Consider the following 72,089-nt stretch of genomic DNA (forward strand, 5'->3'; position numbering starts at 1 on the left):
AAATAACCAACTTAATCTCGTTTTCATACAGTCTGAGTTTTAAAGGACACGATTTTTCCTTCGTAGTTTCATTTTAGAGAAAATATTTCTATACATTCATTGAATTTATATAATTACAAGGAAAATTGTACAAAATCTTCAACATTTTATTTCAGCTACCTGGGGAAAAACAAATATTAGGGAAATTACTTTGCAATTTCCCAAGTTTTATCAGTCTAATTTTTAACGTTTTCATCTTAAGTAACTGGAAGAATAACACAAAGGCTCAGATTATATCTATTTCCTTTTCCATTGCATACAGGTTTATTATGTTTGAGTTTGGAAAGCTATTTTTCAAAAGCTACAAAGTGATCAACGTGTTATTTCACTGTAGATTTTTAATAAAAACTAGAAATAATGAACTCAGTATCGAAACTATAATTCACTCATTGATTCTTCTTTTTTAACGTGTTCACCTTTAAGAATGTGAACTCAAAGTTGAAGTTCTTATCTACTTTATTTCATGTTGCACACTTTTCTTTCTTTACTTTTATTTCAGAGAATATGTTTTTAAATAATGTATAAAATCTGTCACATTACACATAAAATATTGGAAATGGTGGACCATGCAAAAAAACAAAAAAACAAAGAATAATTCAACACTGAGTCATGGAAAAACATGAGAAACTCCAACATAGCACAGAAATAAGTTTGTAATTCCTTATATTTTACACATATTTTGTTTTTGTGACTATATTTTCAAAAACTGATGCTAAGAATAAAAATTCAATTCAGCTTAGAATTATTTTTTTCTTTTGCTTCAGCTTTGTATGAACTGTGGAAATAATATCAAAATACACAAAAGGAAGGGATTTTAAACAAATATTAGAAATATGATCCAAACATTTTTTTCATTCTGTCAAAATGTTGAAGCTGCTGTTATTTTTGCTCTTTTCATGCTGTTGTTTAGCCCTTCCAGCTGTGCTGAGATCCAGCTGTGCTGCTTGGTTCCGGACATCCCTGATCCTGAACCAGGACAGGTGAGGACAGGGAGGACCTGCAGGGACCGGTCACCAGTCCCTCATGGAGAGACACTCTCAGTCACACCTCGTCACCTCACATGCAGGCAGTTGGTCTTTGGGAGCAAACTGCACAGGAAACACACACACACACACACACACACACACACACACACACACACACACACACACACACACACACACACACACACACACACAGGGAGAACATGCAAACGCGATGGGCCCTGCCAGTTTTGGAACCCATGACCCTCACGCCGCTGCTTCACTGTACAATTTGTAAAATGTCATTTATTCTGACTATAAAATGACTCTAACCCTTTGAAAGGAACTTTGGTATTTCCTGATTCATTTGATGGATTTGTGTTTGAATTATTTTTAAATTGCCTCAAGGCCCAGATTGAAAATTGGTCCGGTCCGGAATCAACATAACTGTGTGGAAAAAGTGTGAAATGATCAAAATTCTGGATGTGTTCATTTTTAGTTTTGATGCTTTCAGTAATTTACAATGTAAATAGTGAAGATAATAAAGAATAAATAAGATGTGTGTCAGAACTGAATTCCATACTGGGCTGGCCGATTCTGGATCAGCCCTCATTTCAGTCTATTCAAATGTTTATTCTGATGTGCAACATGACTTTATCTTCCTGTGACTCGTCAGTGTTTTATGCTTTCTCTGTACATTTTTGAAAGGTTAATGAAAATGTTGAGTTGCTTCTGTTTCCTGTTTCTAAGTGGCCAGAATATTAGAAAAATCTTTATTTGCAACACAGCTAAGTCCAACCTGACAGCACAGCAGCAGCCACATAATACTAAAGAGTAGAACTGAACCCAAAATGAAGATAATCATCAGCGTAGAGCAGATGTTTCGCCGAATTACTTTGATTACACATAATGAATTGTCTTGTGTTTGATCAGTGTAGATTTAGTAGAAAGCAAAAGGTTTGAATAACAATTAGAACTATATGTGGATTCAGTTACTGATGAGTAAGTTATATATTGTCAACAGTTTGACATATTTTAATAAGATTACAAGAGTAACTGAAGCTGAACTGTATATTTCACACATTGTCCCTGCTCTTTGGAATTGGGGTGATGAAACATTTACACTTTAGCCTTCCTTAAATTTGCGGACAAATGCAACTGAAGTTAATAGCAGTTCAAAATGCTACTTTATTATCATGAAAATATAATTAAATTGAATTAAAATTTTGCAATTTTGTGTGAAAGATGAGGAAAGAAAGCAGAGGAATATGGATTACATGTGATGAATTGTAGTGCTGTGAGCCACATCAGTATGTTCATTCACATCATTTGCTTTGTCTGATGTTGGATGTATAATAAAAAAAATATGTTCCCTGTTCAGCCCACCATTAGCTGGGATTGTGTCCTTGATAATGTAGGAATGGATGATGCATTCTTCATAGCCAATCATCTGATGTAAATATATATATTTCTCAATTACCCAGTTGAGTGCATGGCAACAACAGTGCATAGCTTTTAAAGGCAACATTAAATCTAGCTATTTCAATCTAGTTTATCTGTATGAATCATTAAAAAATATGATCATAATTCTCAAGGGAGACCACACCTCCTTTAACATTTCCTAATGGGAAATTCCGAATTATCCTCATTCAGTGTATTTTCCCACTTCCCAGTTACCTTGAACGCATCATGTCTGCACCAGCTCGAGGAGCTGAGTTACCATGGCAACAAGAGCGCGTCACACACTGGACTCAACCACAGCGGCGTGCCGGTGAACCGTCTATCTATCTCCTTGAAAACAAAGGAACCTCGTTGTGAGCCTCTACAACGTTTGTATACCTAAACCTTTAAAAAACCGCGCTTCACCATCTCCGGTGTCGGGAGCCGCTGTAGCCGTGATTTTAATGACTTTAAAGCGGCAGGAGAGTGGATCCTGCCGAGCGGAGTCGCAGCTGCAGGCAGTTTGAGCCAAAATGGCGTCTCTGCGTCCACTCGACACTAATTTAATCCAACAGTAATCATCCTGTTAGATTCAGCGACCTGCGGCTGGTTTCCAGGGGTTTCGGCACCACTATCTGACACGGAGCACATTTCATAAGCGTCATGTCGGACTCGGAAGAGGACAGCCAGGACCGGCAGCTGAAAATCGTAGTGATCGGAGACGGAGCCTGTGGGAAGGTGAGTCTGGGACAGACGCGTTAGTCTCCGGTAAAGATCCAGGCGGTCTCTCCGGTGCGATGCTTCCTTTACAGAGTGTTTTTCTCCGTGTAGTTGGTGTGCCGCTGTTTACATTGACACCTCTAATGCTACTCCGGCCTCATGGTTACCATGGTGACCGACGCTAGTGTTGCCTAGCTAGCTACAGGCTAAACACAGCTAACTGTGATCAAGAATGCTCGGCAACCTCTTTAATAAGTTAAGTTCGTGGGAGGAAGATGCTCTGTAATGTGGGGCTTCACTGAAGTCATAGTAGGAAGAAGTTGCTCTCTATTCTAGATGTTAGCTGAAGTTACGTCAGTTAGTGGGAGGAAGATGCTCTATAATCTGAAGGTGCATCAGTCATTGGGAGGGAGCGACTGTAATATCCGAATGTTACATGATAATGTCATGACATGTCACAAAAATCTGCCATTTTCAACCTTTAGTCCACCTTGTTGGAGAATAACTTGACTTTTCAAGCATTTCTCAGGTATGATCTAAATTTGCTTGGCAAAAAACGTATTGGTATGAAACATCACATTCCTCTTTTTCACTTAATTAGTCTGAGTGAAGTGTGTCCTCTCATTGTGTGAAGCTCCTATATATAAATAATGTTAAAGGTGCCTTGAGCAGAAACTATTGAGCTTCTCACACAGGATAAAAGTCTTAATTTTTTTGGGTTTTTTTTTTTTACTCTAAAATTCCTGCATAGTTTTCATTTTTAAGTGAAATGTTTTAATTGGGTTGATTCGATGAGGCTGAATAGATCTCGGTGTTTTTTGAGTTGTGTAAAAATAGCTTTCATACTCTTGTAGCCAAGACTCTCTTGTTGAGTTAGATGTAATATTCTTTCACATGCTGTCATCAACAATATGTTAATATTCCTGGGAGTGACAATGCAGCCCACAGCTTGCAGCTAACAGAGCTAGACAACCACAATTTGTTTGCACTTTGCATATTCATTCTAAAATACTTGTTTGCTTTTCTTGGAGAATTTTTCTGTTCCGAGTTCAAGAGGTAATCATCTGTGATTACTTTACCGTGGAGTTTACTAAGACCTGCGCTGGGAATAGTACTTTGCGTTGTTAAAATTGACATAAAAGTGAATGTGATGGACAAAATAACAACATTTTAAAAGTAAAAAAAATAAAAAAAATTTGCATTTCTGGTGTTTGTAGCAGGGTTTTCCATCTGTCCAGGCCAATGGGAGACCTCCAGGTTTAAAAGTGTTAAAGAGCAGCCTGCCTGCTGCAGCTGCTGCTTGTTTTCCATCAGTAAGCCTCTCTTCTCCTGACCACACTCCAGAGTGAAGCCTCATCTCAGAAAATTACCCCTGATGGACTGGTAGGAGAAATGCTGCTCTTTCCTCATCACATAGAATTAAAACAAGAAAGTCTCACATGTGATATACTCTAGTATTTCTTTCTACTGGGCAGGAATCAGGTCTGACATCAGGAGGTGTATCATGTGTAAAGGAAATATACCAGCTGAAAAAACAAGACATCTGCCTAGCAAGGTGGTGTCAAGCATAAGCCAAGAGCCTCCACACCATCCCACCAAACCGCCAGGAAAATCTCAGATTTTTTTTTTGTTTATGTCTTAAGCGTAGCAGACACAAAACAACAGAAGATGACGAGTACTGTCATTTAGATGTAAACATCATATATGTAATTGTGTATTTACTGTACTGGAAATCATATCACTATCACAATACTTGACAATATTATTGTACATCATTGTAAAGCGTCAATCTTTCCTCTCTACCAAGAAATGTGGAACAGAGTTGTTTGTTCTGCATGTTGGTCTGTAGAAACTTGCCTTTCCTCTTCACATCAACTGATTGGACTTGAAATGTTGAGAAGTAATAAGAGTCCAACTAATCTGAGCCAAAAACAATCAAACCATGCTTTCAGGGCCTTCATGAACAATCAGTGATCCCGTCTTTTTTTTCAGCTTGACTTTCCATGCAGGCATTTCTTCTCACCTGTGAAGGTCTGATTTTCTAAATGAACATTCTCTCTCTTGTAGTTTCTGCTCCTTTTCAAAACTCCTGGACTGAATCATATTCATCACTCATCAGCGACGGAGGAATTCCTCCTCGTTGCACCAAACAATTGTTTGCAGCAAAGCACGGAGGTTGTCATGGCAGTTCAGCTCTGTTTCTTCGTCTTCGGTGCGTCTCGGATCCCCGAGCGAAGGTGGATGTCAAGTGCTGTTCAGCTCCACGTCCCCCTTTCACGACTAATCTCCCATTCCCCCGGCAGAAAGAAAATGAGTGTAGCAGTAATGGTGAGACTCAATGAGAAAAATGAATGTTCTCTTTCTGGAAAGTCGACATTTTCCCCTTTTTCTGTGTGTGTGTGTATGTGTGCAGAGAACACACACACACGTCAGTTCCCAGTAGATACGCTACATTAATAACCCTCCTCACCCCGCTGCCAGGTGTCAGCTCGTCACTGTTTGAATGACTTACCTGCTTGTCTGTTTTGGGCAGAAAACAGCAGCCCTGCCCCCCCCACCCCCCCACCCCCCGTTTGGAGTCGGCACCACTGACTGACATCTTGAATGCCGTTTCCCCCGCTTATTAATGTCAATTTGCTGAGCAAATTGCAATCGGATCAGTTTTTCTTGGACGGCCTCTTCAGCCGTGTGTTGGCTTGTGGTCGGTTGTCCATTCAGAAATACTGGGAGATGTGGGAAGGCTTGTCCGCCTCATGTTTTTAAAATATGGAGCCTCGCATTCAGCCAGGCTCTTAAAGCACGGGGCTCTAAATTAACACACGGCTCTATTTTTCACGCTGACTTCTAAGTTTCCCTCCAGTATTTGCAGTTCTCTGAGCCGTAGGGTGAGACGGAGCTCGAGGTGCGGCCGCCGCTCTTTAACCGACGCCGTATTTACCGGCAACCTTTGCAACATGCACATGCATTTGGAAAAGAAGGCAGTTTTGGTCCCGAGCCGTAGAATCCGCTCTGCCTCCCCTCTAATATGAATTGCATCACATGGTCACCGTCGGCGTGCCATGTTTTTTTTCTCCTCCCTCCGTAGTTTCTCGTTTCAGCTTCCCCCATTTCCCGGCATTGGTATCACTGGTGACCCTGTGCTGTTCTCTGTAGGAGTGTCAGGATTACGCCAGCTTTCACATTCGCTGGTTAGTTCCAATCGTACGCTGGAAAGGGAGAGAGCGAGCGAGAGAGAGAGAGAGAGAGAAAAGGGGGCTACGGTGAGGAAGGAGAGCCAAGCTACTGGAATGCCAAGACAAATGGCCAACAAGGCCAACGTGAGCATGTGGAATAAATTTCTGCTGTCCCGGCTTGTTATTCTTGTGTTGTCAGTGATTGTTTAGGCTACTTAAATGGCCGATTTTCTCCTTGTTGCGTCAGTCACCTCTAGTAATTGTTCAGTCACTCCTTGGCGTGTGACGTGACCCGCGGCCCGCAGAAAATGGCTGTCAATTAGGGGACTTTTAAAGAATTACACGGATGAAAAACAAAATCAGCCCGCATCTTCGGGGAAGAAGGAAATCACACTGAATGCTGCACACACTGTTTCTCAAGTACATTAACAGTTAGTGGAAAATTGAATTAAATATTCACTTACTAATTAATCACAACTCGTCCTGTTTGAATTTCTTCTCTGTATGTGATTCAGGAAGCAACGTTTGTGAATAAATCTATAAATAGACTCAAATACATGCAAAATCATGTTTTAATCCAACCAACAGTTGTGTTTTATTGTATCTGACTTTTTAATGTAAGTCACACAGTCATAGTTTTATGAATGAAATGAGACTGAAGCAGGTGACAGACACAAATGATGCTGATGAATTCAATAATGTGTCAACCAAACCTTTGAAAGACTGAGATCTAATCGTCTGAGGGGGATGATTCTTACATGCAGTATGAAATATGCTGTGTTGAGACCGTAAAGATAAAACACCATTAAACACATTTTTCCCTCGTAAATTAGATTGCGGTGCATATCCTTTTTCAAAAACTCCCAGATGTGATCAGTGTCTCTTTACAGGGGGGGTTGTTGGGAATCAAACCAGGGTCCCTGACACTCAAAGTGGAGACTTAACCCACTGATGTTTCCTTTACAAAACAAACCAATCATTACTCTTCTTGTGTTAGTTGACCTGTGTTTCATTTGAATTATCTGTTGTGTTTGAACATGGACCTTGGACTGAAGCAGTGAAGTGAAGTTTAAATGTGAATTCATTCAGGTCATCTGAAAACGTGTTTCACTTGAATCATGAATATCCCACTCCTCTTTACTCTTCCCTGGAGGAATCTGGAAATAATCCTGAATTACTTGACTGAACTTAAAGCCTGTGAGGCTGACTGGAGGCACTGCAGATAAGGAGAAAGCTTCCTGGATTGATAGAAAGAGTTTGAAGAGCAGGTCTGAATGGACAGGCAGGGATTCCCATTGCTTCACTCCTCTGTGGTGTTTATGTAAGCACACGGCTCTAAAGATAGCTAATAGATGTTCGGCACTTCATTTTTTCCCCCCCAGTCCTCATCCATCAAAGTGAATTAAACTTGGCATGTCCGAGCCTGTGCTCCAGCTTCCCATGGATTTCAGGAGAGCCCCCCTAACACGCCTCAAACGGTGACAGTGATGGAGCTTTTAGAATTTGTGGCAATTATGAGCTCTGCAGCGCCGAGCCGTGACACGCGGCCCGGCACCTGGTTTTCTAATTCGCATCGATTCTCGGTGTCACGGCCGAGCAGCGAGACGGCAGACGCCTCTCCAGTCCGTCATGACGTCGCTAAGAGTGGACTGAAACGATCAAGCTGTTGTCCAGGATTCTTACGCATCATTTTTAGATTTTTTTAAAAATCGTTTTTCACCTTCATTTCATCAGGGACTTTTTACGTTATTCAGTACAACGTTACAGTGGCAACGAAAACTTGAAAGTGAAATTACAACCTGTTTTGGTCTCAGTTGGGTCTGAGCAGTGAAACCATAAATATGATAATCTGCTGTTTCTTTTAGTTTTAAAGCAAAATGAAGTGAAAAGGCCTGAAAGACTTTCACTCTCTTCTGATTAGTATTGGCCAAGAAAAAAAAAAAAAACTCTTCACAGTTTAAACTTAAAATGTAGTTTTGTGTGTGTGTGTGTGTGTGTGTGTGTGTGTGTGTGTGTGTGTGTGTGTGTGTGTGTTTTGATTTAAAGAATAATATAGGACACAACAATCCTAAAACACGGACTCCAAAGGCATGGTTTCTCTTTTACTTTTTTATATACACACACACACACACACACACACACACACACACACGTTTGTACAGCTATATGTTGTGAGGACATTCATTGACATAATGTATTTCCTAGCCCCTTACCCTAACCCTAACCATCAAAACTGAATGCCTAAACCTAACCCATACCCTAAACCTAACCTAAAACTAATTGTAACCCTAAACTAAAAATGAAGTCTTAACCCTCAAAAAGGCCAAAAAAGGTGTGTCAAATAGTGAGGACCGGCAAAAATGTCCTCACTTTCCAACAATTGTCCTCACTTGTAAGGTTAAAAACCCAATGTCCTCACAAAAGGTCCTCACAACATATAGCTGTACAAGTACACACACACACACACACACACACACACACACACACACACACACACACACACACACACACACACACACACAGTTAAACTGGCTGTGCTGCATCTGAATGTGCTTCAGCAGTACAGAATAGCAAAATCAGATTTATCCCCCAAAAATCATAAATAATCTAGAAAAAAATGAAGAACACTGTCCAGAGTAAACGCAGAGCAAGTGAAGAAAATAGATGTGGTTTCAAAACAAGACCCTCAACAGGCTTTGATTTTTCTGTCAGAAAATGTGTCTTTAGTTCTACTTTTTTTTCAAGTTTTTAAATAAGACATCGATATAATTTGCTGTGAATTAGGTCTCTGTATTACCACTCATTATAGCCTTCAATAAGAAACGTGTGACGATGCGTTGGATCATTCTATGTTTTTATAATATTGGAAGCATAAATGACAAACCTTTCACATGTTCTTCACACAGTGCCTCTGATCATAACCTCAGTCAAAATAATTCCTAATTTGCCTTTTTCCATTCGTAAATGAGGTGTGGTTGGCTTTAAATGAGGTTTGTCAGACGATACATTAGAAACATTAGTGGAAAACATCTGTTAATGTGTCAGAAACAAGTTACGAGAGATGAGTTACCCAACAGATCGGTGATCAGTTTGAAGAAGTCATGTTGTTTTGACCTGGGTGATCAATCAGTTTGATAGAAAGTGAGCAGATTTTTCAGTGTTTGGATGCTGCTGTACTATCTGGAAACTATTTAGTTATTGTGTTTTACCCACTTCTACACTTTAGTTTGGTTTTTCCTCTTTTGCTCTGCATTACAGTGTCCATTAAAAGAAGCGCTTTAGTATTCTGTGTATTTTCTCAGATCTTGACTTTAGCTGTGACTCGGTTCCTAACCCGTGCATGACCGTTTCCCGTGTTACCGCGATGGCATTGGAGAACACTTCGCCGGTGGAAGTGGTGTTTGCCTCTGACTGTCACGCCTCTCCCTTTGTCTCTGCCGCAGACGTCGCTGGCCACCAGGTTTGCTCAGGAGGCCTTCGGGAAGCAGTACAAACAAACCATCGGCCTGGACTTCTTCCTGAAGAGAATCAGCCTTCCAGGTGAGGCAGATTCACTCTGCTGGGAGCTGGGAGCAAGGTGGCAAGTCATCAAGTGCTTCTGCTGCACACTGCTACAATAACACCAGTTCTAATGTGTGTGTGAGCATGTTGACTTGTGAGTCCTGCTCACCCTTTAAAGAAATAAAGCCTTTATTGACAATGATGACAGCTATTCTTCCAGGGTGCAGAAAAGTCATAAATCTATTATAAAATACTCATAAATCACTCAGAAGATCCAGAAATAATAGAGACATTCACAACCCAAACTAGAGCAAAAACAAGACACAAAAATTACTCTGTAGTGTTCAGTAAATCAAAATAAATGCAACATAAACGCCTTGTTTTACTGCTCTCGCATACTTTCTGGAGTTATTTCCAGTAGAGCATTATTCCAATTAAATGCATTAAACCATTGCTTGTTTATTATAAGTATCTGTTCTTACTATTAGAAACTGAAGATTATGTTGAAAGTTAATTTAAATGAAAAGCTTAATAAAACCCTCAATGGAATCCCTGGAAGCTTCAAGTTTAAAATGTGGTTAAATAATGTTTTAAGACTAAATATAAACACCCTTATGTACGGTTTTTACATCTTAACATCTGGTAAACTGACCAAAACTCACCACTGCTCAGGTCTCAGTGCTGCGTTGTGTCTGCTTTTCTACAGGAATTTCTTGTTTGAATGTTTTCTTTTGAAATTGTTACAATTCGCTGGATGGTTTGGCGGATCGGATAGGAGTCCCTGGTTTTGATCCGCGGGCCTTATGTTTGACATCGCTGCTGTAATCAATTCATAAGCATTAGTTTACACACACACACACACACACACACACACACACACACACACACACACACACACACACACACACACACACACACACACACACACACACACACACACACACTCTGCTCCGGCTGTCTGTGCTGGGAGCTCCTCCAGTGTCTGCCACTTCTCAGGATTATTCACTCTGAACGTTTTTCTCTCCCGAGCAAACAGCTCGCTTTTTCTTTTTTTCTTCTTCTTCTTTTTTTAACTCCACAAGGCCAATAGACAGGTTATGTCTAAATGAGCGAGCCGCGCTCATAATCCTGCGGGCATGGCACAGAGTAAATACATTAAGGTTTTATATCCAGATCACAAATCCACGGCTTCAACTGATCTTTGTGCTGCACCACATAAAACATTGATGCAGCTGTTTGTTTATGCTGAGCCCACAGACATAAAGCCACACTCTGTATCCCCCTCATATCTGTCAAATACCGCTTTATTGACCGACGCTATATTTAGCCCGAAGCGCTCCGTTTTTGACTTCCTACCACGTGAAATGGGGATTTTTTTTTTCAGAATTTTAAAAGGCATTTCTCAAACTCTGCCAAAGCCGGAGCTGCAGGATTTCTGCAAAGTGGCTCCATTCTTTCATTACTAATAAAACAACATTAAGCGAGGGCAAATTAAGTGCTAGAAGTAAAAGTTGTGCTGATTTGAGACTTGGCTGACGGATTCTGTTTTGACTTTGTGTCAGTTTCAGCTTATAAGACTTAGGAGAACTAAAGCCCCAAAAATGTTGTGGTGAAGTCGGGATGAGAAGAGCAAAGCATGAGCAGAGTCGGGGCTCAGCTCCTTAATACCGGCCCGTACAAACGCTGCTAATTCCCAATCTCTGACCTCCTGGCTGCTAAAACTGCGAGCTTTGTTTAAATAAAGCCTACATGTGTCCGTCTGTATCACCCACTTGTTAAATGGTCCATTTTCTGGGGAATTGGGTGTTGATGAGCTGATGAAGAGGAGGGTGGCTCGGCGAGCTGGGTGGTCCCAAACTCGGTCAGGACCCCCACCCCGCCTGGTATCGGAGAGGTTGTGTGGCTGTGCGGGTCTCTGTGGGGCTGTAAGGGCCCTCTGCAGCGGGGGGGGGGGGGGAGCAGCCTATAGCCAGCGCTGGCCCCTCTCACTATGAAGGCCCGGCTTGTCAAACTTAATGTACATTTTCCAACGCAGGGAGAGGTGAGGCGAGGCCGGCTGGCACACAACAGCCTCCTCTGTGTGTGTGTGTGTGTGTGTGTGTGTGTCTGTGTGTGTGTGTGTATGTGTGTGTGTGTGTGTGTGTGTGTGTGTGTGTGTGTGTGCTTTTTATAACAATACCTCTTCCAGATGGCCCTGCCAAACCCATGAGGTACAGGCGGTGAAGGAGATTGACTGGAGGTGAAAACCCCTTGATAAACTCTGTGAAGCTGTTGGTCTGCATCACCTTCACACCACAGGAACCAAGAGAGAAATATCTTTCATTCTTTTTTTTTTTGGATCGTTGTTATCGGTGCTCATGGTTCCAACACCCCCCCCAAAACGGTGAGGAGAGAACTGTCAGCCCTGTGGAGTCAGCGTGAATCTCTGAAACACAAATAAAGCTGGTGTCTGGACGGGCCGGACGGGCGGGGACGGCCCTTTACGACGCCGAGGAGCCGTTATTCATCGCGGCCCTCGATGCAGCGTCACTTCCACTCTGTATAGTCTGGATGTAGTGACTGTGAACCTCAAGCGTTTCCGTGGCGACTCCTGAAAGGGGCTGAGTGGTCCGGCCGTGTCTCGCTGCGGCCTCCGTGACCGTCTTCTCGCTGTCTCGTCTCCCCGCGCTCTTTCTCTCTGCTTTCTTTTTCAACCGCCTTCTTCATTTTCCAGAAGAAGAAAATATTTATTTGGCTTTTGTGCCTCTCTCTCTCTCTCTCTCTCTCTCTCTCTCTCTCTTTCTCTCTCTCTCTCTCTCTCTCTCTCTTTCTCTCTCTCTCTCTCTCTCTCTCTCTCTCTCTCTCTGTCCTTTCCACAAGCGTTGGGACAGCAGTCTTCGTTTCCTCCTATTTAATGTTCAATTATTACTATTTTCCTTAACAGCACATAATTCTCTGCGCTTTCCTTGACTTGGCAGGATGTGACACAATGCAAACAGCTCCTCTCCGGCCACTGAGAAGCCACCTTTTCTTCCCGCTGGCCTGGAGCATTAATAATGTTTAAATTCGTACCTTTTTTAACTCCACTTCCATCCCTGGGGTGGATATTTATTCTTGGATCTGAAGTGCAGGTGACCAGTCAGCTCACACAAATGTCTGATTTAGTGTTTTCATTATAGATATCAGCAACATTGACTTTTATTAAAGAAATTGTTTCACTTTGTCAAAACTGAGGCATTAATAAAACAGCTAACATGGGAGCCCACACACAGCAGCACCGCCCTGCTGAGTCTCAAGACATTTGAAGAAAATACATCTGCGTTGTCTACTCCCCCCTTCAGTGACAATCCCTCCTTGTTTTCTTTAAATTTTTTTTGATATTGGACATCATCTTTTCTCTGTTTTCTCTCTTGCAGGCAATCTGAACGTGACCCTGCAGGTGTGGGACATCGGAGGCCAGACGTTAGGCGGGAAGATGCTGGATAAATACGTCTATGGAGCTCATGTAAGAACACATGCTAATTTCCAGCAGATCCTGGATCCTTTTGAAACCAACGGATGCAAAGTACAACAAGCAAAATAAATCGCTAATAATTTAAATATAGTTTATCTGTATTTGTGTGCATCTGTTGACTTTACATTGTCGTTTCCGCTCACAGGGTTAAAAAGCAAAGAAATGGACTGTTTATCTTTGTTGGCCTCACACAAGAATAAGGAATATGTAAATGTAGAAATGGTGAAGAGGTCATAGGAAGCACAGGAAGAATTAGTTTCATCTTCCTTAACAGCCTTGTGTCGGTGACTCCGTCCGTGCTTATTATTCCAGCCTCAGCGGCTTCGTCCAGCGGCTGCCACTCCCTCCCTCTGCAGCACAATCATAATAAACTGTCATTTGGAGTCACAGCGAGCACACCGGGTCAATAAAGTTAGAAAAATCATCCTATTTCTACTGTTCAGTCTGCTTCAAACTGAGGAGACGGAGTTAGAACTGTGCATTCACAGTGTGAACGCCACAGAAACCTCCTGAGAAAGAGACTGTAGCCGCTGTGTCCTTCCAATCCTCACCACATCACCACACTCTGCTCGGTGGGCCCTGTGTGACACGGCACACCTTTTGTTCAGCGCCTGTAATCAATCATGGCTGCCGGGAGAGACGTGCTCGCAATTGTCGGAGTCCGGAGCTGTCGTCGCCGACCTGCGTGTTGTGACAGTGTCTGTCGGACAAGAAGCCCCAGGCTCCCCCTCGGTCGTGTTGCGTCATGCAGTCAGAGGAGAGACTTTTACTTTGGCCCACGTTCACTTCCAGCCCTTCAGAAGCACAAAAAAATAACGAAATAGTGAGAGCAGATCATCGAGCTCGGAGGCCATTTGTCATCCGCTCTTTTATCTGTTTACCTTTTGATTCATTTACGTGTTCTTGTGAACAACTTTGGACCTGACTGGTCAAATCCTGACCTCTGTTCTGCAGAGAGTCTGGAGTCTGCAAACCACTGCTTTTCTTTTGAAACCAATCGTCCACCCAGTTTAATTCTCAAGTACCTGAAGCTAAGTTTGAGTCAGAAAGTCTGTCCCCATCTGCAGCTGACTCAAAGAAGAGGAGCAGTGCCACCTACTGTTCCCTTTCTCACTCAGAGATGTGAATGAACATTACCAGAGCTGCTCAGGCACAGCTTCAGCCAGTTCAAAATGTAATGAATTATTCACTTGTAGTTAAAACCATGCTGTTTGTACCTGTAGGTCATTATCCACAAGGATTAGCAACTTTGATCATTATGAGGTTCACAAAAATGTAATATTCATGAGGCAGAGAGTGACTGTTATCAGAAACACATCACAAATATAAGTTTAGGTAAGTTAATTAATATATGCATCAAAACTCCCTGGCTTCTTCATGTGTGAAGCAGCTCTGTATTACAGAAAAGTCAATATGACACGAGGACAGTCTCTCCAGGTTCTCCAAGCATTAATGGACCTTTCAGCTGAAGTAGACAGACACTCTGAGCTGTAATGACACCAACAGAAGGACACACTTTGTTTTAAGGACACCATGAAGTGACTTTTAAAAGATATTACAAGGGGAAATTTTCACCTTAGATTTTTTCAAGTCACAAAGCTAAGATTAAGCCACTTTTCACCAATAAAGCCTATGTGTCAGGCTGTAAAACTGACCAAAATCAGATATTTTTCTTGATTTGTAAAATTAAAAATGTGTCTAAATGGTATATATTTTCAAGATAGATTGATATAAATGTGATGGAAATCCCACAGTCCTCAAGCCCCACAAAGTAATGTGGTAATTGCCGCCATGAATGTGAAACATGCCCTCCATGTGTCGTTTTTCACTTTTTTTAATGGGTAATGTGATTAAAAACGCTGCCACGACTTTCCACATAATCACAATTTTTTAGTCAGAAGTTATTTTTAATGGCAAAAAGGGTAAAATGCATCAGTTTTCATGTGGATATTCAAGAACTTTAAAGCAGGAGTGTCACACTTTGTCTTTATTGACACAAATCCTAAAATTCTACATCGGCAGCACCTTTTTCAATCCGTCAAAAAAGAAATATTAGTGATGTAACAATTTCATGCGACGTCGAACTGATGGAGTTTTTTTTGGAACCTCGTTCCTCACGCCATTCACCTCCACCATCCTCCTCCATCACTGTCCTCTGACCTCCCAGCTCCATCCTCAGCAACCTCTCCCCCTCAGTACCGGACCAGACTTCTCGCCATTGTCTCTTCTGATTTCTGAATATATGATCCAAACACCCTCTGTGTGTCTGTTTGCATCGCAGGGAGTTCTACTAGTGTACGATATCACCAACTATCAGAGCTTTGAGAATCTGGAGGACTGGTTCAGCATGGTCAAGAAGGCCAACGAGGAATCCGACATTCAGCCTGCAGTCTTCTTGGTCGGCAACAAAAGTGAGTTTAACTCTGACTCAGAAGTTTTTTTTTTTTTTTTGTGAGCCAAGTCATTGATTTAAAAAAAGATTGCTTGTACTGATGGGCGGCTCGTTCATATATCCCCCATTAAAAGTTTTTTTTTCTCCCCCTCGGTGATGCTACCAGACGCTGTGGTTGCATGTGCTGTTCAGAAAGAGTTAGAGTGTGTGTGTATGTGTGTGTGGAGGAGTGTGTGTTTGATGGTAGCAGACGTGTTTGTTAGAGCAGCGCATAACTGATTGGTGTGATAAGAGGAGCCGATAACGGCGTGGAGGGTTTTTTTTCCAGAGCGATGGGAATGCTGATGTTTGTGAACTCTCGGGAGTGTCTGACGGTGATTTAATATCCCCGGGCCGGCCCATCCAGGTTACCGCTTATCTGCCCCGTCCCGTCCTGCCCTGCCTCCCAGCCAGTGCCCCTCTGCTGCACGCACCCTTCCTCCCTCCCTCCCTCCCTCCTGTCCTGTCCGCAGTCGTCAGTTAAGGTGAGGAAACTGGACGTTAACCAGACAGCCCCCCCCCCCACGTCCACAATAAGAACCAATAATGATGAGTTCTTCCAAACATCCCCGAGACGGAGGCGGAGCCACTGCTGCCGCTGTGTTATGGTGAAGAAGAGTGTGTGTGTCTGTCTATCTCTGTATGTCTGTCTCTGTGCGAGTGTGTGTGTCCGTGATGGACGGTCAGCAGAGTGGTGCCTGCTCACAGGAAGCTCTCAGTAACGTTCCTGCTCAGGGACCATAGGTCATGCTTTAATTCTCCTGTCTCCAGCAGATTCTCTTGTCTTTGCGTCCATTGCGTCTCCTAATGCCCCGGCTTTACCGGTGGGCGCCTCAGTATTTAGGCTGGGGTCCGGCTGTGTGGATGACGGCAATATTTAAGCGGTATACATCCCGCTGTCAGGCTCCTCAACCCCCGACTCAACACACTCACTCCTTCTAATGGCTCCGTTGCTGAGAACGGCCCGTGTGTGTTTTTTCTGTTCCTACACTCTGAAAAAAGAAAAACAAAATCCCACACAGATTGCCCCTCCAGGAGCAATCAATTACCTTGCAGGACTTTATGAATCCCTGAACCCTCTCATGGACTCTGGTTTTCAAGCTGCTTGCAGTCAGTTCGTCAAGAAATCTTCCTGGAAATAGTCAGGCCTACACTCCGAGTGTTTGTTAGCCAAAGATAATAGAATCTCTTAAGGTATTGTAGCTTTTCTCCTTTTGTTTTTACTCTAACAATACGCCGAATGCATGAACACTTGGCCTTCTTTTGGGAATGGGGTTCAGATTTCTTTCAAATGGTTCCCATGATGCCAAACTGAGCGAGGCAACATGTTTGTGACAACCGAAATAGAAGTACAGACATAACAAGGAGCTTATAAAAACACTTCAGATTTATGTCTGTATGAGAGCTCGTCTTAGGGGAGATTGTGGTGTTTCACCACTCAGACATTTTTAGTGTTTCCACTTAGATAAACCCAAGGTGAACACTGGATGGAGATGTCATGTACAGTACTTACTTTAGTTGGTGGTTACAGCTGAAAGAATTATATGTACGCAGCTGACGCTTTTTTTTTTCCCCCCTCTCGATACGCTGAATGGCCTGATGCAGTCTTGCAATCTCGGTCGTTTTAAGCTCGAAATTATATATTGGATCAATAAATCATCGTTGTCGTTTTTGTTTTTTTTAAATGTAAAACTGACAAATATGTGTGAAAATATTTGGACAGGAGACAAAGCAGACAAACGTAAGAAAAACACTGTAATGGTGTAAGTTACCTCTTCATCAGTGAGTACTAATAAGTCTTGCTGTGACACATCATCCGATCCATCAGCGCTGTGTGGATCGGTCCAGTGACTGATTCACTCATTAAGTTCAGCTGAAGTTACATCAGTTATTTGGCAGTCGAATGGTGGTGCACGCTGTTCATTTTGGTGTGTTTGAGTTCATCAGTCTGAGCTGAAGCTGAACATGAACAAGGTGGAATCTCGTCTGGTTAATATGATTGAACCTTTTAACGCCTTTAATCCTGATGATATTTTGCGGTTTCTGCAGGAGGATGTTATGATCCGTAGTATCAAGTGCAGCACCGGGATCTAACAGGACAAGAACAGAGACCAGTCTTTTGTCTGAGGTTTAATTTGAACTGCTCGTCTTGACTCGGTGTTGGTGACTGATCCGCTGGACCAGACAGGGTCCTGGATGAGGCCGTGCCCTCCTCTGCTGGCCTGACTGCCGTCCTGTGCCGTGTAAGAACAGCGCCTCCTTTCTCTGGCTGCTTCGGGTTAAGTGTTGCTTGTTAAGCCAGTGTGCTGCGCCCCACCCACACTGCCCGCTGCCTCGCGTGAAATAATGGCACCGCTTGTAACAATTTGGAGAGGAAACCAATGAAATGTTTTATTGAGGGGAACACATATGTGCGTACAATTACTTATGCAGTTGCAGGCGAACGCAGACGGACACTGTTAAGTAATATGACACGCTTGTGGACTTTCTGACAATATGGGTAATGGAAGAATGCTCAGCTCTGGCTCTGTCCAAACATACTGTAGCTGTTCAAATTCAGTGCTGCCTGGCGTACTTCTGTGCAGTCCATACTGATTTTTCTCTCATGCTTTTATATTCTTAAAGGAGTCGTGATGATAAATTTTGTTGCTCGGCGCTTCTGATACTTCCCGTCTTCTTGTGACTGTTCATCTGAGGTCAAAGAAAAGAGCCGTGGCGGAGTGTCATCAACACTCGTCTATTTTAGACTGTGAGTGCAGTTCCATAAATCCAGTATATTACTGAATGGAACGTCCATAATTTTAAAAATGGCATATGTTACTGTCCAGATTTAGTGAACATATTTCTTTTTTGACATTAAGCCTGTGTCGTTTATCAAACCAATTTGTTTTTATTAAGTGGGGATTGCAGGACCCCTGCTCGCTCCCCACCAGTCACCCTTCCCATCAGCTCGGCTCTTTCCCTCAGGAACTCGGGATGATCCATCATAGGCTTGTACAGCCCTTATTTGGGTGACTTAAATGGGTTCAGTTCTCTTAACCCCTCCTCATCACTCATGGGTTTCTGCTCAGAGGTTCTAACACTGTTCACTGGTGATCCACTTAGGCCTGCCATGGGAAACCTTCCCCTCAGCAAACCGGCGAGGTCCCAGCACAAAGACGATTCATGCACTCACCTATATCTGACCTGCTTCTCTCCCCTGCCCTGTGTCCTTTCTCCCTTTCTTTCTTCAGCGATACTTGTTGTTAATTTTCATCGTTGTGCAAACATCAACTCCTTCACTCAGGACCTTTTTCACTGTATGGAAATTATTTTTCCTTCTTTGATTCTTTCAAACATTTTTTTTTATATCAAGGTCACCAGAGTAAATGCAACATATAGTTTATAATTTTTTTTAAATGATTTCATTTACTAAGCTGTCCCAACCAACGTAGTCCTATGTAGAAATCACATTTTTTTGTACAGATCAGTTCAGTTTAGTAGCTACACCCAGGATAGACCTGCGGAAACAAAAAGCCACTCAAATTCCTGACAGCACCGAGTTGCCCAAAAGCCCTATTTACATGACGTTTTCAATGAAAACACATCCTTTATGCGTTTTCGTTTTACAAAAGTTATGCACGGACATGGAAATGACAAACACACCATGTATTTTTCATGTCGGGCCTCTAGTGGGTGCTGCTGTTCGCTTTTGTAATGAAACAACACACATATGCATGTTGAGAACAATACGCTATAAAGGTTAACAATGATCAGGACAAAGACGCTGGGATGGACAAATGAGGAAGTTGGCCTACCATTACAGATGACTCTTGTCTCCAAAACTACCAAGTCCAGGAGAGTCTGGACTGGGAGTCATGACACTCTGGAGGCCACCATTGTTGTTTTTGTCTTTCTGTAAAAGTTCTAAAAAAGTTACACATCAGGTCGGCTTAAAACACAAAGACTCTGACAGAGCATCAGTGACTCATCCAGCAGGTCGCAAAAGAAACCAGGAAAGTCTGGGAGGCCCTGCAGGCCCCACATGCCTCAGTTAAACTCAGCGCTCATGATTCAACAAGAAGATAAAGCCAGGGCAGAAATAGCATCTGTGGAAGAGTTCCAAAGAGAAAACAACCCTCACACAAAAAGAACAGGAATCCCTGTTTCACATTGGCCAAAAACATCTTTAAGATTCCCAAGAACTTTGGAAAAATATCTTGTGAACTGACCAAACAAGAGTGGAGCTTTTCAGTGACATCTGAGTGTAACAGAATACACAGCGTTCAGAGCAGTCAGACTGGAGCTGGTGTGATGGTCCAGGACTGTTTGAGTCTGACTGAGATGCTGCAGTATTATTGAACAACCTGTTGATGCTGACAGACCCTCCAAAGTGCCTCAAATAAAACATTTATGATTGTAATTGATCGTAATTGGAAATGCTTGATGACATTTGGTTCACTGATTAGCTTTAGGGGCGTTTACTTTTTCTCACTAGGCCAGGAGAGTTTTTTTTTTTCCATTAATGAAATAGTCATTTAAAAACTACATCTTATCTGTGATAATAATGTTTAACAATTTGAAACACGTAATCTTGACTAAAAAGCAAACACAAGCATTGAGGGGGTAAATCCTTTTCCCCAGCACTGTACCTCCTGCTCACGCCTGTCTATCTCTCACATGTGTAGTCTGCTGCAGCTGCCTTTACAGCCACGTCTTTTCATTGGCTCTGCGTCTCTGTTGTGTTAAACAACACGCATGTGTTTGCTTTCTGCACGCTACAGCAGATCTCGCTGCATACCGTCGGCCGTCGCACTTCTCTCTCTCCCCGGTTTTCCACCCGTGTGAAGTCGAAGCGAAACGCGGAATCTCCCCCAACTCTTAATTCTCCTGAAGCATGTCCTTGCCACCAACATTGTTGGTTCTGAGCTTGTTTGCCCTCCTGGCGTGGGCCTCGGGTGGAGTTGAAGCCCCCCCCCCCTCCTCGCCGGCTCTCTCACCCCTGTCACCTCCCTGCCCCTGTAAAGCTGCCACACTTCCTGTCTGTTCAGTGTAGGCTTGCACATTTCTTAATAGAGAGATGCTCAGAAGTGCAGGAGTGCAGAGGAGCTCAATGCGCTTCTGTTTTTGGTTTAGCTCAAAAATGTTTTTCCTGGCTCAGCCCACTCGTACTTAGGTCCTCTTACAACAAACTAAAAGGTCCTAATTGCCCCCGGGGGAAAGGTTTAGCCACAATAGACATGTGGTGGGACAAAAGCCCAGTGCTCTTACCCCTCCCCAGATAGGAGGGATGAACACGTCAGCAGCGTCTGCTCTGCACCGTGGGTAGCACGACCACAGGTTGGACGCTGTAAAACATTATATATACAGTCTATAGACCTGGCGAGGCTCGAGTATGGTCCGGTAGAGATCTGGAATGTTTACAACAAATCCACTGTTTCCTCTTTCTCTTTGCGTTTTATTTAAAGTTTAGGCTCTGCGGAGATGTGAGTATCAAGTTGTTTCAGTGACCGCGCTGGCTCTGGCGCGCTGTCTGGAAAAGGTAGGAAATAGAGATTTGGGTTACGAGATACAGAGAGGGAATGAAGAATTACAGCTGTTTGACGCCGACCCGTCAGTGTAGGATTACAACAATCGCGGATGCTGAGACGTGGAACCACCGGAGATTCGAAAAATACTTCCTCAGAATTGTTCAGCTCTGTTCTGGTGGCTCTTCCCACACAAAGAAGTGCAGCAAGTGCCAGTGAAGCTAAAAGAAGCGAAGGCAAAGATTTAATGGTGCCAGCTTTTGACCCCGCTTCGGTCCTCGCACTCATCTCTCTCGACTCTCCTGCCTGTTGAAACATGGAAAGTCCTCATTCATTTTAGCCATCCATAAAGCAAATATTGTTGCACATGCAGTAGATGATCAGTCTTCGAATGCCTTCTTGTGTGGTAAGTCACGGGCCATTTGAGTTGCACAGCGCAGCTCAGCCACCTGAGTGGAGTGCAGCCTGGAAGCCTCATCACACTCAGGCTATACTTTATTTCTGCACTGCTCCACAACATTGATATGGAGGAATTCCTGGAAGCAGCTTTGCTGACACAGGATTGGATAAATAACCGAGTGACGCAAATCAATAGGTGAATGCTCTAAATACATGTGAAATATCAATAGTTTTTCCGCAGGCCACTTTTCCGTGCTGTGAAATGTCGCGTTGCAGCCTTTCCTCTTTGCTCCTGTTTCAGGTTTAAACTCAGACCTTGTTTGTTCGGGCAGTCGTGAGCAGGACTTTCTTTTCATGTTACGGTTCACGGCTGCGGCTCGAAGTCGATCATCCAGGCCGGTCCAACGCATCGTTACTCCGAGGAAGACTTTATAATTATGAATAGACCTATCGTGATGCGACACATGCAATTACCAAGGCTGCCCGGTGCTCCGTGTAATTATTGGAGTTCATGGCTCCGCCGCCGGCTCACACAGGCATGTAATACTGCTCTCCCATAAAAGTCCACTTAGTTTAACAGCGACAGGAGAGCTGGGAGGACACGGCCAGTGAAACCCCCGGACAGCGCCTTGTGCGGTCGGCTCAGAGCGGGGCCTTTTGTTCGCTTTTCACGAGTCCTGCGAGCGCCGTAACCCGGCCCACACGGCACTCTGCCCCATGTTTTACTGTATCAGTGACAGGCTCTCCCCCCGCCTGCACGGCTACCGCTGGACGCTCCGCTCCCTCACATTCCCCGGCTGCAGACGGCGGACCACATTGTTTTACCAGCCGCTGCAGAGTATCTGATTATGTTTGAAAGTGTGAATGCGCGTGTGTGTGCCTCCGCACACCGTTTCATGAGGAGCGATCAAGTGACAAGATGAGCTGTGATCAATGAGCTGTTGACAGAACACTTCTGACCCGGTGGAAAGCGAGTCCCCCGATGGTCCCGGCCTGTTCCAGGCCACCGGGGCAGGGCTCCGCCGCACAAAGAGCGCTCTGTCTCTGTCAGGACTCCCCGAGGACTCCCGCACGGGCCCCGCTCACCTCCACAACACCCAGCGACGAACAGCACTTCATCTGTCCGTACGCACTCACCAAACTCCTGATCATGTTAGGATCTTACCCACAACTTTTCATGGACTGCGATTTATTTGTAATTAAAGAACTGCTGGTTTCTGTGCAGTTGCACGCCGTCTGAGGTCGCCAGGACACTGTAGCAATATCATTCCACTAATGCTGGAATTAGTCTTCAATAATTAGCAGCTTGAGCTACTTTTGCTTTCAGAATGACTCTTTAAAAAAAGTTATTGCTGAATACTGTTCAGTACTTTTGAGTTGCACAAGGATTTTCGGCCGGTCCATCGCGTGTTCACAGATTGTCTGTTGATAAACTCTTATCTGTGAAAGTGGCAGTAAATCATTGGGCACACACTATTTGGCTTACAGACAAGCCTTTTTCTGATTCCTCGTCCGAAGCTTTAGTGAACACCATCTTGTGTAATAAATCTGTTAGGAAAATGTAAAACTGTTCTAAAATGCACATATTTCATGATTTTAAGGCTGAAACGTATTGAAATGTGAAATTGGGTGTTTTGCTCTGTTTCTCTTTTCGAGGTCTTGAACTTTTGCTGAAAAATCTCATTCAGTACCACATGAACAAGAAAAGGTTTCAACATGTGCACTGTGCGTATTGTCATAGAAATAGAATTTGCTCAGAGATATTTTTAGAGTAAACTGTACTTCCAACACCAAAAAATAAAACATTTGGGCAAGCCACTGTTTTCTTTTTAATGAGGATCAGTCGCCAGTGTTTGCATCCACCTAATGCTGGATGTACTGCCGGTGCAGAGTTATCACACCATCCATATTTCAAAGCCCTCAGTTTTTATGAGCCCTTTCTGACTCATGCAAACCAGTTGGACCCAATAATTTAAATGCTTAAATTCCACCAGTCAATTTGTTTTATTGGCCACTTGCGCTGTATAAGTTAAATCTGCGCCTAATTCAATCAGACGGCAAGCAAGAGTGATTTATTATACTTTTAGTGACTTTTTAAAACTGCTCCAGGGCTCCTTATGAGTTGTACCAGAAAGTTTATGGGTAAATAAAATGCCACTTCCAATTAATCCTTTCGATACATTATCAGAGAATAAAAACATGTGGCTGGCTTTCCAGACTCCTGCAGTGCAGTAATAACAGAGCTGTTTAAGAGTTAAAGGACCCTGTTTTTGCACCGTGCAGCAAAAGTTCTGGGTCCTTGTTAAATTCATTCGATTTTATTTATATGGCGCCAAATACAACACAGTCAGCTCAACAGAGAAAAACCACAATGGGGACGTACACATTCAGGCAGCAAAAGCATCGTGGAAATACTTTATTTCAATATCTAAAACTTTTGAATTCAACCAACGAGAAAGCTATTTTTAAAAAATACAGTGATTTTTATTTTTCTTAGTTTTGTTCACTCTCATTAATAGAGAGTAGACTTTTTTTTGCGATCTCAAATAATGACCTTAAGATCATTTTTAAATTCCTTATGAATTAAATAAAAACAAAAGTAAACACATTTTAGTTACATTGCTCATGTCACGGTCTCTCTGCTGTCTTTCAGCTGGGGTCGGCTCTGAAGTGGATTTATAAAGGGGTACAGAAGCTGGATCGCATATGTTACATTCCATGATAAACAAAGACCAGCATGCTCAAACGTCATGGCAGAAATGTTGGAAGTATTTCAATGTTTACTCAAAAAGCTGAAGCTGTGAAGGAACTGTGTGGAGCGGGAGGTGGACTTCCGGTTCCTGAGAGTCCACATGAAGGAGGACCAGACCTGGAGCACGAACACCTCTGAACCCAGAAAAATATAGATTTATTTTATTTATTATTTTATTTGATAATAATAACAATTTTCTTGATGGGACCCACAGTGCATGTATTTTGGACTGTGTGAGGAAACCGGAGTATGAGGAGAACATGCAAACTCCAACTTTCAACCATTTAATGTGCAGTGAGTGACGGGTGTCGACTTGTCTTCCTGCTGTTGTTGAGCTCTGTCTGTCTGTTTCTTTCTGTCTTTCTTTCTCGGTCTAAAGTACCAGTTGCTCACACAGCTCTGTTAAAAGTCAGAGCTGCAGGATCGCTCTGTGGTCCGTAGTGAACAATTTGGCCAGACAGTTGTAAGTCATTTCATTTGGACTTGGTTGGACGACCCTCGCCCCCACAGTGCCACCTGAAAGGATCGGTGCTCGCCACTGCGGGGAAACCCGGGCAGAGGCCTCTTAACGGGGTCTTAAAGGCACAGTGTGAGGTCATTCTGGAAGTGAGAGGTCGTCCCCTGGGCTTGATTAGCCTCAGCCCCGTAACTTTCACTTAATGGGATATGACCCCTCAGAGTCTCAAGTCTCTGGCAACACACACACCCCGCCATTACTGCCACACACGCACACACACCTCACACATGGCACGCTCGGCCCTCTCGCTCCCCAACGCACCGACCGGATTAAAATGAGGCTGCCAGCAATTAGCTGTGTTATGTCAGGCTCGTTCTCCGGCTGGTGCTGGCTGGGTAAACTGTTCCAATTGGTCCCCAGCAAACGTCTCTGTTATCACAGCCCAGAGTTAAGAAGCCCGGCGAGGATTACGCAGCACAGGGTCTGGCTTTGGTTTGGTGATCCAGCTAAGGCCCCGTTTACACAACGCTTTCAATTGAAAATGGAAAACTTTTGTTGAATTTTGGGGCTCTGTTTACACGACAGCGGTGCTCGGAGCAACTGAGTTTTTTGAAAACGGAGTGTTTTTCCTTCTACAAAATGAAAGCGGAACATGTTTGTCCTGTAGTGGACTGAAGAACCTGCCTTTATCCAGTCAGCTGGGTCCAGTCAACCCCTGGCAATCCTGAGCGGGTTTAGTTCTATAGAGTATTTAAACATGGATTTGTACGTCTTTCTACAAACACGATACTTGTAAATCAAGTTCAGCTGTTTACAAGTTTCTGAATCATAGTTTCTGAATCCAAGAACTAAGCAGACCTAAGAAAGAAAAAAACACGACTCACGTAAATGTATTTATTCTTTATTTAAAGTACTCACATGGAGAACAATCCAGGTCTTGGTTTGGAAGTTGTCATGTTGTATTTGCATGTTCTCCCTGTGTGTGTGTGTGTGGGGGGGGAGTTCATTACTCTGGGTGGTCTCAGTTTATTCTGTGGGAGCGTGGCACTGCGCTCACATTCATTTCGTTTAGCTGAACTGCTTACCGGGACAGTAAAAGGTATACTTCTCTCCTCCTGAAGCTCTCTCGTCCAATAAAGTCACTTTAAGATTAATATCATTACAGTTTTTAAGTTTTATTCAGTGGCATTCTCCTCCAGGATGATTTAAAAGCTGACATGCTGATTTAAAAGCAGTCTCTAAGGCAGAGCCATTTAAAGAAAATCCAGCCGGTTCACTAATTTGAAGTTTTGAAGTGACATAAAAACCCTCTCCAAGTCTGTCTGGTTTCAGGATAACCGGCTCTGCCAGTGAGAGGATTCTTTCCATGAAGGAGCTAAACTGACTTTCACGTGGACGCCAGCTATTTCGGAGAGAAACATCCATATTTTCTTCTCATTTGGTTGTGTGTTCCCATTTAATAGGTCACCGCAATAACAAGCCAATTATTTACGGTAAAAGCCTAATTCATCCACCAGATATTAATCTCACACTGTTGTCTTGTAATTCACAGCAATGACAGGCAGACCTTTAAAATAAACACGGAGGGTGACCGGAGCGAGGGAGGGCCATCGCTCTGGACGAGTGATGATCCACTCCGCTATCTCCCCGCGCTCAGAGGCCTAAACAGTTTATTTCGTGTTTGCAGTCACTTCCTCGGGGGTTGTTAAGCTGATGTACAGTTTGACAGAAACGGAGCGAAACCAGATCATTGGAGAAAGATTGTTTTGACCTGATAAGTAGAAATGGATACATTAGGGAGAAAAATGGAGCAAAACACTAAAACTGTGGGATTAGTCTCGTATTGGGTTTACACAGACAGATGCCACATGCTGAAAAATTCCTTTGTGTGAGAAAGTGGGCCCACCTACAGTACGGGACTGTGATTAAACGGAGTTACTTAGCTGCTCACAAACCATTAACTGTACCACGAGCAGAGCTGAGGATTGTCCTGTTTCCATACACAACACAGGAATGCTTTCAATCAGATCTTATCTTCACCTTTGCTCACCGGCAATTAGTATTTAGATTATTTGGATGGGGGGATATTAATATCTAATTTGTAATGAGAATGCATTGGTGGAGGTGGTTTGTTGGAGAAAACCTTTCTCTTCCACTTGCAAACAGGATTTTCAGAGATGTTTGTGTCTCTCATGAATGTCATGAACTGTAGTGAAGAAGAAGGAGGTATACTTTATTCTCTTCATACTTAACCCTGGCTATACATATAAGGAGCGGCGGGCTGCACACAGGAAGCTCGTGGGTTAAGGGTCTCGCTCCGGGACCTGCAGTGGTAACCTGTCAGCAGATCCTGAAGTCTGCCTCTCCAAACTGCAGGCCGCCGTCTCTCACCTACAGAACATGCAAACACTGGGCGCTTTTCTCTCATGCCTCGACGTTTCCCTTTCTTTGAATAAAATTCAGCTGTCCTTTTAGCTGCTGAGTGACTCTGTTAATGTTGGTTAATCTTACTGTGACTCCTGATTGACAACCTTTCCCAAGTGTGCAGGATCCAAAGGATTAGCAGTGTTTACTTGTAGTAGCATGCTGGGCACCGCTGCTGTTAATGACTGGAATTAATAACCTGCTGACGCCTATGAGACAGCTCTGTTTATGTACAGGCACAGACATGACAGTCTGCCCGGGACACTGAGTAGCTGTAGAAGTTTCTGCCGTCCTGCAGAAAGGTTTGTGTTTATATGTCACTTATGATGATGGTGAGATTCTTTTTAGCCAAAAATTATTATTTTTTTAGGGCCTTGAGCATTTTTGGACTTATGCGTCATATGTTGGAGATATTAATAATAGAGGATTAGGGCAGTGTTTACATTTCTTCCTCTCTATGTATCTGTCTCTCTCTCTCTCCCTGCTTCTGGTATTATCTCCTCCCCTCTCTCTCTCTCTCTCTCTCTCTCTCTCTCTCTCTCTCTCTCTCTCTCTCTCTCTCTCTCTCTTTCTCTCTTTCTCTCATACTAAGGGGCATGAGAACAGGGTAAATCCTTGACAACTTCAATGAAACCTCACACAAAGCCTAAAACTCGGGGGGACGAGAGAAACGCAACACCGTACAGTAGCCTGACCTCCTCCAGCTAACACAGACACACATGCACCAGATACCGGGCGTGGCCACCTTCGCGCACAAAGCCAGAAAGAAAGAACCGAGCTATTGCTTTCAGCGAGAAGACCCCCAGGTGACCTTCCTCAGCGACCCCGGCATGACCCCAGAGTGAGGAAGGAGAGAGGCGAAGCAGCCGGTGTCACTGCACAGGACTCCGGCGCTCGGAGATGTCTCCACAATGGCTGAAAAGGAAGGTGCCGTCATTGTGCGCCGGCAGTAAATCAGCTGACATATGACAGACCTGGGTCTCGGGTCCATGTGCCCACCTGAAAAAAAACCACAGCTCCCATAAGTCAAAGCGTTTTCCCCGTGCACACTCTCAATGCGAGTGTAGCCTCAAGTCTCCGCTCATCCCCAAATTGTTCCTGAAGCATTTCTCCACAGCGGAGCTGGTCCGTCTGTTTCGGGTCAAACAGAGGTTCAGTGCTTCAGGCTGCAGCCGTGCTAGTTTTACACTGAACAATGTGTCACGTCCACCTTTATTACCAGCTGGCAACGGAGGCTCGGGGCTACTGAATTTATCATTTCCTCCCACTGAAAAAGACGAGCGGTGGCTCCTGCAGCTGCGTTTGAAAGCAACATAACAATTGATTTACACTTTGTTTTCACGTGCCGTTATGCGCGCCATCGCCGTACACTAGACAGACCACTTCCATCTTAACCGGAGCGTAAACAGCTATCTTTTCTGTTTACGTTCCGAAATGTAAGAGTTGACCCCGGGAGAGTGCTGTGTAACCGCCGTACGGCTCCATCCATCCGTCTTTTCCAGGTTTTCTCACGTCACGCTGTGTTTTGTCCACAGTCGACCTGGAGCACATGAGGACAGTGAAGGGTGACAAACACCAGCGCTTCTGCCAAGAGAACGGCCTCATCAGTCAGTTCGTGTCGGCCAAGACGGGAGATTCGGTCGGTACCGGCTAACTCGATACGTCTCGATCGAACATGATAATATTTACTTGTCCTGATTTTCTGGTTGCTGTTCTCCAGGTGTATCTCTGTTTTCAGAAAGTGGCCGCAGAGATTCTGGGTGTGAAGCTAAACAAAGCAGAAATAGAACAGTCCCAGGTGAGTCACAACGGCATCAAAGTCTTTCTCTCACATTTCTTCTTAGCCTCACTTTTTCCCCAAATCATCACTTTTTTCTCTGCATTCAGTCAATCAAAAATGCCTGTTTTTTTGGCGAAATAGTGAAAAGAATTTGATCTTCTCGGCTTCCTCTTGCCGGGTGTGATGCCTAGAGGGGGTCATCGGGAGTGCGTTGGGTCACAGAGGTCACCACACACTGTAAAGGACTGCTTGTTGCATAAACAGGAGTTTGTTACGTCTGCCTCTGGTGATGGTATACCTGCTGCTGACATTGCCCATCTGTAAATAGACCCACACTGACCGCGTTAATGCGTGAAGTCAGGGGTTAAAGGCGGGCAGTGGTCGGGGCGGGGAGGGCAGGATTGGCTGTCTGATTTATTTGGTTTATCTCCCACCGTTTCGGGAATAAGCAGGATCTCCGCTTGCGAGCCAAACCAAAGGTGTCCAGTGGTGGCAGCTGTAGGATTTACAAGGTCACCTCCCCCAGAGGCATTAATCCTTGGCCTGATACGACCGGCTGGAGCCACACTGGCTGGGCAGTGGGTTGATGAGCCGGGAGGCTACAGGGAGGTCAAGACCCCCAGAGAAGGGAGAGCACGTAGGGGAAAGACCGGCCAGATTCTCAAGCTCCTCTCCCATCATCGACACTATAAATGTCCACAGGCTAATGAAGCTGTCCATCTCCGCAGGTCGCCCCGTCCTCCCACCACAGTTCTGTCAGCGAAGCAAAGTGCTTTAATCCGGGTTAAAAAGGCAGCGAGTGGCTGCGTCCAGTTTGTCCTTCCCGAGACACGTTCCAGAGAAACACAAAAGCAAAACATTAAGGAAGAAAACAGAGAATCAGCTGAATGATGCTGAGTGTTTGGCTCCTTTTGGGTTCGCGGATAAAAGAAGTCATTGCTGGAAAAGCTGGCATTAGTTTGAGAATTGTGGTGAATACTTTCAAAGCTGGAAAAAGTACCAACATTTTGTATTTTTTTCATTTTTAACCACACTATGAATTCAATTCAATTTACGTGAGTGAAATGTCTACTTTCAAGGAACATTTCTCTCACTAACAATTTCTGAAATGTTGAGAATGTTGCACAAATTTAGGTATAATGCTGGCTCCATTTATGAGGATTCATTATTCACTCCAAACATGGATCAAAAGGTTTAAATGTCAATTTAAATTGTAGACATACTTATTACCGACTTATGATTGACCTTGTCATGTCATGTTTTTTTAATAAAATGATCTTCACTGCCGTCCAATACGTTGTTTAAAAACAGCCTGAAACTGAAACCTGTGTAGATAAAAATGTCAGAAAGTTCAGTTTAATTGAGATTGAGATTAAAATGTGTTAATGTGACTGAGTGAGGCGCTGGTCCAGAGTCGAGGCTTTCAGCAGGTCAGGGCCGTCGGCTGAGGGAAGCCTCTTTATCAGCTGTCAGGTTTAGCGAGCTGAACACGAGGGTCACCACCTCCGACAGTATTATATCTGCCTGACAGCTCTCTCCGTCATGATCCTCCGTCTGCTGGATCAGATAGCCCGGCCCCACATCCCTCCACCACCGTCGCAACAGACCAGAGCAGCTCGTTCATCAGACAGCCAATCAGGGTCGACCGGGGCAATGTGCGTCCGACCACGGCCGATCAGATCATCTCAAATGAACACAAATCTCATATTCTTACTCATCTTTTTACACCTTCTGATTTCACTGATTCTTCATTTTTGTTTCCAAAAAACTTTCATTCCAGCACTTCATGCTTTATTTTCACTCTCAGTTTTATGTTTTGTTTTTTTTTTATCTTTTAACTCCATGTCATTCTTTTCCATCCCTCTCTGCCCTTTTCTCTGTTTTCCTCTTTCTTCCTTCACGTCGCCTCTCGGTGCTGCCGTCCTCCACTGAACCTGCTCAGAGGATTGTGAAGGCTGAGCTGGTGAACTACCCTCAGGACGAAGGCCCCTATAGACAAGACAACTCACATCAAAGCAAAATATGTTCGGTTCAGTAGCTCCAAGTATGTCTCTGTCTTCCAGTAAATAGTGTTAGAATACAGAAACACTAGCTGTGTGGTTGTAGTTGTAGATGTAATCAGAAAGAATAGATGTGATGTTTTGACAGCCAGCTGTGTGCTGACAGGGTGGAATCTTTATTTCAGAAAGTCTGGGTGTTGATTTACAATGAATTACAGATGAAACCAACACTGTGGTGTTTGAGCAAATCGTCTTCAAAGTGGAGCGTGAACCTATTCAGTCCTCTGTGCTCCAGCCGGCCATCCGTCTCATCTGCCCCTTTATCCTTCCCCTCCTCCACCACAGAAAATTAAAATGGAGTGTGTGTTATCTTAAAGATGATTAATCTGAGTGGGGTGCTGGAGCAAACACATTTACTATATGAGAATCTCTGGGAAACACTGTTCTAGAACATCACTCAGTGTATATTTCCTCCCATTAGGAACACAAGGAGCAATATATCCAAACGGTTTCTGCTGGACTTCAGTGTGTTTCAAATGTCTCAGCTTTTCAATCTTACTGAAGAATGAAACTTTCTGTTATTTTCAAAGGATCTGTTCTCTCCTTTAGCATTAGCTGTACTGAATATTTCATCATAGGTATCCCTCCATCAGCTCTCATCTGCTGCATGTCTTGTTTGTGTTCTGTCTGCCGTCACTTCCATCATTACACACGCACACGTAAAAGAAGGAAATGAATCAGATTAACAGGATTACATGCATTTCATCTAATGAAATGACTGCTGTCACCTGCCAGAACATGCATTACACTGGTTTTATTTTCTGCAGTGATGAGATTGTTAGGGTGCACGCTCACTATAAAGAACCTTGAGACGGTGAAATCCAAATCTGTGAGGTGAAGGGAGCTTCCTTTTAAATTTCATCCATGAAACCCCCTCCTTTAAGAGTGATTTTATTTCCTCCCCTGTGTCTGTGTCATCTTTTCAGCGTGTGGTGAAAGCAGACATCGTGAACTACAGTCAGGATACGGTGGCCCGGACAGTCAATCCTCCTCGCAGCTCCATGTGTGTCGTCCAGTGATCTCCTCCATCTCACCGGAAAACACACACCGTGTTTATGGTAACGGAGGGGAAACAGAATGCATCCCACAGACCTATTAGATAAAAATATCCACACACATTAATCTGTCAGGAAAATAGATCGCTCACGCCGCGATACCACGCTCCACCTCCAGGGGCGCTGGGCTGAAATGTGACCCCCTCTCTTTTCTTTAATTTGAATGACCAGAAGCAGACACATCAGCAGGGTTTTTGTCTTTTGAAGAGAGGGATGCTCCTGATTGTGGGGAGTTTCCCACTTCATGTGATATAAGGTCATCCCAACAGCGCACACGCGCACACACACACACACACACACACACACACACACACACACACACACACACACACACACACACACACACACACACACACACACACACACACACAAATCTTGAGATACAAGACAGTGTTAAAATTTTGGGATTTAGTGCATACCAAGTGTTTAGGACAAACTATCTTGAATGTTACATAGTCTCACTCTCTCTCTCTCTCTCTCTCTCTCTCTCTCTCTCTCTCTCTCTAACACTCACACACTCACACACCTAATTCCCCATTAGGATTGTGGGGTTCAGTGGATGAAATGTGTTCAGGACCAGCTGTATAGTCTTGAGGCCTTAGCCTGTAGTTGGGAGATTTTTTTTAAGTTTACACACAGCTAAGTTTTTATTTTTTTTCTTCAAAGAATAATCTTTAATGTATTTGCATCATTCTCTATTTGAATCAGTTCAGATTACGCTGGCTATTTCGAGAGCTTTTTATTCCTTTTTTTTGCTGTTGGTGATTGCATATTTTATAAGAACAACACCGTGAACACATTTCCATTCTGTCCTTGACAGAAGTCACGTTTATCTGGTTTCACCAGTGTTTACCCAACATATAATGTGTTTAATTGAGTGGATCTATCCCATAATCCTTTGCACTGTGACGTTAGCGTCCGCCTCCCATCCAAGTCCACATTTCAAAGCGGACAGGGCCGACTGATCAGACTGCAGCGTTGACACCACGCCTCTTCAGTTGGATCAGCGTTCAGTGGGACGTTTTAAGGTCCACGTAACTGGAGATGAAACCGGAGCATGTTTCATGTCTGTGGTGCTTATCGGGCCAATAGAAATGAAAGAGCTGTAGTAAAATGCTGTAGTCTCCTGAAATCAGGCACTGGTGAACTGTGCTGTGTTATTTTGCATAGAAGTGTTTCAATTTTCAGTTTTTTTTAAAAACGTATTTTCATTAGAAAGACTTACATTCGAGTGCATAAATCACGTTTACATGTGAGCATTGCCAAGGTCATGTGTTGGAGCCTAATCAGGATAAAGCTTGTCCCTTACAATTGGTAATTTTCATAAAACCAGGACAGGACTGTGTGAAATAATGCATTCAATGTTCTCCCAATTTCTGTTGTGGTTCGCCTAGTTTGGCTCAAAACTCCGAAAACTCAGCGCCACGACTGTTCCGATAGATTCTGCAGAAACTACCAAAACACTGATGGAAATAAAGTCACTCTTTTGATCATGATTTCCTTCAAACCTACTTGCCTGAAAAGATGAAAACAAAATACACATGAAGGGACTAAAAGCGAAATGGAGTTACTTGAACTGCTGCAGCCCAAATCAATCATGTAGAGTCGGTCGGTTGTTTTCGACCCGTCCTTGAATGTTAGAGTTTCTGCTTCAGACCTCCAGCTCGTCTCTGATTCTCTCATTAGATATCTGTCTGCTTTAGACTGTGTATTCAGTGTTACTCGTTGTCAAATGTCTGTTTCTCCAGACATTTATGAACGTGTTTTGAGTTGAGCAATGCCAACATAAACAATGGCTCCCCTGATCGGCTCCATATAAAGAAGCAGCTGAGCTGCAGCAGAAACATTCACGTTCTTAGTTAGTTTCTTGTTGCATAGCCTTATCGAACTGTCCGTTATAGAACAGATTTTTGCGCTGAAGAATGCCGATGATGCATGAAATGTGTCGCACGCTCTTTGTCTTGATCACATTTTGATAGCCCGCTCTTCTGCTCGTGTTCCGTCTGAAGAGATTCAGATTTTATCACACAGCTGAACTCTGTGTACGGTTTGTACAGTAACAGCAAAAGCTCTCGATTTTTAAACCTTATGAAATTGTTTATGCTCCTAAAACTTAAACTACACGTCGTGCGTGGGTAAAGTTTACTTTAAGTGCTGGAAAAAGTGCAGCCTCGACACAAATTGCTGTTTTTGGGAGGCAGTTGATCACAATTCTGCCCTCAGAACCCGAGGATGACGTTTTCACGGCCCTCGCTGAGTTTGAGCAGCGCACTTTGAGAAACGTGAAGCTTCAGACGCTGAGTAGCTATCGAAGTCCTCTATTTTATCAACTCCTGAAGATTTCCTGATTTACATCTGTAAACTCTGTAAACTGATGATTCTAGTCTATGAAACTATCAGCCGTGTACATTTAAAAGTCAATGGTAGCTGTTATATAGTGATACAGTTGTGTCTTTCTAAATAAAAAATGCAATGTGAAAAACAAAGTGATGCTTGCATTTATTGCATCTGCCTTGAAAAGGTTTAAAGAAACACTGAAAGGATTATTAGCTTCATTATTTGCTGTAAAGACCTGAAATGTTTCCATAAAAACATGAAAAAGACTGTTTGAGGCCCTTGTGGTGAAAGAAAGGGATTATTATTCCCTACATAAACACAGTAACAAAGCTTTTTACCAGCTAGTGCTGGGGATTTGTTTCTCACTTCACCCTGCCGTGGTGAACCTCAGCTACACACACTAACATGCAAACTCACTTCCTCACAGCCACTCCTCTTTTTCTAAACTTTTCTTCCGTCCGACAGAAAACTGGCATTGGGTTTGTTACTTTAATTCACAGAGGAGGCCCTTTATGAAATCTTATCTTCGGTATTGTCGAAGTGCTTCGCACTATCAGTCACGTTCACCCATTCACACACCAGTGGCTGCTCTGCAAGGCGCTCGACCGCCATGGGGAACAGTTCGACCTCAGAGCAGAAAAGAACAGGGGAGCCTGCAAAGGGAGGAAGACACACTGAACCAACTGGGCCATAAAAACTGTCACTGCACTGAGTTCGAACGCCCATCAACTCTTCATGTTGAAGCTCTTCAAGGTCTTACATCGTCCTACATGGTCCTATAAAGTCCTACAAGTCCAAGACAATGTGACTGGAGTCTCAGGATGTGGCACACACACGTTCAATTCGACTAAGACACAATGAACAAACCAAAATTTATCGTCTTCATTTAGTTTCTCCCCACATTGCTCGCCTTCCTCTGCTAGACCTGTAGGTCAGATCATGGTTTCCATCCTTCATCCTTTGGCTTCCGTTTGTGTGAAGTAACCGGATTGAATGTCGTTGCGTTGAGCTTTAATTTGGTCGACGCTGCAGAAACTCCTGATTGTGTAAGCGGCCTGGGTTTGAGGAGTGTGCTGTAACCACAGAGAGAAGGAGTGCAGACTTTCCCATTACTCAGCCTTTGTTTGCGTCTTACCGCATTCGGGCCCCGGAGGTGTTCATGTGAGCGGCAGATGATTCCTCATGAGGACGTTACAGATTCAAGATCCATGTGTTGAAATTCAAGCGTGAGGATGGAAACTTGACCTCCCTGAAGATCCCCCAGCTATACAGCTCAACCTGAGCCTCTGCTCGCTAATGAGCCACCTGGTCTTTGTGCCGTAAATCTTCTGTGAAACGACCTCTAAATCCACTCCGGACAGGTGATACAAACGGCTTTATAAACGCTTGTAAGCTCTATTAATTTATCACCTCAGCAGTGTGGCCTTTTGAGCCTCTCACACAACTGGAAGAGAGCTGTTTTTTTTTTTTCCCCCTCTGGCTGAGTCATGTTACTAAAACCACTGACATAAATACACACACACACACTCACACACACACACACACACACACACACACACACACACACACACACACACACACACACACACACACACAAACGTTTCAGAGCAATCGCAACCATGTTTTTAAGTTTCGCAGGATTCGAACCGGGGTTTTCTCGCTGTGAGCCTGGAGCGTTCACCACTACATACAAGCATTTTGTTACAATTTTTTTTTATCCATCTTCTCAATTTTTACTCTCACTTTTAATTCTTCTGCAGTTTTATATAATCTTATTGAGTGGCACTAGTCACTTGATCAAGATTAGATTTTTAAGCTCATTCGTCTTTTGTTTTTTTAAGGTACTTTTCTACTCCACTTTTAGTTTTTGTTTTTTCAAACCAATAAAAATATAAACTGTTATGACCATATTAACATATTTTAGTGGCTTTATTTGTTCAAATAGTTTCTTTTTGTTTGTTTGTTTGTTTTAGTAATCAGGTGATTCAGCTGTTTTAGCCATTAAAAAAAGAAAAAGGTTTTCTTTTTTGCAGTTTTAGCTGTATCAACAGTTTCATAACCAGTGATGGTACATGAGTCTGTCTGTGTTGAATTAAATTATACTGTTCTCTGAACCTTTCTGATTCCGTGCTGATCAGCTTAACCGGAGGTGCGTTTGAAAACTCTCCTCTCCTGACGTGGAAGACAGCGATCACCTGACATGTCAGGACGTCACATGTATTTATTTGGGAAGCTGCCGAGACATTCATGGTGCAATTATCAAGTTGATTTCCACATCATCATCAACCTTGTTTCCCTCCTAGATGAGGTGGAGTGTTCTCCACTCTAAAACAGACCCTGAATTGCCACTGAGACAAACACATATCTCCTATTCTTGTCTCTCCAGGTGTTTCTTAAATGCGTCCTCTGTGTTGCAGGGCAGTCTGAACAGACTCGTTCCAGCACACGTGCATTGTTTCGCTTGAGCGGACGTCTTAGGAATTGTCTGGGCTGGATTTTTGTCAGGAGCTGTCACCGGGGCTGACGGGCCAGACTTGCCCTTGGCTTTGCTGCTGTTTAGACAGGTGTTTTTGCAAAGAAAACAACGGCAGCTCAGACGCTCACAACAGCTAGACGGAAGGAGAAGAATATCCCTGTGTGATGAGCGGCGAGAGGTTTCTGACAGATCGGTGGAGGTCAGGGGCCATTTGTGTCCAAACCAATTTGTCTGCCTGTTTTCTAGCTGAATCATTTTGTGTGTTTGCTGGTTTTGGTGTTTGCTCAGTCTCCATTAGAGCACGCAGACAAACTGTACCCTGTGTTTGCGAGTAATTTGTTTCCCATTCCGACACAGGAAATTCACTCTGGTCTCTCCGATCGGTTTCCTCTACCCTCTCATGTTCATCTAGAAAAGCTTGAGGTGATATTGTGATAAATTGTGTTTATATGACCAGTTTTTTCAATCTGATTCAGTTCTTTCCGATTCAGATGGTCCCATTTACACAAGAAAGGAAAAAGGTGTTCAGATTGAGGAACATGAATCGAATAGTCCTCATCTAATCAGAGGACAATGTTTGTATTTCAGTCAGATTGTCCATTAATCAGATGACTTGTGAAAGCAGAAGCCAACACCAGCCTGCAACAAAACGGAGACAAACCACCACGCAATATGTCGACGAGTTGTTAGGAGCAAACATCTCTTCGAGAGTTATAAACTAAAACTGTTGGTTGAACTGGTGACATAGTGGTGTAACTCACCACAAATAAAGTAACTCACCCAAACCACAGAACCCGTCCCCCCCCCCCCCCCGCCAGCTTCTGCTTCGATTCAGGAGGCGTGACTCCTTTTTAGGGGGGGTTTCTCTTTTCTCCTTCTCCCTGTCTGTGTTTCTCATCTCTGAAATTTGGTGACGACAGTCTGATAAAACCACATACAGCAGGCTGGTAAGAGGCCGTAGTTGTGGGCTGTACTTTTTTTTAATGTGTGGGCAGGGAGGGGCCGGCACCCTCGTGACTACCCACTCACCCTCTTCCATTTTCCACCTGTGCAGACTGCCAGAGTAAAAGGAGTGAGGGGGGAGGCCGGGCTGAGTCAGGCCCGGTCCCCGTGTTGGCTCCACTCCACCAGGGGCAACAGGGAGGGGCGGGGCCGTCCTGGTAGGTGCCCTGTCTCCGCTCCACCATGAATTATTTTAAGGACGAGGATGTGGGCATTCGGAGGGGTCGTATTTATAGTGCGCTGAGCTGGTGAGAAAACCTGCCAGTAAAAGCAGAGAATCTGAAAAAAGAGACACGGGGTGAAGGGGGGGGGGGGTCAGAAAACTGAAGGTCTTTCGCTCCTCGGAGGAAACGGATGAATGCTATTTTCAGTGGGGTGTAATGAAGAGCACTTAAAACTGAGCGGCTCCTGTATCGGAGTTTTGATGCAGAGCAATAACAAAGCCACATCCTGATGCAGAGCATCGCAGCTCTGCTGCGTGAGACCTGTGAAACTGGTGCGTACGAAACGCCGCTGGATTTAAGTGAAAGTGTCAGAATCAGTTCAGTGTCAGCGAGGCTCAGCAGAAACAAACAGCTCCACATGTCTGGGAGAACAATAGCTGTCATCACGGCTTCCTCAAACCAGCCTCTCTGTTGCCACAGTCTTTGTCCTACAGCTGCTTCTCAGACGTCTGGTCGAAAGTAGAAAGTGGAGACATCAAACGCGACATTAAAGCAGTCAGCACGAAAGCTGGAGACGAAAAGACATCTAACTCAATTTAGCTATGGCGTTCCACGGGGTTCTGTCCGATCCAGACCAATGCTTTTCAAATGATCAGTTAGCACTCCATTAACTTCCATTGTTATGCAGATGACACACAAGTCTATTTATCAATGAAACCATATGATGCAGATCATTTTATAAAATCTTCTATCTGATATATCTCACAAAAACTGAAAATGTGGTCACCCTCAGTCATCGTGCTAAAAACCTTAAAATGTTAGCTTCATTATAAAGAGTGTAATTTGACTATTGTCCCAAATATCAAGAAAGGAATGCAGAAGTTAGTGAATATGGTGATTTCTCTGATTCGTGGTTAAGGCTCAGCCTGAACTCCTCGTTCCTGGTGTCGCTCCACCTGTTCAGCTGTAGCCTGTTATGACTTCTCCAAAACAGGTAAAGAAGATCGATGTGCTGGACGATTGTCTTCCTCCTGTTTTTCCTCCGCGTGTCCGATCATCGTGTGGCCTCTGTCTGACTCTGTGAGAGCAGCAGACACGCACATCATAACAAACCGTCAGCCGCTGTCTGCCGCCAGACCGGAGGATGATGAATGGAGGCGGCCTTTTCAGGGCTGATAACTGAGACGTCGTCTGACTTGTAAAGATCATGTGTTTGATAAAGGATCTGCTCTGCTGGAGAAAAATACAATGATTGTCATGTAAAAATGACAGTAATGATCCAACACCTGAGCACTTGCCCTCTTCGCAGCCCCTGAATCCAGACTGTGCCATCCTGCAACAAAGAGCCGGGGACTGGGTGGGACCAGCGTTGGGTGTCACTGCTTGCTGCGTCTGTCAGAAGGCAAACACACATAAAGGAGTTAATAAGCTCAGTGAAAATATCAGGAGGGAGGCGGATTACACGCTCATTACTCAACTCCGCTTCGCCCTGTGTCTTCTGCTTTTGTGTTTTCTCCCCTCATTGTTCCCCAAAATACTTTTGATACAAAGCCCGATACCAGATCTCGTCCGTTGTTTTAAGTGCTGTTCATCCGAGAACACAAAAAACAGCATTTATCCAATAACAACACTTTGTGGCTTTTCAAAAGAATACTTAAAAAAAGTACAGTGTGTCAGACAGTTGAGAAGAGTACAAAAGATTTGTACGACTACTCCTGTTACACTGCATGGATTACACTCAGGAACAAGTAGAAGTCAGGTTTTTAACATTTCGGCCATAAAATTACAATTTCATTTCCCTGAAAATATTCACAGTAATAGTTTTATTTGATACAAGCTGGCAGTTCATTAAATTTAAATACTGATGATACACATGTGCACACAAACACATTTAACAAGTCGACCGATGTCATCTGGTTTCACTGATAAATATTTGTGTATCATCTGGAGGTTAATGGATAATGTTCCCTACTGGAGGCATATACAACGAGAAGACTATAGGCTCTAAGACAGAACCCTGTGGAACTCCGCGTTTGACTTTAGTCCGAGTGGAAGAGTCTTTAACATGAATGAAGGGTTGATGTTAATGATGACTGGTTCATTTATCAGGGTTCTAATCAGGTTCTTTCTTATCAGGTTCTACTGATCAGGTTCTAAAGCAGTGGTGCATACTGACATATTCCTCCATCAGTTGCCAAGTTTTCGAATAAATAAATCAAAGTTGTGATGATTTATTGAATCATAAATATTTAGATGAAAGCGATCCCAGAAGCATTTTTTACTTTAATTAAATTCCTGAGATTGACTCATCTGTGAAATTCAGTTTGTCACTCTTCATAAAATTGCAAATGCCCCAAAATGCTAATTACATTATGGTATTTATAGTTTGTTACTTCAGCGAGACACAGAAAAATGCTAACATCCAAGTAAATGTCCCTCTGTGGCATTTTCTGAAGTGGGAAAATGTGACTATAGGACCAAATGAGCACAGTTATGCAGCCAAAATGGAGCGAGTATGATTGTTAATTACAGAGGGAATATCCTTTATGGATTTGTGGAGGCATGCTAATTCCATGTCGATCTCTGCCACAGATTATGAGCCATTTAACGTGCGACAGAGTGGAACCTTCACTCCGTGTTTGACTGGAAAATTCATTCAGCATGAAGCCCTAAAAATGAGTCTCTTGTTCAGGCCTCGGTGGAGAAACAATAGAGTGTTAAGATGACTGGTAGTCTGTGTTTATTGACATCCTTGAGTGACTGCTTCAGGTGTTGGTTTCCCTGCAGGGACGAGCGCTCACACAGGGGGAAATCCGTCTCTTTCCAGAAGAACAAAGGGCTCGGGGAAGTGAATTTTTCCACCAGGTGTCTCTGGAAATGGCGTGCTTCATAATGTGTACAGAAGGCACATATCGTCAGTCAACCGCCACAATGTCAACTCTTCAGGAATCAAGAAAAACGACCTTCATTTTCAGCTCGACGGCGATGCCTCTCTCATGCCGTCCCACTGGGATCTGACTGGGTTTTGTGTGGACGGAGCACAAAGACGAAGCGAGAATAAAACGCTGCATTGGTCTGAAGTGAGCGTGCAGAACAGAAGGTGATGAGATTTTGTGCATTATTTGATGAATGTAACAGCTTCTGACCATCATTTATATCGTATTTAACATAACGGAAGCTCATCGCCATCTAATCACAAGTCCATATATTTTGCAACTTGTGCATCCAGTAAGTGACAGGTGAAGCAGCACGGACTGACCTCACCTGGCAGCAAACCTCCGATTCAATTCAGTTTTATTTTTATAGTGTCGATTACATCACCGCCGTCTCGTTGCATTTCAACGTCCAAAAACTACAGAGAAAAACCCAACTGTCCCTCATGGTCCGACATGAAAAGCACTGGTGACGGTGTTTCCACAAACCTCCCTTTTTTCACCATGAAGAAACTTCTAATCTACAAACTCAACTGTTTCATAAAGGAGTCCAGAAATAATCTGTCAACACATCGTGAACATGACACGGATTTTTTCCTCCCTCAGTGACGGAGAGCGTAGTGGTGCTCATCAATATCATGAAAATGAAATGGAAATAGTTTTTTATTACTAAGTTTGTATTTACGTGTCCTTATTGGTGGCACAGTCTCAATTTCTATGACTACAGTGCTTGGCGCCACTGAAACTGGAATTTTTTTGAAAATAGTTCACATGTGGAAGTTTTTGAAAACATGTTTTCACTTGGAACGTCACGTAAATGATGCCTTAGAGTCATTAATTACCCATAAATGCATGTTTTTTAAACAGAGAAAACCCATGCATGCAAACTCCACACAGAGAGGCCCTGAACGTCTGTAATCAATCCAGTTAGACGGCCACGACTTGCGACTTCTACTGGGAATGCTTTTGATGAACGGAGCGAGCTGAAATCTTCTCTTTCTCTTCTGAAGGAGAGCGATCCAGCTCTAATAGACACGAGGCTTTTGTTTTTTCCTCATTGTGCTGAATGCTGCTGAATCAGAGCTGGATCTCTGCAGCTGGAAGGAATTCCATATCTTGCTGAAGGGCACCTCAGCAGGGTGGATTCTGGCTGTCAGGGAGAATTGAGCCCAGGCCCTGTGGCTGTAGCACCGTGACACCAATCACAACACCACCCTGCTGGTCCAGCCAACAACAATATCTAGTCAAAGGAGCGACTGGCACGACACCGAAAGGCAGAGAAACGCTCGAATCAGGGGATACTTTCTGAAATGCTCGAGCGAAATGTGTGACGACGGTGCTCAGGGTCACTCCGTGAACAGACGATCGAGTCGGCTGGAAAAAAAACAGAAAAATCGCCGTCTCATTTGGAGAAGCTGATATAATACGAGGTGACGTCCAACACGATGTGGGCAGTGTGGAAAAGCAGCGCGGCGTGATTTTTTTCAGGGAATCCATCACGGCGTCACAAACCCTGCAGGCCTCACTTAACGGCACGGCGCTCCGCTGAATGGAAACCAGCCCCTTCTGGCGGCTTCGCAGGTCATCGGCCAACAGGAGGATATCACCGGTGGGCATAAAGGTGCCGCACAGCCCTGCAGGCTCCCCCACTGCGAACATGCTCGCTGCGGAGTGTCTGGAGTTATGAACCAGTGTCTGATTTAAGGGCTGCTTTTGTCTCGACTCGTGCCAAAGACAGACTCATGCTTTCATTGGCCGCTCCGTCTATTTCCATTGCTTGACCTGCATTGGACGTCCACTAATGGCTAATAAGTCTTTAATGTTTTCTTGCTTCGAGAATCGCCTGCGGACGGAGCGGAGCCGGTGATTTACCGACGTCACTCGCCCGAGCCGCACATCAAGAACCTTCTATTAGAACATATGAAATCACTTACAAGTAGCTACTAATTCACGCCGATCTGTCACGGCGCTCTAATCGAGACCTGCAGTCATTACCGGGCGCGATGACATTGCGTGTGTGCGAGCTATGGCCGGCCGCCATCCTCTGGAAAGAGAAGTGCCGCTGAGAAAGGCGTCACAAAAGAAGAAAGGGAGCCAGGAGGGTCGGGTTGCCGTGTGCAGGCTGTTGTGTGAAGTGTCTGGTGATTGCCAGGCTGTTCTGAGGACGCTGGCGGACAGGGAGGTGAGGCGCAGGTTAATTACTATACTGAGAGCGAAGGGTGAGATGCTTTACATAGCCCTTTGTGGCCTGCAGTCTTGAGTTTCCTGCACGGAGAGGTGCGAGCAAAAGGGCGCTGGCGAGGATGGCGATGGGCAACGCCAGTCCAACGCCACCAAGAAGCGCCAAGGTGGAGTCCTGATAACAGGAGCTGTGAGAACAACAGGAGGTCAAAAGGGTAATAAGGAGTGTAGCCTGGTGACTGGAGAATATTCCTGGGTGAAGAAACTAGACTCGAGTTTCTCGGTCATCTCTAAATTCTCTGTTAATATTTTGCAGATATCAGTCTTCTCATCCATGCTTCCATCCCACAGTCTGTAACCTGAAACTTTCATCTGTCTCATCCTCCTGAGGCCTGTTTATGCAGCGCTTTCCAGTGAAAACACAGAACTTTAGTTTTGGATGTCCGTGAATGCTACAATAAGAATTATAAACGTTAAGCAACATTTCTGTGAGACGTTTCTAGTTTTACATGGAAAAAGGTAAAAACCTCTGTTGAAAACAGAGCAACCAGGACAAGTGTATTAATTTCATTGTTCATAACCCTTATAGCACTTTGTATATGTTTTATAACACCTCAAGTCTGAGCGTCTTCGTTCCAACAGCATCTCCAAGAACTAAAAATGGAAAAGTACATTTTTACCCCATAACCTATTTTAAAGTGTCAGACCTCCATATATTTTAGATTCATTACAGAAACACTGAATTATATTGCTTCTTCTTCTGCTTCTCTAATCAATGATGCAAAACACTAAAGCAGGATTACTATTGCAACAACACATCATCAGTAGGGTAAAACTAACCTGTCTCACGACGGTCTAAACCCAGCTCACGTTCCCTATTAGTGGGTGAACAATCCAACGCTTGGTGAATTCTGCTTCACAATGATAGGAAGAGCCGACACCGAAGGATCATGAAACATGAAAAATGCTTAAAAGTTTTTACAATTACATTTTAGGGTAAAAAACTGGAAATCAATCTGAAACGTGTGTGCTGTCCTGCTTCTCAAAAAAATTAGAAATATTTATAACCTGCATCCCCAAGATAGCATCAACTCCTGTAACAGTTTTTAAATTCACCTGAAAAGCTGTGTTTGTGCAAAACTGTGACTGAAACGGGGTAAAAATCCACGGCTGTGCTTGTTTTTTCCTTTACTGGATCTGGTCCACACACACCAGGAGTGTGAGCCTCTCACCGGGGCTTTGATTCACGACCACATGTAGCTGAGTAAACACGGCTTCTCTTCCAGTGTTAATCACACACACACACACACACACACACACACACACACACACACACACACACACACGGTTTACACATTTTAATCTGATGTTTACAGTTCAGAGCTCGGTTCCTCCAAATGTGAAATGAACAAAGTTGCGCTGGTAAAATGTGCTTTTAAGTGAAGCCATGGTTTTGTAACATATACTGTTGGATTTATGTATTTCCAGAGGTTTAAATTCATTAAATAAAGCCCAATATCGTCATTGCTCATATTTTGGATTGAGAAGTTTTGTGCGTTCCGTGAAAAGAGGTTTTGTGAGGACAGATAAAGCTGAACGCCTCAGATCGAAGGTGAATTTCTGCCTTTGTTTCTGCAGAAGTGGCACACATGATCCTTCCCCTCACCCTCTCAATCACTCACTCACTCACATAGGAAATATCATTAACACAATCCAAATGCTTTCTTATGGATATTTACTTAATTCCTAATTTCTGCCCCAGGCCCCATGAATCCCGTCATTATTTTTCCTGTGCAGGTCCAAAGGGAGGAAACAGTTGATTTACAGCCTCAGAACGCCGCTCCAGTCCGTGAGCGCAGGGACATTAACAAAAGCAGAATTTTGCTGATATTTACTTTTTCCCGTTACGAAGCTCTGCATGTCCTGAGAGCGCGTTGCCGCGTCTCCGTTTATTTTCTTGCCCCTGAACGCAGGGCGGTGTTTTTTTGGAGTTCATTAAGTAAATGAACAGGTGTTTCCCCCCCTTAAGTCTTAGTTCGCAGTTAATGAGCCAACTTAAGTGTGTTTAAATTATTAGGCAATTAGGGACGGGAAATGTGGAGAAAGCTGCATGCAGGAAGGCATTAGCCGTGTGTGTGTGTGCGTGTGTGTGTGTGTGTGCGCGCCGCGCCGACTCCCACAATGTGGAGGTTTCTTGTGCAGAAAATCAGCCCAAGTTTCAATACCAAACATATCATTAGTGATTATGAAAAATGGCAATGTTTGAAATTCTGTTTTGGTTTGCTCAAAGCTGACCGCAGCTTCATTAAGCGTCTAATGAAGAGCCGGCGAGTGGAAAACACGCCGCTGAGCGTGCTCTCATGTAGATTACTGGGGCAAAAGTTAATGGACAATCAACACATTTGCGGGGAACTTAGTATTTGCTGTGTGTTTAGGTTAAATCGACCTATTTATCAGCTGCGGCTGGAGATACAGACGGTTATTTCAACCAAAGCTGGTTCCACCACTGACGGTGTACTGTATCCCAGCTACAGGATGTCATGTTATTTTATTAAATACTTTAAAAATATAAAATTCAAAATGAAAACAACACATTTATTCCCACTCCAACAAATGTGTCATCACCTTTTTTTAATATATGGAAACTGTATATATGACGCCATGTGACTGTCAGTGTTTATAACTGAAGTCATTCAGTGAGTTAAGATCTATTTCAAGATTAATTCTTTTGTTTTGTTTAAATATGGAAAATTCCATCACCTGTACTCTGCGTTACAACAAAAAAAAAACTTTAAAGTTTAAGTATAAATGTCATTATGGGACTATTTTAGCTACTCAACATGACATAGGGCTGCATGTGGCCCCTGAATTAAGACGTGTTTGACCCCGCTGGTCCGTCTCTTCCCAGCAAGCTGAACCCTGGAAACGCCTCGGAGCAGCATAAAAAGTTGTGGTAATATTGCTCAGCCGGTAACCTGAGACATTTTCCGTGCAGTATATTTGATTAAAGCTGATCTGGTTCGCAGAAACAAAGTCTGAGTGACCGGCTCTCCATCAGTTTGCTCCTGCCTCAATTATTCACCACAGTCACAGTTGGTGGATGAAAAAGAGAAACTGCGTCGCGCTCTGGGGAAAAAAAAAAAAAAAACCTGATCTGTCTCCTGACAAGAGCCAAGTGTGAATATGACAAAGCCTCTGCATCTGACACCCAGAGCCCACAAACAGCCATCTGTCATCATTATAAGTGGCACCTGATGTGCTGCACTTAAGAGGCGGCTTGAATCTTTTATGCTCCAGTGGCAATTAAAGCGGGGCCAATTATCTTCTGAATTATTGAGTCAAATTTAGAAACTCTATCACTTCTTCATAACCTGCAGAGTTTCCTGCTGTAAATGCGCCTGTGATGCAGTTCAGAGTGTCTCCACTCATTTACTAATTCATATATCTGGATGAGCTGATCTTGCCTTGGTGTCAGCCCCCCCCCCCGCCCCTCCTGACGCCAGCTCTTTGGTTATTCATATTCCTGGCCCCAGACAATGGGAACCTCTTCAAACTCCATAACAGATAATCCTCTCACCGCAAAAGTCACCTGTCTCAGGTGTATGGAGGGAGAATGTCAGCTGAAACTGTATCGCCGCGCCGGACCCGGTGAAAAATATTTTCTTCCTTTTTGTTCGTCTGACAGGACTTAACACCACTTACAGGCTTTCTGATGGCTCCGGGAGTTATATTTTCCACCATTATGTTCTGGGGTGTGGAAATTAAATCGTGCGGCCGGGGAATTTGATGACACGTAATACTCATTTTAACAGGAGTCATTAATATCTGTGGTATCCTGTGACTAATCCCAAAACTGGCACAAAGAGGCAGGAGGGGGGAGGAGTGTGTGTGTGTGTGTGTGTGTGTGTGTGTGTGTGTGTGTGTGTGTGTGTGTGTGTGTGTGTGTGTGTGTGTGTGTGTGTGTGTGGGGAGGGAGGGGGGCAAGTCGTATCCATCTCATCGTCTGCCTCCTTTCTTCCTCCGACGCAGCGAAATCACCAGAGACCAGCCGAATCCAGAAGAACCAGTTCAGCTCCTTCAGCAGCAAACACAAATTAATTCATTCATGGGACTCATGGGAGCTGCTTTGGGTTTAGCGTCTTGCTCAAGGACACTTCAACATATTGACAGATGGGAGGTCAAACCTGTAACTTTCCCACTGAGTAAGAAACCTGCAGCACCACCTGAGTCCCAGCCGTCCCTGCAGTTCTGGAATTTGTTCCCTCAAATCTTGAGCCCTGCTTCAGTGACGACACTGGACAAAAGAAAATCCAGGAGAATCTGGACTGAAGGAAAAAGTTGTCCTTATTGTCCATCTACTCCTGCAGAACTGTTTACTACAGTCAAGGTTTGCATTTGTGACAGCCAGTGTCTCCAAAAACTGAGTCACAGGAGTCACAATAAAATGTTATTTGACATTTAAATGTTAGATTTCAATTTCTGTTGGTGCAGTTGCGACGTATCACCTCCCAGTCTGCCTCTTCCCACTTTTGGAGAATAAACAGTACGTTTCAGAACTGAATGTAAAGATGATCTAAGATCCAGGTGGGATTAAAGGGTCACACCCACCTGGTGGGGGGTCACACAGTGCTGCTCTGTCTGTTGTCAGATTGGAAATGTGCAAACTTCCAATTCCAAGTCCATCGTCTCTCAGCTCCCACTGCTCTTACAGTGGAAACATTATCCAAAGTGTAACCTGTGCGATGGTTGTGGACGTTGACATAGTTTCAACAATTGTAACACATATTTATATGTATATTATGGTAGCGGTTAAACAGTCCTATCGAAATGTGTGTATATTATAAACAGTGTATTGATGCATATTTTCACCATTGTCTTCATGAAATCCATACTTTTCTATTTCCATAGTAATCACTTTAACTACAGTCATAACTGAGGCAGAAAAACAAGTAAAAACTATTGAAAAGACAGAACATGGTTCACAATTGATGCACAACACTTTGAAGAGCTTCAGTAAATTCTCTGACTGTGGGTGAAACTGGATGATCGCTCTTCATCCAGTCATGTCTGCACACAAGATTGAGTTTATGCAACATAAATATCGACCTTTTAAAGAGTTCCCCTGGGATTAATAAAGTGACTGTATTGTGTTCTACGCTCTTGTGCTCTTTCACGCTGCGCTCGCCGTTGTGCTGCTCCTCCCGTGGCGTTTCCAGCTGTGAGAAGCGTCCGGGCCGGACGGTGACTGACAGCAGCTTCAATGTTTGATGAGGGACGGAGACGAGCTATAGGCTGCTCTCTCAGAGTGTGTGTGTGTGTGTGTGTGTGTGAGATTCAGGGAACACCCAAACCCTCCGCCATTGTCCTCCCCTCCCCTCCCGTGCTGGAGGATACTGATCTGCTCGCCCGTCCTGACAGTTTCAGCCAGCAGAGAAACACAAAGACATGGGAGAGAACAAAGGTCTCCGGATCACCATCGTCGACCGAGACGCTTCAAAAAGAGAGACAAATGCTTCAGACCTGAGCAGCAGACCCACAAACCCTGAATCCTGAATTTTCCAGAGGTGATAATGCTCAGTATGACGTGAAGAACCCACAGGCTTGAACTTTAACCCTCTTCAGAACAGCGGTTCCCTCTGATAACAAACCACACTTCAGGCATTGACTATGTCCCTTTAGATTGATTTATTTTTGTCTTCATACCTTTTTGAAACTTTGCAGGACATCTTTCTGTCAAAGAAAATATCTGTATGTTTGTCTGGAATGGTCTTGGATTTTTTATTGCTTCCTGTATTTTTTAATAGTTAAATCACGTAAGATTAACGTAATCATCAATTTTTCAACAGCTGCATAAAATTTCAAACTGTTTTCTCATATTTTTGGAGAATACATTACTTTTGTGTTTTGCCTCTTTGCCTTTGTGTGGATTTTTAAACAGTTTAACTACATTGTTTCAGGGTTATATAATTTATTTAAACTACTTTGTGTATTTTTAACGTTCACATCAAATTTCCACCAGTTCCATGACATTCTTTTTCAATAACCTGCATGTCGGATGATGTATTTTCCAAAACTGCAACAAACTATGCTAAAATCTGCTTCAGTATATATGAGCTTTGCATTTCCCTAAGTCTGTATGAAAGTGAAAATGTTTTCAAGGTAAATGGATTTGTGTTGCATACAGGTGAGTGGACAGTGCTTCAGAGCTGGCTGACTGACTGACTGACATGGAAGGGACTGGGAGTGTACATCTTGAAAGATTTCAACTAACAAACCTTGAGTAGATGAAGTCTTGTTTACAGGTAAAATGCCCTGAGATTTGTACATAAACAGTTTTAAAACTGATTACCTGAAATAGTTTTGCGAACACGTCTCGTTTCTTCCCCCGCTGCTGCACGGGAGCAGCTTTTAAAATGATTCACCGCCGAGGCCTCCCCCGGCTCTGTGTGGATTATTCACACGCTCGCTCCTGCACAGAAGGACTGACGGCGGCGAAGAGAGTGATGATAAAGCTCTGCTCTGAGCTAAAGCCCCGGCTAATGCGTCGTGATGGTGATGTACCTGAGCTCAAAGGCCGGGATGAAATATACAGTATCACATATCGTGCAGGTGTCTGTGTGCGGCTCGGCAGGAATCTGTGGGATTTACTGCAGGACTCAGAGGAGCACTCTCTTCATACCACCCCTGGCTTCATGCCTGAAGGAATCAACTCTTTTCTTTTTTTTTTTAAAGGACTGTCAAGGCTTCCATGAGGGAGCTTTGGCAGGTTGGAAAGAAACACTGAAAGCGATCCTCCTCTTTTTTGCCCCTCTTTCGGCTCAGCTCTTAATCCATAAAACATCCATGGACAGGCCGTCTGGCATCTGGTGGCCTCCTCATCCACTCCCTCGCTGCTGCCTGCAGCCGGCCGGCCTGCAATTTCACTTTTCACATCCATCTTTAGGGCTTTTTTTTTTTGGGAGGTGTCATTTCCACATCTCTTTTTTTCCCCCTCCTATGTAACAATGACACTCATGCACACTGGATGAATAACGCTGGAGTAACAGCTACACCTGAAGACGGCTGCAGAAAATTCCGTGATGATGAAGAAGCTGGATTCTGTCACACGTGACTGAATCTTTAAATGAGAATCAGTTTACAAAAGACGACAAAATTAGGAAGTTTTTCTGTGAACAACTTATTACTGAAGCTTCAGCTTCCAGGTCAAGTCCCTGTTTACATTTCGAATGAAAACCCATCATTTTTCATTTTTCTTTCAGAAAACTTTCAGAGTTTACACGGCAACATTTGGAGAACGATGTCTGTTCACACAGTTTGATTTGGAAGTGGAGGCCTCCTAATGAAACCCTTCCTCTGATACTCTCCCTGGGATCTGTCTCATCGAATTGTTGATGAAAGCCATGAATGCCACACACATGGGCGTCCCTGCTCATCTTCAGGTGCCCCTCGTTGTCGTCGTCCTCCATGTTGTGTCCCTCCCTCCACGCTGCCGCTGCTTTCTCTTCAGCCACATCACAAACGGCGGCGGCGGCGGCCCCCCGGCTGCCGACACGTCGGCTCAGCGGTGTATTTATTTAAAGCTGCCGCGCCGCTGGCACCGGTGGCCCCGCGCGGGGGCCTCGCCGGCTTGTTTGAGAATCCATTCACACCTGCGCATTAAATTACTGACACTAATGTTACTAGTAATGCTTGGACGGGCTCCCACTTTCGGAGGCCGTAAAGCTGCGGCGCGGGGGAGTGCTGGCCGCGCGCGGAGGGGGGAGCTGCAGACGCTCCGTCAGATAAGCAAGGCTTCACTGGCTGCGTCCCGTCGCCCCACCGTGACCGAAGAGGACCAGACCACGTCACGGCGGGAGGGTTAAATGTGTATATTTTCCATGTCGGCGGGTGAGAATGACATGAATTAGAGGCGTGTGATTGGGCTGAAAAGGTGGCGTCGCCTCGGGGTGGGGGTGGGTGACACATTGTTTGAATGTTGCCTGGTTGCTAAGGGCTCAATGGCTTTTGAACTTGAGAGGTGTGGAGGCATGAACACCTGTGCGCCCCCCCCCCCCTTCCGAGTCGGGATACCTTTCACCTTGTCTCACTCGGCGGCACTCAGTGACGCTCCAGAAGAAAAGAGGAGCGGCGGAGAAAGGAAAGTATCCGAAGTACGTCTGCCCCCCCCCTCCCCCGGAGGTCGGAGGTCAAAGGTGGGCACGGAGGGGGCATGTCAGGTGTTAAGTGGAGCAGGCAGGCCAATGGAGGGCCGGGTGAATGCTCACCTGTGGCCAGGTGGGAACACAAAGCGTCCAGCTTAAGGAGCAGATCACCCAAACAGCAGGAGATCAGAGGAGCCTCACACGACACCATGACAGGAGAAATAATCCACCCGACGGCGGCTTTCATACTTCATACCACTTCCAGAGAAAAGAAACTCTGCCTTCTCCATTATACCTTACAGATGCAGAGCACAGATGCTTTTTATTTCACAGAAAAAATGAAACCTTTTAGAATTTTTCACTTGAATTTTCCACATTGTCCCAAAACACAACATTTTGTTTTCGACTTGAAATAGTTTTAAACTTTGTGATCCTCACAAGAAGCTCATGAAGATGCTTGAAGCCACATTAAAAGTTCAGTCTGCTTCCTGTCAAGCCAGTCTTTGTTTCTCGACGGCAGCTTCGGTCGCCGAGGCTCTATAGATCCAGTTAAAGGTTAAACATCGCTGACATGCGATCATCTGAACAAACAGAGTGAGACCGTTTTAATTAGTGTGCAGGTGATCACGGCGGGACGCCGCTCACACGGGAATCTGCCTGCTCTTATTTGCTTTCTGTGTCTCTAAACTGAAGGTAGGACCTAATGATGGTCTGACAGACGACTGAGGAGTGTGTGTGTGTGAGGTGAGCTTTGTGTGCAGATCTCTATTATTTATTGACGTCTATTCAAAACCAATGCATTATTATTATTTATTATTAAAACAACCATTGTTCTGGGGGCTCACGATGGAAACACACAGTGATCTGAAGATGCATTTTCTCTCTTTTTGTCATCAGACTGCAGAATTTAACCAGTTCAACACTCCAACGCTTGAGATACAGCGGGAGCAGAAGTAAAATCTTTTAGCTGTGAGGATCAAACGAAGTTAACCTCTAAAAGCTCCAAAGAACAGCGTGAAATCAAAATACGACATTAGATTCCTTTATTTTTTCCCAGATTTTGTTTATTCGTCAATCACAGAGCACGCTGAACCTTTAAAATTGAGATAACACCACTCATAGAGTCTTTTATATAGTTCTACAAAAGTCTATCTCAGGTTGGACTGATTCCGTTTTCGTTTCTGTAGAACCAACTGCAAAATAGTTATATCCAGGTACTTTTACAGAGAAAAACCAGCTATTCCACATGAGCATGTAGAAAAGGAAAAACTCCCTCTGAACAGGAAGAAACCTGCAGAACCAGAGGAGGAGACTTTGTAGAATCAGACTCTTGGAGACTTCATATTAATTGTTTTAGCAATCTGAGCCATTTTGAAAACATTTCGCCAGTGTGCCTTTGAGCAATATGCCCTCATTTTCTTTCTTAAAACTTGGTATCAGCTTTTTAGCCATTGTATCACATAAAACTGTTTGAATTTTTTTTTATCAGATTTCGCCTTTTGAGCAGTTTCACTTTGTTCCTCACAGCAGATCTGACATGGAATCAAACCCATTTTCCTCTGATGCTTTATTCGATTTAGATTTCATCGTGGTTAGCAGACCAAATTTGGAAACTCAGCATTCATCGTTTGGAAATAATACATTTTGTGTAGGCCTCAAGGAGTCACTAAAGAGCGACTGAGGGTTGCAGCCCTCCGAATTAGATTCGCTGGTATGACAAATATGGCAGCACTGCTTGTTTACACAATGAAACTGAATCAGCTCAGCAAACCAGCCAGTTCAGTCTCCTCTCCTCTTATTAAACGACTTTGACAGATACACCTGCTTCAGACAGCAAACAGCTCCATGAGGTCTGATTCTCATTAATCAGGTCTTCAGTTTCATGTTTTCATTGTGTCACAATGCACCTGCAGACGATTCCAGTCAGATCACTGTCTGGCAAACACTTTCCAGCCACAACATAATTAAGCCATTAATAATGATATTATTATCATCATAAATGTTATGGCAACATCAGCACCATAACATTAAAAGAGTGTGCACAGTGCTGTGCACGATGTGAAGTATGACGGTTATCCATGCTCTGGATGAAGTGCATGACACTGAAACAGGATTTTCAAAATAAAATGCATTTTAGGTGCTTATTAGAGACCTATTCCCCGTTTAAATGCCATTTTCAAGTGAAAGCGCAACATTTTTGTTGTGTTTCTGAGTGTGGTTTCATTTCAAAAACATAATTCTCGCATGCTAAAATATACCATTTTCAGCTTTTCTGCTGTTTCTGTGTAAACAGATGTAATTTTGAAAATGCCGTTGTGTGAATGTGAAACTTTTCTTGCAGTGTCGTGTAAACGCAGTCTCACTTTAGTTAATACCTTCAAAATATAAGCTTCAAAGTAATTTTATTGATCACCAATCAACAATAACTTTATGGTAACAATAACAGAATAATCAGCGATGATGGAGGCTGCTCATGTTGAATAACAGTACTCCACTGGTCCTAATCTGTTGATATCCTGTTAACATGTGACTGGAAACACTTGAATATTTACTGAAGAATATGACATTTTTTGAAGACATGCACTGATATACAATCCCAAGCTTTGTGCATGTGATGTTTTCAACAGAGAACCGATTCTTTTCTCCTTGAACTGGTTTGATTTCAGCTCTCAGTTGTTCACAGGTGCGCCGCAGGTCATCTGGTTCAGGTTCAAGTCTCTGTTTCCCTAAATGTTACCAAACATCTGATTCATCCTCAGGGGGTTTCACTAAGTGAGCAGCTATTGTTGGTGTGATTGTGCACCCGCCCCTCCGTGTCCCCCCGTCTTTAAGTTCTTCAAACCAGGAAATGTTTAACCGGGGCTAATTAGCCCGTATTCCCCGCAGTGCGTGGCTCTGGCAGTTCTTGTCAGTGGCTGATCTGACAGGAGTCGCGCCCTCTGGGGTCCCACACATCAATTAAAGGGGCCGTTTGCAGTTTGGAAACATTGGACAGGTTCAATCCTGGATTTGCCCTTTAGAGCTTTTGTTTGTGACTCAAACTTTGAAATCAGGAAAACCATTGAGTCTTCATGAAGAATGTACTGTATGAAGTAAATCTTTTTTTTCTAGATAATTTATAAGTTAAAAAAAAGTCAAAATATCATCCAGTGATACAATCGGTTTAGATAATTTATCTGAGATGTTTTAGTCCAAATATATCTTCTGTTTTATTTGAATTCAGAAGCAGAAATTTCAAAGGTTGAAGTTTGACAAGTTGATCAGTGTCATTTAATTTAATTGATAAATAGAGTTCAGTATCATCTGCATAATGGTGGATGTCAGGAAGCATGTATGATAAGCATAGATCCTAAAACAGAACCCTGTGGAACTCCATATTTGACTTGGTATGGGCTGAAGAGTCATCAAAAAATGAACAAAGTAGAATTGGTCTGATAAATATGACTGAACCCAGTTTAATCCCTTCAATCCACATGACTGCTTCCAGTCTCTGTAGCAAGAGGTTCTGATCAAAAGTACGAAATGCAGCACTGAGATATATCAGTACCAGAACGGAGACCAGAACAGAGACCAGTCCTTCATCTGGGGATGTTTGAAGATGATCAGTAACTTCTACCAGAACTGTCTCTGTGCTGTGATGAGCTCTAAATCCTGACTGAAGTTAAATGACCATGTAGCTGACCTGCATCAACATTCTCCAGGATATAGAAATAAGGGAAAGGATGAATACTGGCCTGGATCAATAACAGAAACCTGAAAGTTCTGTGGTACAGAACCTGTTACGAAAGAGGAAAGACCAAAACACTTCACTGAAATGTACTGACTGCACTCCTTTATTATTTAAAATGCATTTAGATTAAATAATTTCAGTCAAAAGCAGCACCTACAGAGTCCACACACGCACGCACACATGCATGCCAAGTCATGAATTGGCACTGTTGGAGGATTTTAAAAAAGTTCCACATTGGCAGCCGTTTTCAAAAAGTAGCTTTTTCAGTGGCTCTGTGCACTGTTGTGTAAACCAACACACAGAATGCTGCAAAAGTTTTCAGTTTTAAAAATGTTACATAAATGGGACTCTTCAACCATCAACCTTCTGCCACCGTGGTATTGGAGATTTAAGTGTGAGTTGGGATGTTTCCATCGTTCTTCCAAACAAGCAGAGTTTATAAACAAAACCGACTCATAATCAGGAGTCGTGTCTTGCAGGAAATAAAAGTTGTTACTTTCTTCATAGCTCATTTCTTCTTTTTTATAATTCAGTTCTGTAAATGCATTTGTTTAATTAAATAAATAATAGTTTGGCCCAGATAAAAAGTTAAAAATGAACAAAACTGCATCAAAAAAGGTTGTGTGTCTACATAAAGAAAGGGAAAATGCTGCAGTATCCAACTCAGTGTTTTCTCCCATAAAGATGGAGACACTTACAAAGCAAACCAGCTTTAGTGTTTTTTTTTCTTCTTTCCTCTGCATGAAAAAGACATGGAGAGCTGAGTTTTTCCAATTTTAATATGTCCTTGTGAGAAAAAAAAGCATGATTCAAATGATCTAAAATGTAACATAAACAAAAGTCAGACATGTGTCAGCTTTTTTTTTTTTTTTTTAACCAATTATCATTAATAAGAACTCTGTAGGGAGAGGCTCAAACAAAAACACTGGGTGCTTCTCCTCTGCCATGAAATTAAGTTGTCATTGGAGCGTCTGCCTAAATCCAGCACGCTTACGGGGGAAAATAAAAGACCTTTCTGAGTTCAGAGTGCTGCGTAACATTCAATTACAATTTAACAGACGGCTCTCTCTATTAGCCGGTGTTCATTTCAGGGTTGGAGGCAGGAGGTCACGACCCGCTCCTCAGGCAGGTGCTTATGTTTGACTGGATGAAAAAAAAAAAAAAAAAAAAAAAAAAAGAGGCCCGACCAAACAGAAAGATTAGGTCCAATACAAAACACACCTGGCGGACACAATCCTCACATCATCCTCCGCTGGGGAGCGTCCGTCACACCGAAAACACTCACACACACCGCTGGAAATTCAAGCTGACAGTCAACATCTCAAATAAATATATTCCTCCGTCTTTTTGTTTTAAGATATTTAAGTAATTTCTATAATTGTTTGAAACAAGTCCACTTTTCCTAATTCCCATCTGTGTCCTTGACAACATGGGGTCAGAGCCGAGCGGCTGCTCCAGATGGTGGAGGTGGAGGCGGAGGCGGAGGTGGAGGTGGAGGGGGGGTTACAGGAAAAAGAAAGAACCAGGGAGAGAAGGAAAAAGAGAGTTTTTTTTAAATAAAGTCAAATGAGACAGCAATGGTGTAATTGTTGCTACATAAACAAGCTGAAGTGAATTCTGTGTCTGCCGCTTCAACGTGACGAGCTGATGGCTTCAGGCAGCAGCGGTTCAGTGAAGAACGGGAGAAGAAACTGACCTGAGAGCAATCTCTTATTTCCTGGCTTGGCTTACATTGTCGATAATCCTTTTACTTGTGTTCCTGATGATTTGGAGCCTTTTTTTTTAAGTTTGCAGAACAGCTTGTCATTTTGAATGTTTTTTGGTAACCGTTTTTCAAAGTCAATCCTCATTTTTAAAGAAAATTGTGAAAAACTGTCAAAAATTGTCAAAAAGAACAACACTGTTTTTCAGTTGCTGCACTGATAGTTTTCAAAGAAAACCACACTGTAGACAAATAGAATAGAAGAAAATAGAATAAAGAGCCTTGATTCATATTATAAAATGTATGAGAGTGGAGAGCTGCTCCTTTCACTGTGAAAATCAGTGGCATCTTTAGGCCAATTTTAGGGGTCTGAAACCCCCCAAAACTTTCTTAAGCCCCCCTAAATAATTTGGGGCTATTTAGGAGAATTATATATATATATATATATATATATATATATATATATATATATATATATATATATATATATATATATATATATATATAAAGCGGCTGGAATACGATTTCAAATGAATAATCATATAACATTTCATTATTTACTTTAATATGATCAATAATCTGCCAGTTTGCCCTCACTTAGCTCCTTCAGTGAATCCATTCCACTTGTTCATATAGAGAACGAGCAAAACACTGAGAATCCAGTCAGGTTTTCCCTGTGACCTTATATGCAGCCAAAAAAAAAAAAAAAGAAAAAAAGAAACAGTATTAGGTTAAGGATTGTGGATGGATGGATGGATGAAAGATGAAAATAAGAAAAAATTTCAAGAAAATAAGTACTGGTCACTGCTGCTAGTTACAGCTAGATTGCTCCAGCTAACAGCATAAAGTCCCATGTTATTAATAAATTAAACACTACGTCTTTGAAAAATAAAAACCTGTTATAGACCAGGGTTCTCAAAGCTTTTTATCCAGGGACCTCTTACAGGGGAGAACATTTTGCAAAGGCTACTCATAACCCTCATGGTAATTAAACACAATCTGCCATTTGTAACCGCAAATGCCATAGGAATGATCTAATCAATCCTACAACATCACACCTAACAACTATTGGGGACTAGTTTCTGTGGGTCAATCTGCGCGTGACTCCATCAACAAAATGCCAATACAGTAAATAATTTTAAACGCCAGCTGTAGGTTTAAAGACATGATTACAGAAGACTAACATTCATGAGATGAGTATTTCAGTCTGAAGTGGAGTTGGTGTCTGAAACAGGTTTCTTGAACTATCAGGTAAGCTGACTGAGAAACATGAGAAGAGACTGAAAATGCCAACAAATGTCAAACTTTTTGCATTATTGTTCCACATATTCCAACAATAGCATCAGTACTGTTTGCAGAGTGAACATTTGTCTTTTTAAAATTTGTTGCGTTAATTTCCTTCTGATGGTGCGTTCAAGGACCGACTGGATCAGAGTTCACGAGCGATGGAGAATTGGAAGAAACATCGTCAAATATTCCTGATATCTGCTTGGAAACGTGAGTCCAGAGAACCTTTGGACAGCTGTACAATAAAGGACCAGTAAGACTCCATTCAGAGCTGCAGTACAACAACGAAAAGTAGGACCAGGTTTTTTTTTAATCCTTCTCATGGTTGCTGCTGTCGATGCACCCAGCCCCGAGCTGCTGCTGTTTTCCTGCTGTTACTCTGCAATGTTTAAAGTGTACTGTTTGTTTATGCATGGGGGCATTAGTAGAACTATTTGTCATTGTGTATGGACCAAAGTGACCAAAGTGAGAGTTGTCAATGTGCTGAAGAACTTTCAAACCACGATCTGCAAAAGTCATAATTGGGTTTTCAAATGTGTTAAAAAAAATCTAAATTTAAATTTATAATTTTTACATGCACTTCTGGTATCTGTGCCTTGAGCAGGTGGTGTGTGTGCTGTGGGCTGTCAGATATCTAGACTTACAAAAAACAGATCTTCAGTGAAGCATGTTATAACTACTTTTTTTGACCAGGTATTTATTGCACACTTTGTGAACCAACCTGAATTTAATAAACTCAAAGATCTTTTTTTCATTAACAACAAAGATATAAGACCTGAAATAACATTTCTCTAATCTTTAAAAGAATTTAGAACTTATTCTAAGCACAGATCAATAAATGAGGCCCGTGTTTCTGTTCATGCTACACTTCCCTCCTTTGATATGCTGATATTTCTGAAATTTCTGATAATTTCAAACAACTCTCAAACAAGTCTCATGGTTTTAACACATTTTGAGAAAAGTAGTGATTTATGATATGATTAACTGTTTAATTTTTTTGTGTTCATGGTTTACTCAGTCAGTGGTGGAACTGTGACATTGACCTTCACATACATTGGCGCTTGCGAGAATCTTCCCTTTTGCTGTGATCAGTGGGCTCACTGGGCACTCCTTATTAGGGACCGAGCCCCGGAGGGCATGGTGGCCGCAGGCCACCATGCCCGTAGGGCAAGGTCTCTATTGTTATTCGTGTGTTTCTCGTTCTCGTTCTTCTTCTTCGTTATTATACTGACCTACCAACTAAACGCGAATTTGACCCCCTGAACATGCACGAAAACTCACCAAATTTGGCACGCACATCGTGACCGGCGAAAAATTTTATAAAATACAAAAACGAAAACCATCAGCTCTCTAGCGCCACCTATATCTCGAAAAACGTCTAAAACAGTCGCTACGGCCCGCTGGAATGTCGTAGAGAGATCAAACCAACACTCACGCGTTCGTCTCATCGAGATCTAAAATTCACGCGCTCAGACCCCTGACCTAAATCAAACAGGAAGTCCGCGATTTCCCTTTCAAAGTAAAATTTTGCTCAAAATCACTCCTCACGAAAAAATTATCTCCTCCGAGACCGTTTGTCGTACAAACATAAGAGTCACGCGACGTGAAAGAGGACAATTTTCTCTACAAAAGTTGTGAACAACTTTGTCAAAAGTCTAACGGTGTGGATTTTATTAGCGTTCAAAGTTGGAAGTCTGAAATCCTGCCTTGCTCCGGCCCTCATCCGTTATAATGGGGAAAAAAGGAAAAAAGTCGCCTTTTTTCAGCACCTCGAACAAGTGGTGACTGCGGCTAAACCGTGACTCCTATCAACAAACCGAGCACACGCAAAGTTCCAGCAGGTTCTCCCGAACAAGATGATGTAACATAAGTGGGGAAACTATTATGATATTTGTACGTTTACACAGGTAAGAAAAGGTGTGCGCTCTGCATTTTTTGTGCTCTCAGTTATAATGGAGCCGGATGGTGAAAAATCTCGTGCTTCTCACAAACTGAGGCCTCTGGGGTCCAAACTAAAAGTCTCAATGATCTGAAAGCCTCACCAACTGAAAGACAACAAATTTTTCTATCAAACGTGATATTTTTTGTTCAGTTTTGCCAAACAGCAAAGGAACAAGGAGCAGTTGTTTCCCCAAAAAAGACTTTTATTTTCTCCTCTCTCCACTCTAACTCACATTACCATATATGGGCATGCATTGCAGTTACACAGCTGACAGCAGCTGTCAATCAAACTCTGACACTCAGTGCCTTCATTCAGTGACTCTCAAAAGCAGATGGGAGAAGCTAACAACTCCATGTTAGTGGATGGGAGATGCTAACAACTCCATGTTAGTGGATGGGAGATGCTAACTACTCCATGTTAGTGGATGGGAGATGCTAACTACTCCATGTTAGTGGATGGGAGATGCTAACAGCTACATGTTAGTGGATGGGACATGCTAACTACTCCATGTTAGTGGATGGGAGATGCTAACTACTCCGTCTTAGTGGATGGGAGATGCTAACTGCTCCATGTTAGTGGGTGGGAGATGCTAAGAACTCCATGTTAGTGGATGGGAGATGCTAACTGCTCCATGTTAGTGGATGGGAGATGCTAACACCTACATGTTTGTGGATGGGAGATGCTAACTACTCCATGTTAGTGGATGACAGATGCTAACAACTCGATGTTAGTGGATGGGAGATGCTAACTACTCTATGTTAGTGGATGGGAGATGCTAACTACTCCTTGTTAGTGGATGGGACATGCTAACAAGTCCACTATTACAGATGCTAACAGCTCCATGATAGTGAATGGGACATGCTAACAACTCTATGCTAGTGGATGACAGATGCTAACAGCTACATGTTAGTGGGTGGACGTCTCAGTCGCTGGCCGGCGGGGAGGCTCGGTCCCGACCAATGCCGCTTGCGGCTTTAATTTCTTTTTTCTTTTGGAGTAGGATGCATTGGAAACCCATTCATTACATGCACATTCTTTGATGGTTGTATCACTGACTGTGAGAGTTCTAAAGGACGTGTTTTTTTTAATTTACTGAGATGTACTTCAGGATCCTTTCTACACCTTGGCCACTGGGTGGACGCTTGTCATTTCATGTCATTCTGACTGCATGTGGGCAGTATAGTAAAGATTTCACACGCTGACTTTCCGCCCAGGAGGACATTAGCTGGGGGGGGGGCCGTAGTTTATTTCAGGGGTCCCAGTAAGCACTCGGTTTCTTTTATTTTTAAACACATTTATTTAATGTTTCAAAGCACACAAGGAATTTGGTCTTTAATAAAAAATAAAATAGAATAATCACTCACTCAGTGACTTGTAAATATATTCAGTTTGACTCAGAGCATACATTTCAGAGCTTTAGAATAGGAAAAATAAATCTGCAGCATTGGATTCTAATCAAAGTGCTTACAAAAACCAAAACAAACAAAAACCTTAAGTGCAGAAAGTTGAAACTTACAGTCCCTGAACTTCTGAAGAGAAATGAAAATGTTTCTTGAAATATATTTGACATTATAACATTTCTACTCTTTTTTGCACAAACCTTAAATGTAAAGAAAAACAGAAACATGGAAAATTCACAAAACAAAACATTGAACTAGTGTGTCTTTTGTGCCTCTGTGATGAAAGTGCATCAAATTCTGGACACGAGTGAATACGAGTGCTGCTGCTGCCATGCAGCGGTGGACGCTGACATGCGGCTGGTGTCGGGGAGGGGAGGGGAGGGGAGGGGAGAGGTGAAACTGTCTACAGACAGACAACTTCTGAGGTGTCTTGTGCAGATTCTATTCCGGTTCACATTGACTAATTATTTTACACATCGACTACTCTCACGCCAGACAGATGGAAATACAGACTGCTCTCCAAACACACTGGCAGACAGTTCTGCTACATGGAGTAACTCAGAGCTGCTGTGTGACTTCAGAAAGGAAGACTTTGTCAGTCTTCCCATGGTTGGTTGTGTTACTGCATCCAGCCTTGAGGTGCAGGTATTTCTCTACTGTTACTTTTCAGTGTTTGCATGCTGTTGTTTGTGTCTGTGCGGTGCTGAACCAACAGGAAAGTCACTCAGAGCTGCTGTAAAACTGCAAAAGGTACACAGCAAATTTGCCACACTCTAATGCCCCTTTCACACTGATGTACTCTCTCCATTGAGTTCTTTTGAATGGCTGCAGTCGCCGCTGGCAGTGTGTCCTTGTACGGGGAGCGGTTTCTCGTTGATGAGAAAATGCTAATGGAGTGTCCTTGTAGCTGGCAGAGTGTCAGAGTATCGAGGGATTATCAGTCTACGTTACTTCCTGTTCTACTGCGCATGTACGTAAGTAGCAGAAAGACGGCAGGAAGAGCAGCGATCATGTCTTCTTGTGCTGTCAGTGACTCAAACCGTTTGGATAAAAATAACAAAATGTGCATGTTTTAGAGTACAATTGGTACAGACTGTGGCGTTTGATTTTGCATCATTTTGCATCATTTTATGAAGCCATGCAACAGTCAATTTGCCTTCCCCATTCATTGTGAATGCAGATACGGCTGCACGTACAAGAGTGCACCAGCACGCACTGTCGGCTGCACCAGCCATGTGAAAGACTTCGGGGAGAGAGTTCGTTAATGTGAAAGGGGGGCGTTAGTTGATTTAACACTGGCGAATATGCTCTGTAGGATTTGACTCTTCTCATGCTTGGTTGTGTTACTGCGCTCAGCCTTGATGTGCAGGTTTTTTTCTATTGTCACTTTTCAATGTTTGTATACTTTTGCTTGTGCGTACATTATACAAGCGATTTTACATGAGTTTGCACACACTGTGTGATCTGTGTGGTTTGGACCAGCAACACATAAACTGAGCTGCTGAAGGACTTCAACAGGTAGGACTTGTTACTTTGTTCTTCTCATGCTTGGTTGTGTTACTGCACCCAGCCTTGAGGTGCAGGCATTTTTCCGCTGTTACTTTTCAGTGTTTGCATTCTGTTGTTTTTTGCGAACAACAGTACAATGTACAAATGATTTCACGCATGAGTTTGCGCATAATTGGGTTATCGCTGTGTTATTGATCCAACAAGAATTGAACCCAGAGATGCTGTTTGACTACAAATGACAGGACTTTACTACTTTCTTTCATGTTGGGTTGTGTTAATGCATCCAGCCTTGAGGTGCAGGCGTTGCAGAGCTGCATTATTTAGTATGGAAGTCAAGACTTATTTCATTGTGTTAGGACTTGATGTGTGGGTTTTTTTTCCTGCTGTTTTACACTGTTTGTACACTGTTGTTTGTGCAGTACAATGTGATTTCATGTATGTGTGTGCACATATTGGGTTATCTGTGTGGTGTTAAAGAGGAATCTTTCAGTTGTATGTGCTTTGCTCTTTGTCCCACTTATTGCAGCGAATTAGCTCGTAATTACCTCTGATTTACACACTGCTGATCACACATTTCCCGCTGTTCTTGACCAGGTTTGCACACATTGCATCAGGGATTTTTGCCTGCTCCTCCATTCAGATCTTCTCCAGATCTTTCAGGTTTCGGGCCTGTTGCTGAGGTTTTCAGCTGGGATTACTATTGCAACAACACATCATCAGTAGGGTTAAACTTACCTGTCTCATGACGGTCTAAACCTAGCTCACGCTCCCTATTATTAGGTTAACAATCCAATGCTTGGGGGAGGAGGGGAGGGGGGGAGCATCGGCTTGGTTTCTTAAGAGCGGTCCACGTCTTACGATTGGTCGGAGTTTTTAGTGTCCTGTGGCCGCTACAGTTGTCAGATTTTTTCCGCACCTTTTCTCTTCCGTACACATAATGTATTGACTTCTTCCAGGGGGCAAGGAGCATTTCACTCAGTATGACAAAAAATGCTGTTGGACAACATCGTCTACCCTAACTTTAACCTGGTGCAGTCGTCCTGTCTCCTTTGCAGAAAAACAACCTCAAAGAATGACTTTTCCACCCCTATGTTTCACAGTTGGGACGGTGTTCTTGACGTTGTGTTCATCTTTCTTCTCCTCCAAACACGGCTCGTGGAATTTAAATCAAAAACCTCTATTCTGGTCTCATCAGACCACATGACCTTCTTCTATTCCTCCTATCGATCATGTAAATGGTCATTGACAAACATCAGATGGGCCTGAACATGCGCTGGTTTGAGCAGGGAGACCTTGTGAGTGCTGCAGGATTTTAATCCATGACGCTGCAGTGTTAGTCTTGGTTTTCTTTGAGGACGTGGTCCCCACCAGGTTAGATCTTGCATGAAGCCCCCAGACCAAGTAAGATTGACCATCAGCTTGACCTTCCAGGCCCGCATATTTACCTGCTTCATCGGACATAACATCATCAAAACTCCCCGGAGGACACTGTCTGTTTCTACTGTAGTTCTTAAAAAAAGGCTTTGACCCCAGGCCCGCCGTGAAAAGGTCACAGGTGAATCAACCCGCCGGCGCAGGCGGCCGTGACACTGCCGGACCCGACTACGGGTTTCAAATCGCCATCTTGGATGGGTCAAATCGCCATCTTGTGAAGGTAATCCTGCCTACAGCACCTTTAACTACCACAGGGTCAAATTTTGACCAAGCACATCTACAACAAAGACTAAGTGAAAACTTTTCATTGAATTATTGAAAGGGATTATTTCTTTGCTTTTGGTAAAAATGTATCTGGCATTTTTTTTTGACTGTGAAATAGTCATTGCACTATATTTCACTTTGATCCAGAATTGCATTTGTGGTAAAACACTTGGCTTCATACGATATAAACTGTCATTTTGAAAAAAACTATGGACTCTTGGGCCAAATCGCCCAGCCTCATTTTGAAGAAAGCGTGTTGAACTCGTGATTGTGCAGCCTGGTAGATCAGTAGGCGTTAGCCGGAGGTCTTGTCCAAACAAAACTGCTGCCTTACACACCTTCAGAGGAGCAGGAATCCAGACGGTCAACAAGCCATAAAGCAGTCGATGAAAGATGCACATGTTCATTCTGCTCTCGGGGAAGAGTGTCTGATTGGGTCGGAAGCTTTAGAGCGAACAGCTGTATTTGAAAAGTAAATCTTCAGTGACTGAAAGGATTTGGAAGAAAAAATCGTCAGATTTCAGAGAAGCAAAAGGCTTGTTTGGAAAGAAATTGACAGAGGGTTCGTTGGTTGTATCATTTTCTTAGTTGTAGCCAGAAGTGTCAGAGACTTTTTTTTTTTTAATTTAGGCTGCTGTGACTGCAGTGCACTCAATTAACCTCATCTTCACACAAAGTTTTCAGGTCAAAGTGCCAAATTTTTGTTGTTTTGCATGTCATTCAAAGTGGCAGCAATGCTCAGATTAATTGAAAACGACTCCCAAGGTAGAACTTTTCAAAAATGCTCCGACTACATCGCCATGAAAATGGGGAATCCCTCCAACTTTACCTCATAAATCAGAAGTTTCACACACACAAAGGTTCATGACCAGCTGAAGGGTCCGGTCTGGCTTGGAGGAGGAAAAATAGATGTAAAGAAGTAAAATTTAATGCTTCCATAATGTTGCAGCACTTTTCATTTCGATGTTAAACTAAATTGAAATGCTTTGATAACTAAACGTAATTTCAGGAAATATTTGGCTCCCATTTTGCTGGTCCTTCACATTCAGGGCCACTTTGGGCTGTTTGTGGCCCCTGGGCTATAATAAGTTTGATGCCCCTGTCTCAAAGCATCTATGTTCTCATCGGAGCTTAATCCTAAGTGAAGATGAAAGGAAATAATTCACAAAAGTCAGAGCAAAATGAAGAGAAAGCTCTGTGACGCTGATTAGCTATGAAAGAAATGTCTATTTCATTCAGAAGGTCCGAGTCAGACGTCCCGGGTGACGCGACGCCGCTGCAGTGACGACAGTGGAAAGATTCCCCACAGAAATCCTTCTCTGTAATGTATTCAAGGTGCTCAGTGCCGAGTCGCTCCTTTATATTCACACTAATAAATGTTACAGTAACGCTGCGCCACAATGCGAGGCAATTTACAATAATTTCCTGTAGATTGGTGCAATCGTGGAAAAACCTTCAAGGCATAAATAAATAATTCATTGTGTTTAATAAAAAATGAAAAGTTGATATTGGCCTGTAAAGTGCAGCCACCTTGACTTTTAAGACTCACGTTTGAACTTTGAAACGGAGTTTACGTCCACATCACAAATTCCAGGATGAAACATGTGATTCCCTTTAAGATGGCACATAAATCACTGTTATAAGAACACAAAGATGTCATTTCGGGAAACAAGTGTCTATAAAAAAAAGTATCTTTAAATCCTATCATTATCTACCAAAACCTAATATAGGTTACCAGTTATTAGTGGTTGTTTAACTTTTACGATACTTGAATTTCACTAACTTTAACTGAGTCGATGCACTCACACACACACACACAGTAGTGGAACTGAAATTTCCTGGTCTGAGCCTCCATCACGTCTGCAGTGAGAGGGTTCAGGTCAATCTGTCTGTTGTTAGTCGCTCTTTCTCCTCTTTTTCTCTCCTGCTAACCTCTGATCTCTGAACAGAACAGTCGTGTCTCCACCTCCGCCTCTTCTGCAGGTCTCTTCCTGTTGAGGCTTTTTTCTTTCCAGCTTATTTGCTTGCTCATGTGGAACTTTTGGGTTTTTCTCTGTCATCTTGCTTCGACACGACTCTTGGATTTTGTGCTATAGAGTTGGGAAGACCACGTGACTTACACGCAATGCATGATGGACGGGGCAGGCCGGGAAATGTAAACAATGAAATCGAACGCTATCGCCTGCGAGGTGACTACCGCAATGACAGCGTACTACTCAATGTAGCAATTTAAAAAACAGAAGGACGTTTGGATTTTACGAAAATAATTATGTACAAAACGAGAGAGCACTGCAGGACCCTGCAGAGGAAAAAAATGACAGAAACGGCAAAGAAAAGGAACGAGGAAAGAGTACAAAGTCTGAATGGAGTGGATCCGTCCGAGCACGCCGACTGGAAAAAGGACGTCAGAGTACTGCTGAACTTTCAGCATGCATACATCTAAACTCTTAATCTGAGTACCTCCTTTGACAAGATCGTTGACCAGCTGTTTAGTTTTCATTTGAATGCTCTCTGCACTGCAAAAAGAATCGAAAAAGAACTGATTGTCCCTGATAGATAAGTAAATAAATCTTAGTGGAAGAAAGTTCCCTCTAGCACACCAAGAGCTTTTCCACTTCTGTATCTTTTCATTCTGGTCAGTCTGTAACAACTCGCCTGTCTTTTCCAAAATGAGTCACGACGGATAAACACCTCACAGCAGCGCTGATTAACAAACAGACCAGAAACATAAAAGTGAGTCCAAAAGACTCAAGAAACCCCCCAACAGAAAACCAGCGACTTGTCGCTGCAGCGCTCCTCCTAATAACTTCAACAGAAAACGCCGCATGTGTATAAATGTGCATAAATGTCTACATGCTGCGCATCGTTCTGCGCTGTGAGAACTGTGTGAAAATATGTTACATATTGTGTATATTTTATTGTATACACTTTTTTCTTTTTTTTGATTGCTTGCCTCTGACAACATAGTTTGTTCACTTGTAAAAAAAAAAATAAATAAATAAAAGAATTAAAAGTCCACTACTCAAAAAAAGCAAATGCCGCAAAACACGGAAAGTCATGAAATAAGCCTCGAATGCTCCTCAGTGTCCAAAGTTTCACGTCCACAGTCCGAAGCACACGTCCCCGCAGGACTGAATGGGCCTGTGGCAGATAATTACTCATGGCCCATAAACATCCACAGTCCTCTGGTCCTCTGGTCAACGCCGCGTCTCCTCTCCAGCCCGGCAGCTCCATGGAAAAGTAATCCAACGATTCCAAAAAACGCAACAAAGTTGTAATCCCTCAAGCTGAGATCCCACCGGCAAACACTCCAGGATGTTACCTGATAGTAGCATGCAAACAGCCCGCGCGCCGGCCTGCCCTTCCCATGACTCTTTGTGGCACTGACGTCACACTTACGATCTCTATGAAGAGAAAAAATTGATTTATTATACCATATATCATATTTTCTATCATGTGCTTTCTTTCAGGTGACACTGTAAAACATTGTTTTGCATCATGCTTTATTTTGTTTTGTTGCAGTGCAACTTTATCATATCCTGTTTACTGGATGCTGTTGTATCATATTGTTGTCTGAGTTCATTTTGATGACTTGTAGTGTTGCATTTTATTTTATCCTTCTATTGAATTTCACCGTGCCTGCTGCCGCCAGCGGCTCGCCCTCTGGAGGGAGAAAGTTCTCTTCCCTTCAGATATTATCACCGGATTTTATCAAAAGGAGCTTTATAAGTTCCCCTTGGAGGGGCAAATTGGTTTGGTACGTTACAGCAAAAAGATCCTCATTCTGCTTGCTTCGATGCTGGACGGGACAATAAAAACAAACAGTTTCACCATAATCTGTCATTTTGTGTTTTATAGTAGTAAATCGGTTCATCCTTTGGAATGAACAAAGGTTTAACTCATGACAAAAAATAGAATCTTAATTATACTGCAAAACTATACGTAGTTGGTGCTGTACTTGTCACATATTTCTGACACTAATAGTTTTTTTTTTTTGTGCTCATTTTGACTTTGCTTCTATAAACTTTGCTTCTTTAAGATGTTTGCCCATTGGCCTCAACAATGAAATAGGATTTTCACTCCAGTAAAAACTTGTCCTTGCTCCAACAGGCATCTTCAAGTTTCACAGGAAAAGGGGATAATAATGTTATAAGTAGGTGTCAGAGAATATACCATGAATACATTCTGTGTGTGTGTGTGTGTGTGTGTGTGTGTGTGTGTGTGTGTGTGTGTGTGTGTATAACTGGAAACTGTGGTTTAAAAGAAGAGAAAAGGCTCTTCAGGCCTGTTTAAATCAAAGCAGCACAGCTTCCCTCGACTCTGACAAAGCACTTGAAAGGTAACATTATCGGGGCGGGCTGCTGGAGATAGAGCAGACTACACATCCACGCTGCCCGCTGCCCTGCGAGTAAACTCTGGTTCTTATCTCACCCACAGTCAAATGTAACCAAACAAGTGCGAGAAAAGTGGGCACCGGGCTGCACGTGTTCGGTCCCAGTAGGAGTTTGAAAAATAAGCAGGCGGCGGGCTGACGACATCTGCAGCTCCGCCGGGAATTCCCGGAAAGGCCGAACCACTCCTGCCCAGGCTGCGGTGTCAAACGTAGGAAGAGGCGCTTCGACAAACCGTTTTCTTTATTTCATTTAGAAATGGATAATCTGCACGTTCTCCCATCAGTGCCGTTTGTCTGGAATTTAAATTACTGTGCATGCTGCTCATTTTTATTCCCCCCAAAAATCAAATGTATTACTTCTAGCAATGAGACGGGTTTCCACATTGAATTCTTTTTTTTATAAATTCAAATAGTCAAAAAATGGATGATAAACTATATTCATTTATGTTCAACAGCAGTTAAAACCTCTGGCCACGACATTGTTTAAAGTGACAATGCAAAATTTTTGCATTTTCGTTTAGACAGTTATATGTTCTGAACACTTATTAGTGCCGCTGCTTTTGTAATGAAACCACATACACACACACACACACACACGCACAGAACAATAGGCTCTAAACATGAACACTGGAAGTACGCAGACATTCATATAAACAGATGACTAAGTTGGAAAGTTGTTTCGGTGACTGTCACCTCTAAAACTACAAAGTTCCAGGAGAATGCAGACTGGGAGTCGGGACACTGTGGATTAAAACATCTAAATCCTCGTGCATGTGCACAAGAACTGTTTGCTACGACAGTGGTGTGCATGTGCAGCTGCAGCATTTCTGCCTTCTTTATGCGGACTGAGTCCAAGTGTTTCCAGAAAGTTGTGTTTTCGTCCATTTACACTATGGCTGAGTTGGAGCATTTCCCAAAACTTCCACCTTGGAAGCTGATTTCCAAAAACTGTGGCACCAAAACTGCAATTAAGGTTTTCAGTTTTTATTTGAAAATGTCTTATTGAGGCCTTAATCTGTTTTGGGGATGGATTTTCCCAGCAGAATTTAGTTTTTATTTTCAAATAAGAATAAATTTAGCTTTTATCAAGATTAAAGATTAAATCAACAATATATTGTCATAAAGATACATTTAGTGCTGTCAGTTTTAATTGCGATTAATCCATTGAGGTCTGCCAATCGGGTCAAAGAAAAGAACTAGAGGATAATAGTCTTTTTCCTGACATTGGGACTGAATTATGAGGATTAGATTCTTCATTGCGATTAATCTCAACTTTAAAAAAGTTAACTGTTGACAGCTCTCCATGAATTAGTCATGATTAATTGCGATCAATGCGATTAAAACTGACAGCGCTACATATATTCAATCCCACATATGGTTATATATTTATCACAGCAGCTCCACATTGCACACATGGAAAATTAAGAAATAAAGAACAATATGCATGATTTTTAAATCGTATAATTTTGTTACAAATTGTACAGATAAAGTCTTGCAATTGAGCAAGACTGTGGTATTTGCAACTTGAAATTAAACAAATGACTAAATGTTATTTTCAAAATGGAAAATAATGCATCGTAACAATAATTCAAGTGTCTTATGTTTCAGTATTAAAGAGTTTGAGTGTGAATGAGGTCCAGGTTCTGATGTGAGTTGGGAGGACGGAGGACCAGTTACATGTCTCCTTTGCTTTGGCAGGCAGCAGGTCCACAGTTTTACAGTTCTGATGTTCTGGTGTTGACACTGAACATCCAGGATGAAAGTGTTGGGGGTTGAGGGCAAGGAAGAATAGTTGACGAGTCACCATGAGGAGTAGGGAGTGTGAGTGGGATGTCTGCTGCTGGGGCACGGCGGTGTGCAGAAGCTCCCAGGATATAGCAGCATCCGTGAGCGCAGAGGGGAACATACACAGCTCTCAATTACCCATAATCAATATCCAGCACATTTGCTTCAGGGTTGACAATAATCAACTCAGTATTTTTTTGAATGTGAAAATTAAAAAGACATAAAAATCATAAACTATAAAATAAAATCAGATCAACATCTTATGCTGGGTCGAAAGCCAGTGATAAGTATTTGGAGATGGGTTTCAGAAGTGGACAAAGAATATCTGATATGTAAAAATTCTGATTGAATCAGAGGCAGTAGTTGAAAACTCGATGTCTCTTCTGAGCCTCCTTCCAGTTCGGTGGCACCACAAGCAGATGATCAGCTGATCTGAGAGGAATGAACTCTAAATTACTCAGGGAAAGGAAATAAAGACCCCCTCCCCCCAAAAAAAAAGAACAGGGGCTCTAAGATTCTCTAAGATTGAGCCCTGTGGAACTCCACATAACAGAGGAGCAGAGGAAAACTCTAAATAAGGACTGTTTATGATGATGGTTGCATCTGACTGATTGGAGCTCAACCAGTCCAGAGCCAAAACCACAAATGTCCACGAGGTACTGAAAACGGTGAGGGAAAGGGATGTTGGAGAACCTTAACAACAAGAGTACGTCAAAGACTCGAGCCAGTCGTGACTTACTGGACAGGTCAGAGTCCATCCACTATGACTGAGGATCTTAGAACTCTAGAATATTTGGGTGGTTGCCACTATTGGTTTACAGCTTCATTTCTCCAGGGTCAGTATTTCATGCTTGTAGAATGACATTAACACGACATACAATGAGATATGAAACAATGGCTGCACAGAAAAACGCTATCTGGATTACTTGATTTATTGTTTTTCATGTAATGCCAGTTAGGAAAGAAGATTTTCCCATATAGAGCAATAACACCACCGTACAGCCCACAAACCAGTGACCAGATATAAAAACTGTCTCGCGTAATTTCAGTGAAAGCTCTCCGCTACTCGACTCCACAGAGAAAGCCTCAAAACCAGGCTGTGCTTCAGAGGATTAAACCGTGCGACTTGTCATCCTCCATCATGGCTGCAATCAGCCAGCGTCTCCTCCTCGGCAGCTGGCCACAGTCTCCATTCATCACCGCGTCTCTTCAGCTC

At 43.1% G+C, this 72,089-nt stretch overlaps 1 protein-coding gene across 3 annotated transcripts; it reads left to right on the forward strand.

Moving 5' to 3' along the window:
* Nucleotides 1-2,840: 2,840 nt before the first annotated feature.
* On the forward strand, nucleotides 2,841-34,669 carry rab28 (RAB28, member RAS oncogene family). 3 transcript variants are annotated; one of them, XM_030108658.1, is made up of 8 exons: nucleotides 2,841-3,179; nucleotides 9,778-9,874; nucleotides 13,231-13,319; nucleotides 15,610-15,739; nucleotides 28,834-28,937; nucleotides 29,019-29,096; nucleotides 31,021-31,122; nucleotides 32,065-32,167. In XM_030108658.1, the coding sequence occupies exons 1-7, from the start codon at nucleotides 3,105-3,107 to the stop codon at nucleotides 31,114-31,116; spliced, it is 669 nt and encodes a 222-aa protein (XP_029964518.1). In that variant the 5' UTR covers nucleotides 2,841-3,104; the 3' UTR covers nucleotides 31,117-31,122; nucleotides 32,065-32,167. The 3 variants fall into 3 exon arrangements, with proteins under 3 accessions (XP_029964518.1, XP_029964534.1, XP_029964526.1); XM_030108674.1 differs by lacking the exon at nucleotides 31,021-31,122 and adding an exon at nucleotides 32,473-32,523 and having other exon boundaries at nucleotides 2,844-3,179; nucleotides 32,065-32,185; XM_030108666.1 differs by lacking the exon at nucleotides 31,021-31,122 and having other exon boundaries at nucleotides 2,844-3,179; nucleotides 32,065-34,669.
* The last annotated feature ends 37,420 nt before the right edge of the window (nucleotides 34,670-72,089 follow it).

This window comes from Salarias fasciatus, chromosome 2 (genome assembly GCF_902148845.1).
Source record: "Salarias fasciatus chromosome 2, fSalaFa1.1, whole genome shotgun sequence".
Classification (NCBI taxonomy): domain Eukaryota; kingdom Metazoa; phylum Chordata; class Actinopteri; order Blenniiformes; family Blenniidae; genus Salarias; species Salarias fasciatus.

Coding starts and splice junctions, on each gene's coding strand:
- rab28 (XM_030108658.1), top strand. CDS start 3,105: ATGTCGGACTCGGAAGAGGACAGCCAGGACCGGCAGCTGAAAATCGTA. Junction 3,180..9,777: donor GAGACGGAGCCTGTGGGAAG/GTGAGTCTGGGA, acceptor TCTCTGCCGCAG/ACGTCGCTGGCCACCAGGTT. Junction 28,938..29,018: donor CGGCCAAGACGGGAGATTCG/GTCGGTACCGGC, acceptor GCTGTTCTCCAG/GTGTATCTCTGTTTTCAGAA.